Source organism: Diaphorina citri, unplaced genomic scaffold (assembly GCF_000475195.1).
Source record: "Diaphorina citri unplaced genomic scaffold, Diaci psyllid genome assembly version 1.1 scaffold442, whole genome shotgun sequence".
Taxonomy (NCBI): Eukaryota; Metazoa; Arthropoda; class Insecta; order Hemiptera; family Psyllidae; genus Diaphorina; species Diaphorina citri.
The window spans coordinates 1-69,952 of NW_007377877.1; the positions used below are offsets into that span (position 1 = coordinate 1).

General features: G+C 37.6%; 7 protein-coding genes and 3 long non-coding RNA genes across 16 annotated transcripts; 5 read left to right on the forward strand and 5 right to left on the reverse strand.

The window, feature by feature from the left end:
- Positions 1 to 498: 498 nt before the first annotated feature.
- LOC103508867 (two pore calcium channel protein 1-like) lies at positions 499 to 29,767 on the reverse strand (the record flags this gene model as incomplete). Its single annotated transcript, XM_026823355.1, has 14 exons — positions 499 to 776; positions 1,888 to 1,994; positions 6,231 to 6,538; positions 7,388 to 7,409; positions 9,212 to 9,457; positions 10,303 to 10,422; positions 11,231 to 11,449; positions 11,839 to 12,019; positions 13,327 to 13,497; positions 14,423 to 14,548; positions 15,547 to 15,711; positions 26,432 to 26,542; positions 26,689 to 26,789; positions 29,659 to 29,767. Coding segments are annotated over 14 exons (2,118 nt in total), but the record flags the coding sequence as incomplete, so codon positions are not given.
- Positions 16,448 to 19,569, forward strand: LOC108252361 (aspartate--tRNA ligase, cytoplasmic). Its single transcript, XM_017443945.2, has 2 exons — positions 16,448 to 16,487; positions 18,434 to 19,569. Exons 1-2 carry the CDS (start codon positions 16,448 to 16,450, stop codon positions 19,345 to 19,347), a joined length of 954 nt encoding a protein of 317 aa, XP_017299434.1. The 3' UTR covers positions 19,348 to 19,569.
- On the reverse strand, positions 20,115 to 21,489 carry LOC103508864 (protein Dr1). Of its 2 annotated transcripts, XM_008473441.3 has the most exons (3): positions 21,339 to 21,489; positions 20,544 to 20,894; positions 20,115 to 20,378 (listed from the first exon to the last, which is right to left on the reverse strand). In XM_008473441.3, the coding sequence occupies exons 2-3, from the start codon at positions 20,890 to 20,892 to the stop codon at positions 20,215 to 20,217; spliced, it is 513 nt and encodes a 170-aa protein (XP_008471663.1). In that variant the 5' UTR covers positions 20,893 to 20,894; positions 21,339 to 21,489; the 3' UTR covers positions 20,115 to 20,214. The 2 variants fall into 2 exon arrangements, with proteins under 2 accessions (XP_008471663.1, XP_026679159.1); XM_026823358.1 differs by lacking the exon at positions 21,339 to 21,489 and having other exon boundaries at positions 20,544 to 20,907.
- A 554-nt stretch (positions 29,768 to 30,321) lies between the features above and the next one.
- On the forward strand, positions 30,322 to 40,005 carry LOC113467266 (putative tricarboxylate transport protein, mitochondrial). Its single transcript, XM_026823356.1, has 5 exons — positions 30,322 to 30,829; positions 31,325 to 31,412; positions 33,967 to 34,204; positions 38,052 to 38,351; positions 39,027 to 40,005. Exons 1-5 carry the CDS (start codon positions 30,467 to 30,469, stop codon positions 39,133 to 39,135), a joined length of 1,098 nt encoding a protein of 365 aa, XP_026679157.1. The 5' UTR covers positions 30,322 to 30,466; the 3' UTR covers positions 39,136 to 40,005.
- A 2,820-nt stretch (positions 40,006 to 42,825) lies between these two features.
- Positions 42,826 to 49,135, forward strand: LOC103508862 (eukaryotic translation initiation factor 4H-like). Of its 6 annotated transcripts, none has more exons than XM_017443947.2 (7): positions 42,826 to 42,933; positions 43,652 to 43,766; positions 44,537 to 44,789; positions 46,145 to 46,240; positions 46,702 to 46,797; positions 47,864 to 48,031; positions 48,633 to 49,135. In XM_017443947.2, the coding sequence occupies exons 1-7, from the start codon at positions 42,899 to 42,901 to the stop codon at positions 48,821 to 48,823; spliced, it is 954 nt and encodes a 317-aa protein (XP_017299436.1). In that variant the 5' UTR covers positions 42,826 to 42,898; the 3' UTR covers positions 48,824 to 49,135. The 6 variants fall into 6 exon arrangements, with proteins under 6 accessions (XP_017299436.1, XP_008471660.1, XP_008471661.1 ...); XM_008473438.3 differs by having other exon boundaries at positions 46,702 to 46,791; XM_008473439.3 differs by having other exon boundaries at positions 46,145 to 46,234.
- On the reverse strand, positions 43,816 to 50,832 carry LOC113467270. Its single transcript, XR_003391412.1, has 2 exons — positions 50,251 to 50,832; positions 43,816 to 44,099 (listed from the first exon to the last, which is right to left on the reverse strand). It is a non-coding gene; the product is annotated as an uncharacterized LOC113467270 (long non-coding RNA).
- On the forward strand, positions 49,247 to 49,698 carry LOC113467271. The gene is made up of 2 exons (XR_003391413.1): positions 49,247 to 49,419; positions 49,540 to 49,698. It is a non-coding gene; the product is annotated as an uncharacterized LOC113467271 (long non-coding RNA).
- A 1,159-nt stretch (positions 50,833 to 51,991) lies between the features above and the next one.
- Positions 51,992 to 52,806, reverse strand: LOC113467269. The gene is made up of 2 exons (XR_003391411.1): positions 52,647 to 52,806; positions 51,992 to 52,065 (listed from the first exon to the last, which is right to left on the reverse strand). It is a non-coding gene; the product is annotated as an uncharacterized LOC113467269 (long non-coding RNA).
- Positions 52,807 to 53,410: 604 nt separating this feature from the next.
- Positions 53,411 to 55,245, reverse strand: LOC103508869 (NAD-dependent protein deacetylase Sirt6-like). Its single transcript, XM_008473447.2, has 4 exons — positions 55,054 to 55,245; positions 54,626 to 54,753; positions 54,072 to 54,314; positions 53,411 to 53,618 (listed from the first exon to the last, which is right to left on the reverse strand). Exons 1-4 carry the CDS (start codon positions 55,117 to 55,119, stop codon positions 53,411 to 53,413), a joined length of 645 nt encoding a protein of 214 aa, XP_008471669.1. The 5' UTR covers positions 55,120 to 55,245.
- A 219-nt stretch (positions 55,246 to 55,464) lies between these two features.
- Positions 55,465 to 56,262, forward strand: LOC103508870. The gene is made up of 2 exons (XM_008473448.2): positions 55,465 to 55,740; positions 55,974 to 56,262. The coding sequence occupies exons 1-2, from the start codon at positions 55,712 to 55,714 to the stop codon at positions 56,260 to 56,262; spliced, it is 318 nt and encodes a 105-aa protein (XP_008471670.1). The 5' UTR covers positions 55,465 to 55,711.
- The last annotated feature ends 13,690 nt before the right edge of the window (positions 56,263 to 69,952 follow it).

Below are 69,952 nucleotides of genomic sequence, written 5' to 3' on the forward strand. Positions count from 1 at the left end.
AGGAACAATCTTTTTTTTTTTTTAGGTTTGGTAGAGTGAGTTGCAACTACCAAGGTCTCCTCGTTCCAAAATTGAAGAGAGAAGAAGGATAGGAGAAAGCCAGCCGTTCTGAGAACGAACCTTATCTGTTTAGGATAAAGTTCATCCCGGACGGGAATAGAACCCGCGACCTAGCGCTTACAAGGCAGGCACGCTACCCTCGTAGATTCGTAGAAGCTCAACCCACCCTTTAGGGCTGTTTGCCCCTACACCTAAGCCTCTTGTGGGCTTTTTGTGTATAAGGCGCGCTACCCTCCAATTAAACTGGCATTCTGCTGTTAACATACGGAAATTCTCTTACGCATTACTTATTGCCAGAGGACACTTATGGTGGATTTCACCAATGACTTAATGAAAGATTTCACTAATGGGAGAAGTTTTGATGAACCAAAAAGGATTTTTTAATGGTCCAAACAGAAGTTTTTAAAATCTCTTCCTTTTTGGATTATCAATAACTCCTTTTTGGATGATTCAAAATTCTCCCATTAGTGAAATCTCTCATTAAGTCATTGGTGAAATCCACTATTAGCTCCGACAGCTCATTTGGTCCTGGGTGGTTCAGAAGAGTTGACTTCTCTGTACAGGGTAGGTCCAGTCAGAGGCTCTCACTCGACAGGGTTCTGGTTCGATTCCAGGTCCTGGGCGTCTTTCATCCACTGGTCGATTTCGGCGCGGTACATTCGCCTCTGAAGAACCTCGCGGTTCCGGGGTCGACATCCGATAAACGTAGCGATACCCTGGGAGGGGGGAGAGAGGTGGAAGAATTAGGAGGTATTCGCTATTCGGATTTTGGACCCAAATTGTACCTTCGGAGGCCCCATGCGGCCCAGCCGTTCCAAGAACGAACTTATCTGTTTAGGAAAAAGTTCACCCCCAGCGGAAAGATGTAACTTAATTAGCGCTTACAAAGCAGAATAAAGCTAACTAAAGTTAAGATTAAAAATACTTGATTGGAGAATATGATTTAGAAAAAAATGCCATTGACCTGAGCTGTTTCCTCTTCAGTCGACACAAACTTCACCTATTCAGCTGAATTCCAGGTCCTGGGCGTCTTTCATCCACTGGTCGATTTCGGCGCGGTACATTCGCCTCTGAAGAACCTCGCGGTTCCGGGGTCGACACCCGATAAACGTAGCGATACCCTGGGAGGGGGGAGAGAGGTGGAAGAATTAGGGGATATTCGCTAATTGGATTTTGGACCCAAAATTTTTGGAGGTCTCATCGTTCAAAAATAGAAGACAGGAGAAGAAAGGAACCAGAAGTTCCGAGAATGTACCTTGTCTGTTTGGGAATAGGTTCGTCCCGAGCGGAAATCGAACCCACGACCTAGTGCTTAAAGGCAGATGGCTTCCTTCCAGCTAGTTCAAGCTAACTAGACTTCCAATGTCTACGTAATTACGTATACATTTTAGGATGAAAGCGCCGAGTCAAAATTTGTCAGCACTACCAAGAGATATTATACGCCACAGAGATAGCCGTTTTTAAAGTACATAGATAAATAAACACTACCATATTATCACTTACCCCCACTACCAAGTCATTCCTCAGCTTCTCCAGTAACTGAAAGTCTTGAATCCAGCTCTGAATTTCATCCCACTTCAGGTCTACTTCTTCGTGAAGTAGCTTCTCCTCTGAAAAATAAATAGGAAAGAAAATAATCGAACCCACGACCTAGTGCTTAAAGGCAGATGGCTTCCTTTTAGCTAGTTCAAGCTAACTAGACTTCCAATGTCTACGTAATTACCTATACATTTTAGGATGAAAGCGCCGAGTCAAAATTTGTCAGCACTACCAAGAGATATTATACGCCACAGAGAAATAAATAAACACTACCATATTATCACTTACCCCCACTACCAAGTCATTCCTCAGTTTCTCCAGTAACTGAAAGTCTTGAATCCAGCTCTGAATTTCATCCCACTTCAGGTCTACTTCTTCGTGAAGTAGCTTCTCCTCTAAAAAATAAATAGGAAAGAAAACCCATTTAATTTCGGGAAAGACACAATTCGTCTCAAATTTAGGTGGAAGATTCGTCTCAAATTTAGGTGGAAGATTCGTCTCAAATTTAGGTGAAAGATTCGTCTTAAATTTAGGTGGAAGATTCGTCTGAAATTTAGGTGGAAGATTCGTCTGAAATTTAGGTTGAAGATTCGTCTCAAATTTCGGTGGAAGATTCGTCTCAAATTTAGGTGGAAGATTCGTCTCAAATTTCGGTGGAAGATTCGTCTCAAATTGAGGTGGTTTTGGTATCTGAAAAAAGAAACAAAAACAAACTAACTGGTAACAAAAATTACTATGAACGGAGGGACATTGGAAACTAAAAATGTGATTGCTAAAAATAATAATTAATTAGGAGGGATCAAGACGAAAACAATAAATAATAATTTAATAAGAGACCAAAACAAAAAAAAACAACAAATAATAATAAAATAAACTGCTTTACCTACATACATATAGGTAGGTAAGTAACAAGATAAGGTGTGCGCAAACAGTCACCCATCCAGATTTCAACCATGTACGAAGTTACTTAACAACTTTTACAATATATAAGACCTTGTTTAGACTGCGGGAGTAAAGGGACTTTTCAGTCTCATTCTGGCAGGATAAACAAGGTATATTCTATTCTATAAAACTGACGTTGAGAAATTTATCGATATCTTCTTCATTTGACCTCCTCCAATTTCTGTTCCATACAAAAGAACCTATGTACAATAAATGCGGAGTTAACGTAGGTACCTAAAGTTCGGACTTTTATCTACTTATGTAAAAAAAGAGTGGTCACAAAAATTCTTTCTCAATCAATCACACACTCATATTATTTATAAACCTTGTCTTAATTCAAGTTCCTCTTTGAAATAAAGTACATAAAATAAATACTCGTAATCTATTAGAATGTTTCAAGAAATTAAAAAAAAAAGTGTCCAAAGTTTATGATCAGACGTTTTATGGACCAATTAGACAGGTCAATAATGTTTTTTTTTTTTACTTTAAGACAGACACCCAGTATTTTACAAAACAACTTTAGTGAAATTAACAGACAGTTATTGAAAATAATAAATAATATCAACTTGCGGGAAAAATAAACAAAATCGGAATAGGAACACACATAAATAATAATAGTAATGAAGTTTTGGTATCTGAAAAAAGAAACAAAAACAAACTAACTGGTAACAAAAATTACTATGAACGGAGGGACATTGGAAACTAAAAATGTGGTTGCTAAAAATAATACTCAATTAGGAGGGATCAAGACGAAAACAATAAATAATAATTTAATAAGAGACCAAAACGAAAAACAACAACAAATAATAATAAAATAAACTGCTTTACCTACATATGTACATATAGGTAGGTAAGTAACAAGATAAGGTGTGCGCAGTCACCCATCCAGATTTCAACCATGTACGAAGTTACTTAACAACTTTTACGTTAGTATAAATAAGGTATGTCTGTATCTGTACCTATATTAATAATTTTTATATAAATTTAATATGTAGTTACACATAATTATATTGATAAAATATTAGCTGTCAAAGAGGAAATAAAAAACAACCTGGTTTAGCTGCCTCTGAAATTACTGCGAGGTTGAACAAGATGACAATAAGAACGTCAAAGTAGGCGACTTCATTAAGAGTCTCAACAGTAAACTCAACAACCAGCAGGGAACTGCCCCGAGCAACAAGCTGGGCAATATCAACAGCGGAGTGACTGGTAATGCTAATTTGGGATATGGTAGCAGCCAAGGCAATACGATTGGCAATCAAGGACACGCTGCCAGCCAAGGACATCCTACCCAAGGACTTCCGGCCAGCCAGGGCAATAACGCCTTTGGCAATGCAAACAGCTTCAAACATCCGAACAACCAGAGTAATTCGAACAGCTATGGATCTCCAAATGGTCAAACCAATAGCTATGGTGGTCCAAATAATAACGCTAACAATGGGAACATTTATGGCAGTTCCAACATTCATGGAAATGTCCCTAATGCAAATAGTAACAAGCCAGCCAACATTTATGGAAATGTCCCTAACACCCTTAATTCAAACAATAGTAACACGACAGCCAACATTTATGGAAATGTCCCTAACAGCAACATCCCAGCCAAGCCTTACCAGCCCACTTTGAATTCAATGAAAGTCGAATCGTTCCAGCAACTGGATGAGAGAGTTAATGCACCTAACCGTATGGTGGCGAAGAATTTGGACAACCGTAACGCAACCCAGGCGACGTTTGGTGGAGGTAAACCTTTTATTATTTTTTTTAAGATGATTGTTTCACCGCCGTTTTTATTCCGTAACAATGAAACAACTGCTATATTAGACGCATGTGGTCTGTGTCGTAGCATACTCATCCCGTAGTATGTCCCTCATCAGATGGGCGATAAGAGACACAATACTTCCCATTTAGGTGGTGGGTCAACATGAGAACACCAGAAAGTGACCCGTTGAAATATTTGCAATCGAATGTTTCAAATATTCTTTCGCATTACTTCAAAGCACATTCTTTTACATCCATACCTGCGATGACCAGGCTTGCCTGGTTCAAGAATTCCATGGCGGTAGAAAAAGATCGTGCGATAGCACGCAGGGCAGAGTAAGTCCCATGATGTGATGACCAGGCTTGCCTGGTTCAAGAATTCCATGGCGGTAGAAAAAGATCGTGCGATAGCACGCAGGGCAGAGTAAGTCCCATGATGATAGCCATGGATTCTACTTTAAGGGCGCTTGCGCTCAGGTGTAGGACATCTCCGGATGGTCTATATCCGAATCTCATGAAACTGAGTGTTGTTCTTCTCTCTCTCTCTCAGGGCGCTCGCGCTCAGGTGTAGGACATCTCCGGATGGTCTATATCCGAATCTCATGAAACTGAGTGTTGTTCTTCTCTCTCTCTCTCCATGTTAGTTAGGAAGGTATATTTCTCATGGGAAAGAAGATGGAGGGGACTTTTGAAATAAAAGCTGAAAAAGATAAAAGAATAAAAAATACCTATTATTTTTTTTCATTTAACATTTAGAAGTGTTTATTTTGGTTTTAAATAAATATCAACAGATGGTATTTTGCCTTATCTACTCGGGACTAAAACACTGTATTTTACCTATGTAAATGAATAAATAAATTTTATTATATAAAAACAAATGATTTTACGGATATAAATTAACAAATAAAATTGAGGGGATCAATTCAAGAAGACCCGAAGTCCATTTTTGCCGAAACTAAGTTGAAGTAATCACTAGAAAACTGACGTTGAGAAAGTTATCGATATCTTCTTCATTTGACCTCCTCTAATTTCTGTTCCATACAAAAGAACCTATGTACAATAAATGCGGAGTTAACGTAGGTACCTAAACTTAGGACTTTTATCTACTTATGTAAAAAAAGAGTGGTCACAAAAATTCTTTCTCAATCAATCACACAGTCATATTATTTATATACTTTGTCTTAATTCAAGTTCCTCTTTGAAATAAAGTACATAAAATAAATAATTTTTTTTTTTTTTTTTTTTTTCTCAAACAGGCAAAGTCAGTTTAAAGATTTGGATTTTATACAAAAACGTCTTTCTTTGGCCACAACGATCGTTAGCTAATATGTATGTAGAATAAGTATAGTTATAGGTTATTCCTCACAAGAGGGTTAGGTAGCATGCAAACCACTCACCGTCACGTTTCGTCGTTTGCCGTTTGTAGTGGATGCGAAACTAGAACGCCTCGTCAGCAAATATGTACAATAATAAGTATACTTATAGGTTATTCCTCACAATAGGTTAGGTAGCATGCAGAGGGTTAGGTAGCATGCAAAATACTCACCGTCACGCTTGGTCGTTTGCCGTTTATACTAGATGCGAAATCGGAACGCCTCGAGTACACTGGCCACAACAATAGTCAGAACGACCATCGTCAGCAAATAGAACAGGATGAAGTACACCCGACTGAAGGGCGCAAGGTTAGGTAGCACACAAAATACTCACCGTCACGCTTGGTCGTCTGTCGTTTGTGCTGAATACACTGGCCACAAAGATCGTCAGCAAATATGCTACCTAACCCTCACAAGAGGGTTAGGTAGCATGCAAAACCACTCACCGTCCCGCTTGGTCGTCTGTCAGAACAACCATCGTCAGCAAGAAATGTTTTGTTTCTCTGTTATATTTTAAAGTTTGACTACTGAACGCAAGGTTAGGTAGCACACAAAACTTACCGTCACGTTTCGTCGTCTGCCGTTTATACTGGATGCGAAATCGGAACGCCTCGAGTACACTGGCCACAACTATCGTCAGAACGACCATCGTCAGCAAATAGAACAGGATGAAGTACACCCGACTGAAGGGCGTCACGACGGCCGCGTAGCCGTTCATTACGATGAACCAGTTGTTGACGACGGTCAGCTCGAAGAGGGTGACGTAGGAGACGGCAAGGTTGGAGAACGTGTTGAGATAGTAGTAGCCCAGCGTGGCGCTGCTCTCGTTGTGAGAGGACACCTTGTAGAAGTCCTCAACTGGAGTACCGCTGGGAGAAGGAACAGGATAGAACAAAATAAATTTGCACTCGTTTTAGAAAAAAATGCACTCCTTTTTCGATTGCAAATATTTCAACGGGTTATCAACGGTGGCGCTGCTCTCGTTGTGAGAGGACACCTTGTAGAAGTCCTCAACTGGAGTACCGCTGGGAGAAGGAACAGGATAGAACAAAATAAGAAATTTGCACTCGTTTTAGAAAAATTTGCACTCCTTTTTCGATTGCAAATATTTCAACAGGTTAAATTAAAAGTATTGTGTCTCTTCTCGAACGTCTGATGAGAGGCATTCTTTGGGATGGGCATACTGCGACACAGACCACATGGATCTAATGTAGCAGTTGTTTCATTGCTACGAAATAAAAACGGCGCAGAGGTGAAACACTCATTTTGGAAGAAAAAAAAATCACATTTTATGCAGATAAAATTACATCTTGGAACAAACTAAAATAGAATCGAATTGGTAACTTTTTTATACTTCTAAAAGAAATATAAAAGTACAAAAGTACCTATACCCCCGTATCCTAACCAAGTACGTAGTACATGGAAATAAAAACGGCGCAGAGGTGAAACACTCATTTTGGAAGAAAAAAAAATCACATTTTATGCAGATAAAATTACATCTTGGAACAAAATAAAATAGAATCGAATTGGTAACTTTTTTATACTTCTAAAAGAGAACTAAAAAGTACAAAAGTACCTATACCCCCGTATCCTCACCAAGTACGTAGTACATGGTCTGTTCGGAAAGTAATGAGACTGGTCGCGTAGCGCCTGAACGGGTAAAAATAGCAACAGAAAATAAAAATATGTTGTACATATTGCGAAACACTCTCACTTACTTGCAACAGTTCTTCATATGCGCTTACAAGGCAGGCACGCTACCCTCGTAGATTCGTAGAAGCTCAACCCACCCTTTAGGGCTGTTTGCCCCTACACCTAAGCCTCTGGTGGGCTTTTTGTGTCTGAGGAGCGCTACCCTCCAATTAGACTGGCAATCTGCTGTTAACACACGGAAATTCTCTTACCCAATACTTATTGCCAGAGGACACTTATGGTGGATTATATGGTACTCTGAGATAAATGTGAGAAATCACATTGATCTCAGGTACTATAACCTAACCTCTTCTGGGCTTTCAAGATAGCAACGAGAGTCCATGATAAAGTAAGTCTAATTAATGTATTGACCGTTGCAATGAACTCTCGAGAATACGTAAGATTCATACTATAAGTACTATAACCCTTGTGCAAAACAATACAAGCACATATTATTAACGGACAAAGTGCGAAAGAGCCCCTGCTTACAATCTCATGATAAAGTCGTTTCTTTCAAGGTCTAATGGAGGGATTTTCTTCTTCTTCTTCTTCTTCTTCTTCTTCTTCTTCTTCTTCTTTTGAAGAGGTTTCATAGAGGGAACTGTAACAACGGAGGTCTTATCGTCCCGAAATCGACGAGATAAAGAAAACAGGATAGAAGAAAGCCAGCCTTTCCGAGAACGAACATTATCTAATGAGAGACATACTACGGGATGGGCATGCTACGACCCAGACCACATGTGTCTAATGTAGCCGTTATTTCATTTCTACGAAATAAAAAAAAGGCGGTGAAACACTCATCTTTTCTTCTTTTTTTTATCTGTTCAGGATAAAATCCGGTCCAGGCGGGAATCGAACCCGCCGACATGTGTCTCATGATGTCAGGAACTAGTCTACCTGATAAGCGGAGACAGCAGTGCCAGCGTCCCGATGATATCCCGATATCGCTTCTTCATTTTGAAACTCTATGCTAGTGAACGTTTCGTAAACAACGGCTAACATCTGAGAGAATAGAATAAGCATAGAAATAGCATAGAAGTTGAATAGCAATAGAATAGAATGGAAATAGAATTGAAATAGAATACAAATAAATTGGAAATAGAAATGAAATAGACTACAAATAGAACGGAAATAAAGTAGAAATAAAATATAAATAGCAATGAAATAGACTACAAATAAAATGAAAATGGAATAGAAATAAATTGGAAATAGAAATGAAATGGAATGGAAATGGAGTAGAAATAGAATACAAATAGAACGGAAATAAAGTAGAAATAGAATATAACTAGCAATGAAATAGACTACAAATAAAATGGAAATAGAATAGAAATGGAAATTAAATAATAGAATGGAAATAGAATTGAAATAGAATACAAATAAATTGGAAATAGAAATGAAATAGAATGGCAATGGAGTAGAAATAGAATACAAATAGAACGGAAATAAAGTAGAAATAAAATAAAAATAGCAATGAAATAGACTACAAATAAAATGGAAATAGAAATTAAATAGAATGGCAATGGAGTAGAAATAGAATACAAATAGAACGGAAATAAAGTACAAATAAAATACAAATAGCAATGAAATAGACTCCAAATAAAATGGAAATAGAATGAAGCCAGCCTTTCCGAGAACGAACATTATCTAATGAGAGACATACTACGGGATGGGCATGCTACGACCCAGACCACATGTGTCTAATGCAGCCGTTATTTCATTTCTACGAAAGAAAAAAAGGCGGTGAAACACTCATCTTTTCTTTTTTTCTTTTGTATCTGTTCAGGATAAAATCCGCTCCAGGCGGGAATCGAACCCGCCGACATGTGTCTCATGATGTCGGAAACTAGTCTACCTGATAAGCGGAGACAGCAGTGCCAGCGTCCCGATGATATCCCGGTATCGCTTCTTCATTTTGAACAGCCTCAGGAGACGCATCGGCCGTAACACCACCACATAGTAGAAGCTAGGGTCCGTATACATGATGAAGATAGCGAGTAGCGAGCCGTACGTGACGAGAAAATCGTAGAAGTTCCAACCGGACTCGAAATATTGCGAGCCGAGCGCCGCGATTTTCACCAGCGCTTCGATAGAGAACACTGCGAAATAGGAACGATAATTAATAATAATAGATTCAGTTTATTTTTTTTTTTATTTTTTTACAATGGATTTTTATAGATAGAACACAAGGGTTTATTATAATTAATTGATTACTCATCTATTCCAAGGAAAATTTCGGCCGACCAAAAATAGACCCGCTCAGTTCAAGAATAAAATAGGAACGATAATTAATAATAATAGATTCAGTTTATTTATTTTATTTTATTTTTTTACAATGGATTTTTATAGATAGAACACAAGGGTGTATTATAATTAATTGATTACTCATCTATTCCAAGGAAAATTTCGGCCGACCAAAAATAGACCCGCTCAGTTCAAGAATGGAATAGAATATAAACAAGAAATATTCTATTCTACCTTGATTCAAGGAACTCCAAATGTCATCAAAATCGGACCAAGCAATCGCGAGGTATAGCGGAACAATCAAACATGTAAACCAAAAGCAAAACAGTCGAGTTAAAACATATACCTCACTATCTTTCGATCAAATACAATGTATTTATTACATAAATATGTAAATGATTAAGAATACAATTCATTATAAAAGACCTAGCTTGATTATGGGGGGAGGGGACAATAATAATAATAAAATATTTCACACAAAAAATTCTTATTGCCCGAGGGATTCAAACCCGCGACTATCGGATTCGATCAAATACAATGTATTTATTACATAAATATGTAAATGATTAAGAATACAATTCATTATAAAAGACCTAGCTTGATTATGGGGGGGGATAATAATAATAAAATATTTCACACAAAAAATTCTTATTGCCCGAGGGATTCAAACCCACGACTATCGGACTGACCGTCATCTTACCTACAGCGAAGAACACAGCATCCCAGGAGGCGCAGAAGGCAAATGCAGACTGCTGCAGAGTGGGGTAAGATTGAGTCGCGCGGTATAACATAGCCAGACCATTACACATGATAAGGGTGTCTGAAAGTGAGATCAAGGGGTTATGTTTAAAAGTAAGTACTTAAGGGAGTATATAAGTAGTGCTTTGATCCATTCCGTGGCTGGCTGTTGCGAGGCCCACTCAGCCTCGTGAGGAAAATGAGTAGCTCTGTAATATAAATGCGCATAGCGACAGGTGCCAGCATGCATGATAGGTAAACATTGGGCGATGGATTGTTGAGAACTTTGGAAAATCTTGCAATGCTGCAGTGAGCACCACAGTTTGTGATATAATAACACAAAGAAACGGCATTTATTTTATTTATACTGACAGTTTAATAGAGCACCTCTTTGTTGATATAATTTTATACCGTGAAGGGAGTGTCGTTCCAAGAAGACAAGTGGGAACGGGTCCTGATATACGGTCGTATTGGGCAAACAGTTCCATTCCTATGATAGCGAAGAAGTAGTACAGAACCAACATAACAACACCAGCCGATCTAACAACAAACAGATATTTTTATTTAGAACCAACATAACAACACCAGCCGATCTAACAACAAACAAACAAACAGATATTGTTATTTCTCAATTTCCTTTAGCCCTAAGATACATATGGTACTCATTGGGCGATGGATTGTTGAGAACTTTGGAAAATCTTGCAATGCTGCAGTGAGCACCAAAGTTTGTGATATAATAACACAAAGAAACGGCATTTATTTTATTTATACTGACAGTTTAATAGAGCACTTGTTTATTGATATAATTTTATACCGTGAAGGGAGTGTCGTTCCAAGACCACAAGTGAGAACGGGTCCTGATATACGACTGATTAGAGTAAGGCACTTACACACGACGTGCTCAAAGTACGGCCAGTTGATGGCCTCGTGAAGGCGCGTGCACACGGTCTGCACCGCGTCCATCGTGTTGTGATACCAGGGTATGTGCGAGTACTGGGGACGCCACGACATGAGCACCGCATCGTAGACCCTGTACATTTCCTCCATGCTGAGGTACCCGGTGCGCGACGTGTTCAGATAGGCGAACATGAGCACCACGTCGCGCGCGTCTGAAACACACGGTATGCGAAATAACACACTGCGCCATACTGTATGTAGAGTCGTATTTTATTATGATTCTCTGTGCGCAAAGAGGCAGCACAGAGGAGATTTTTCACTCTTTGAGTGCAGCACCACTACACTTGCTGCGACGAGCCACTTATGGTTATCTGAAAGAGGGCCTCTGAACGATTTTTTTTTTTCTTTCTTTTTTTTCAAAGTCTTTTTTTGAAAGACATTGGTTTGCTTCCCAAAGTCTGTCTCTCATGTCAAGGAGATGTTTCAATAGTAAACGGACTTTTTAAGTAGCGGATTTTTTAAGTCCTACTCGAGTGGTAAGTATAAATAAATAATACTAATTATTAGTTTGAAAAAAAAAAATCAAATCTAAGTGACTTACTTTTGTCCGGCGCGTAGTAGCGCATAAGTCCGGCGAACTGCTGGAATTTGACCTGGTCTGGATTTTGCAGTGTTGTCAGAAGCTTGAACGCGTGCTGTGTTGCCTTTCGCTTGTGTAGGAGAAGCTTGCGAAACTTGTTACGCTCTATGCTAGTGAACGTTTCGTAAACAACGGCTAACATCTGAGAGAATAGAATAAGCATAGAAATAGCATAGAAGTTGAATAGCAATTTATTTGTAATAGAATTGAAATAGAATACAAATAAATTGGAAATAGAAATGAAATAGAATACAAATAAAAAGGAAATAGAATAGAAATGGAAATTAAATAGAATAGAAGAAAACAGTAGGAGCCTGGATTACTAAAAAAAAGAAAGTATTAAAAAAAATAAAATAAAATGTTGTTATCTAATGCTTGAGATTGACTATTATGTCATTTAAAAAATTAAAATAAAATAAAAAGTATAAAAAAAACTGTTTCTATTATATTTTTAATTTCTACTCTAAATCTATTATTATTTCTATTCTATTCTCACAGATGTTTGCCGTTGTTTACAAAACGTTCACCAGCACAGAGCGTAAATAACTAAAACATAAAAAAAGTATTGAAAAAAAAGAAGAAGAAGAAGAAGAAAACAAAACAAAAACAAGAAAAGAAGAAAAAACAAACAAAACAAAGAAACAAAAAAAACTATGAATATAGGTAGGTACTAAATAGAAAATAGAACACCTGCCGAAACTGAAACTAAAAAAAAAAACTTTAAAATCTAAATTATTTGTGGTTAACTTTTGTGAACAACTTTCCTCACAAGGCTGAGTGCAACCCGAACTATAAAAGCACAGAGCCGAAAAAACTTCGACCCCGCCGGGAATCGAACCCGGGATCTCCGACGAGCAAAGCCTAGTGTGATACCCACAAAGCCACGGGGCTACCCTCTCATCTGATGAGGGATACAGACCATACCAGTCTGATGAGACAGTAACCACTAAGGGGAGGGATGACTTGGAAAAAAATGTTTCACATCCATGCCTATATCCAAGAAGGGACCAGTTCAGTCAGAAAATTTCCGCCCTGGCCGGGATTCGAACCCAGCACCTCCAGGTTGACAGTCAGTGATAGAACACCTGCCGAAACTGAAACTAAAAAAAAAAACTTTAAAATCTAAATTATTTGTGGTTAACTTTTGTGAACAACTTTCCTCACGAGGCTGAGTGTAACCCGAACTATAAAAGCACAGAGCCGAAAAAACTTCGACCCCGCCGGGAATCGAACCCGGGATCTCCAGGTTGAGAGTCGGTACCACAACAGATGACCAGTCTGAAGACACAGAGGAGTCTGACTATAGGAACAATACAAGCAAGAGAAAACCAAACCAAACCAAAAACACAAAACAAGTGAAGAAAATCAAACAGGAACCAAGCGAAGACGAAACGACAGTCAGTGCTCTTGACCACTCGGCCACAGAGGTGGGCGGAAGGGATGACTTACCAGATTCATGAGAACATAAAGAACTATACAGAGGAAAGAAATGAAGAAGAGAGAGTTCCATTTGCTCTGCGAATAAGCGGGCATCATTACGTCTGGAAAACTGAAAACACACGAGTTTAGTAAACTTTTAATAGGGTGAAATTTTAATAGAAATAACAATGAAAAATGATTCTCCAAACCAAAAGAGAAATTCATCTTTACTAGTCAGAACTGCACTCCCGTAGGTTTAGGGAACTGAGATCTGACTCATTCCATGAGTAGTTGAGTAGTCAACTAAAGTGTCGTGGTTTTCTGGACTTGAAGTTGGCACGTACCTTGTTTTGTACTGGATGTTGCAGGTCTGAGTTCCAGACCTGTCTTCAGCTTTTTTTTTTTTTTTTTTTTTTTTTTTTTTTTGACGTTAAACAGGGAGTATAAATATCACACTAGGCTTGTACACCGCCGGTCCCGGTGTTGTGATTGGAGTTCGGGGTGCACTCCAACAATATTATTGAGTAGCTACTTAAATCAAAAATCGACCAGTGGCGGCATTACGATTGATGATAAATGGGTCTTGAGTGCAAAAGGAGGCACTTAGTAATGCTGTGATACCGACAAAATTTGGAAGAGGCTCTGGCTTAACCAGAAATAATTCATGGAATGTAGATAGTAAACCCGTATAGCATAATTGAATGGGTAAAAGGCAGAGCGGACTAAGTCCAAAAATCGACTTTCTGAGTTATCTATATCGTTGGAAAGAGCGCGAAAAGATCTACTTTTTATATTGGTTGCGAACTTGACTTTAGTGTTGTATTGAAATGAGATAAAAAAAAAAAAAAAATGACCATCTCTTTTTGAACTTTGACTAGTTCCAAAATTTGACTCCATCTCAAAACGTTTTTGAACTTGGTCCGCTCTGCCTCTTAGCCATTCAATTATAGTTCATACCTTCATCCTGAGTGCCTCCTTTGCAAAAAAAAAAATCCACCCCGCCGGGAATCAAACCCGGGACCCCCGGCGTGCAAGCTTAGAGTGATACATACTAGACCACGGAGGTAAAAGCACTTTTTAGTCCTATACGAGCAGGATAAATAAGGTATATTCTATTTTATTTTACCTTCATCATGGTCCTCTTGTGTTTAAGCACAGATTTCCATCCAATCCAGCGCAGTTTCAGTGTCAACTCTACACCAATCACAAACAAGGCTAGGAGCTCTATGATAGTGTGAACAGCTATGGGGAGCTGCAAACAATACAATTCAATAGGAAGAAGGCGTTTTTTTATTGTGCTGAGAGCTAGGTAGATAGAACCCAGATAGGTAGATAGAACATGAGAAAAGGTTCAGCCCGGCTTGTTTAATCCTGACTTTTATCTCAAGCCTGTCTTGAGACTCTTAAAAATTTACTCTCTTTAAGACATAAATGAACACCACGGAAGAAGACGCACGAGACAGAACAGTTTGGCGAGGCAAAAAGTATTCTAGGCTTCAAAAGGCCCTGGTAGTAAGTAAGTAGTAAGACACAAATTTGTCTGCCTGGGGCCCTGGGGGACGACGTTAAATAATAGGGAATATTCTGGACTCTTAAAAATTTACTCTCTTTAAGACATAAATGAACACCACGGAAGAAGACGCACGAGACAGAACAGTTTGGCGAGGCAAAAAGTCTTCTAGGCTTCAAAAGGCCCTAAGTAAGTAGTAAGACACAAATTTGTCTGCCTGGGGGACGACGTTAAATAGGAAATATTCTAGTAATCTAGTCTATCGAGTCCGCCGGGGAACTACAAGAGTAGAAAACGACTGCAACATTAGATTTGAGGTAGATAGAACATGAGAAAAGGTTCAGCCCGGCTTGTTTAATCCTGACTTTTATCTCAAGCCTGTCTTGAGACTCTTAAAAATTTAGTCTCTTTAAGACACAAATTTGTCTGCCTGGGGGACGACGTTAAATAGGGAATATTCTAGTAATCTAGTCTATCGAGTCCGCCGGGGAACTACAAGAGTAGAAAACGACTGCAACATTAGATTTATGTGGTCTGTGTCGTAGCATGCCCATCCTGTAGTATGTAGATGGGCGACAAGGGACACAATACTTCCCACTTAGGTGCTGGGTCAACATGAGAACACCAGAAAGTAACCTAATGAAATATTTGCAATCGAAAAACGAGTGCAAATTTTTGTTGATGGTGGGATTCGAACCCGGACCTTCTGCATAAAACAACTAAACGGTCAGATAACTTACCCTGAAGGCTGGTACGGCTGGCTCCTCTCCAAGGGCCAGAGATATGAGTATGAGGGAAGTGGCCAAGTCTAAACCATAGTACCAGTCATTATGCACCAGGAGGTAGGCGGGCAGTGCCCCTGGATGTCCCGGGTGTGAATCGAACTTGTCGTTGTTGGCGCCTTCCTGGAATGGAGCAGTTGTAAATGGGTAAATGTTATAAATAAATGGTCGATTCCTATGTAAAAAGTTGGGAAAAATCCAAATCTGAGGTCAAAACTCCGAATTTTGAAAACACAACAAAGATAATTAGATTTGCACCAAACAGAGTACAAATATTTGCTCCATCATTGGCCCTGGTGTCTAGAATCTAGATCTCTAGATGTTGAGGTTTTAGAATCTAGGGAGAGATATTTGTTAGAAACTACCTTGCTATACATAATACAGACTGCCTTAGAAACATAGGGAGGAAGGGGAGAGAGAGGAAGAGAGGCACGAGAGAGAAAGGGAGGGAGAGGAAAAGAGAAGAGAGAGAGGATGAGGAGGAATGAGAGAGAGAAGGTGGGAGAAATAAAGGAGGAAAAGGGAGGGAGAGGAGGAGGAAGATGGAGGGAGAGGAGGAGAGAGAGAAGGAAATGGAACTAAAGAGATGTAGAGATATAGGAGGGAAGGAGATTCTTGATTACAACAATGTCTATTTTCAAACATGAGTCATATATTTCCTTTCCCATTTTTCAAATGGTGGGAAATGGTACAATGCCAGACAATGTTCCATTTTTCTATTCCAATATTCCCTAATATTAGCACCATGAAAATTGCTCAAGGAAAATACCTGTGTAATGTATGGTTACACCACTGAGCTAACCCCTAGTATTTTTAATCGTACCACAGTCGCTATTATATTTCTATACTACTCTCATAGATGTTTGCCGTTGTTTACAAAACGTTCACTAGCACAGAGCGTAAATAACTAAAACATAAAAAAAAGTATTGAAAAAAAAAGAAGAAGAAGAAAACAAAACAAAAACAAGAAAAGAAGAAGAAAAAACAAACAAAACAAAGAAACAAAAAAAACTATGAATATAGGTAGGTACTAAATAGAAAATAGAACACCTGCCGAAACTGAAACTAAAAAAAAAAACTTTAAAATCTAAATTATTTGTGGTTAACTTTTGTGAACAACTTTCCTCACAAGGCTGAGTGCAACCCGAACTATAAAAGCACAGAGCCGAAAAAACTTCGACCCCGCCGGGAATCGAACCCGGGATCTCCGACGAGCAAAGCCTAGTGTGATACCCACAAAGCCACGAGGCTACTCACTCATCTGATGAGGGATACAGACCATACCAGTCTGATGAGAGACTAACCAGTAAGGGGAGGGATGACTTGGAAAAAAATATTTTACATCCATGCCTATATCCAAGAAGGGACCAGGACCAGTTCGGCTAGACAATTTCCACCCTGACCGGGATTCAAACCCAGCACCTCCGGGTTGAGAATCGGTGCTCTTGACCACTCGGCCACGGAGGTGGGCGGAAGGGATGACTTACCAGATTCATAAGAACGCTTAGGACTTTAGTTTTCGGTCCAAGTCAATCAAACTTTGCAGAGAGGTTCTTTATAAAATGTAGATCAAAAGTCTCCTTGGGACGAATCTCGAGAAATGTACGGCTCGGCCGATATTCAAGACTTTAGTTTTGAAAAAGTTCAAAAATGATCACTTTTCTCAGGTTAGAAAGCCAGCCGTTCCGAGAACGAACCTTCTCTGTTTTGGATAAAGTTCGCCCCTGGCGGAAATCGAACCCGCAACCTGCCCTAAATAGAGTTCCTATTTGCCAAAATTCAGCAAAATTGGACTCACTGTTAGGAGGTGAAACAGAGGATTTCTTAAATAGGAACCCTAGAGATTTTCCCGAATTTTTAATGAGATTTCCTATGAGTTGAAAAACTGTACAAACCGGACCGAGAGTTATGCTTAACCAAACAGACCGATATACAAAATTATGGATGAAGTAAAGAAAAAATTGTCATCTTAAAAAAAAAGACACAATTTTCGAACTTTAGGAAATCAAAAACACTTCAGAAATTTACCGGGGAAAAAAAATCCACTTTCACAAAACATCTACGACAAAAGTTGAGAAGCTAAACGCATACTGTTGATATTTTTCACGCACCGCACTGGTACTATTGGTCCAAATTATTTTGTAAAAAAAAAAAAAGTGAATGAGTTTTTTTCTGAGTTACTATAAGAGGTAATTAAGCTATGTATAGGTACCTAACTAAAGTTTCACACGCAATCGAAAAATATACACATTTAACATTTGTTTAATTTTTTTTCCTGAGTAAACATAAAAAATGTGAAATAAGTACCCAAGAAGTCACAAGTCAAAACATTTTCCAGAACACAGTTCAATTGTACATAATTACGAAAAATCACCCTCCCTCTCTCTAGCAGGTATGGCCAATTCGGAGTTTACTTGCGAACAACTTGTTCGGGGACCGTCCATTTATTTGTTTTTAATGAGGTTTGATAGAGGGAACTGTAACTGCTACAGGTCTTACAGTCTGGAAAGTGAACAGAGGAGGGAGACAGGATCCTGCCAGCCGTTCCGATAGCGAACCTTACCTGTTTAGGATAAAAAGATACTTCTGGGATAGGGTTAGGTAACGAGTAATAAAAAAAAAACTTTACTATTCCTTCTCTGAAAAATGTTCGTAATTAGTACACCAAAAGGTAGATTTGAACGCAACTAGTATTGGACTAATTGAGTACCGCGATTGGTGTGTTAACCGAGTTTAACACGCGAACAACTGAACTGTAACTAAAATACTGCCATGCATGGATTGACACGGGCTATGTTCTGCGAGGAAAACTAGTGACAGAGTGATACTTGGGTACCTAATTTAGGCAAAAACAAAGTGATAGGGCTGTTTAGGGAAATCCTTACTGATCAAGGTTTTGTAGAAATTCACACTCCCAAGATAATCAGTGCAGCAAGTGAGGGGGGTGCTAATGTATTCACAGTGTCTTATTTCAAGAACAATGCATACCTAGCCCAGTCACCACAGTTGTACAAACAAATGGCCATTGCTGCAGATTTTGACAAGGTGTTTACTGTAGGTGCTGTATTCCGAGCTGAAGACAGTAACACACACAGACATTTGACAGAATTTATTGGTTTGGATTTAGAAATGGCATTCAAGTATCACTATCATGAAGTATTGCACACCATTGCCAACACCTTCACAGAGATGTTCAAGAGATTGAAAAAAGAATTTCATGTAGAAATTGCACAGGTTGCTCAACAGTATCCAATGGAAGAATTCACTTTTCTTGAACCTCCTCTTATTCTACAATTCTGGACAGCTGTAGATATGTTAAAGGAGGCAGGTGTAGAGATTGATTATTTTGAAGACCTCTCCACCCCTAATGAGAAACTATTGGGAAAAATTGTCAAAGCTAAATACTCTACTGATTTCTATGTTCTTGACAAATACCCATTGGCAGTCCGTCCTTTCTATACCATGCCTGATCCATTGAATGCTGGCAGTTCAAATTCATATGATATGTTCATGAGAGGTGAAGAGATCCTGTCGGGAGCACAGAGAATTCATGACACTGACTTCCTTACTGAGAGGGCTCAACATCATGGCATCGATGTGAGTAAGATCAAATCTTACTTGGAGGCTTTCCAATATGGATGCCCACCTCATGCTGGGGGAGGTATTGGTCTAGAGAGAGTTGTCATGTTATACCTGGGACTTGATAATATCCGAAAGACATCAATGTTCCCTCGTGACCCTAAAAGACTCACACCTTGAATTTGTTCATCTTTTTTATTATTATTTATTTATTTATTTATTTTTGTAACAGTAATGGAGTACATAGCTATAAGTTAATTTTGTACTCCATTGCCAATTGTTGACTATGGGTACCCATCAAAAATGGGTGAGAAGATATCAAGTGTAGGTATCAATATTTACCATCTACCTTGAAAAGTCAATGCACTTAGGTATAGCATTGGATGTGATTCTTTCCCCACCTAAGATCTTTTTTTCTTTTCTTTTTTTTTAATGAATGGACACTAATTTGTAAAAGAAAACTATTGTTTCTTAAATTTTAATATTCAGTTGTAATACATAAAATTACATTAAAAAACTGTACATATTCTACTAACCAAACTGTGTCAATCCTGTTTGTTTTAGACTTTAGACTTATTAAGGCTATTTTTACATTCTACAAAGTATGACATATCCTATTACAATGAGCATAGGAAGTGTACAGGTAGGTACCAAGTTTGTAGTAAACTATTGGAATTGCTCCAAATCCAAATTTAATTACCTACACACTTTGGGATTTTTCAGATTATAATTATATTAAATATTTTATTTACAAACAATGATAAATGCAGAGTCCAAAAAGAAGGGATGTGTGTAACTATTGCTTACAGAAGATATAGGTACCTAGATACTGAAAAAAATTACCACTTGCATGCTTACACTTGAGATCACTCTTTGTCTGGGTTAAGTCTTAAAACTGACTGACTTCACTGGGCTAATCAACTTCATAATGTATTTACCAACCTACCTTTTTTTTTGTCATGTTCTGTGACTGTAAAAATTGCCAATGAAGTTGGTGAAATCTGGCATGAAATGCAAATGTGACCAACACAATATGCCAATTATAATTCAACTCTCTTCATCAGATTCCAAATCTGACTCTTCTTGTTGTTTCTGCTGTGATGTGATCTCTTGAATGTGTTGCCACTGGCTCAGATCTGCTGCAGCCTGCTCTTCTCGAGCCTTGGCAAACAATTCCTGTTGCTGGCGTAAGAGCTCTTCTTCTGGAATCCCTGAGTGCAAAAGACAAAATATGATGTAGGAACACAGGATGTCTCTGCACTTTCTGTAGAAAAAACATGAGTAGGTACCTATTTCAGTTTTTTTTTTTTTTAGGTACCTACTCTCACTCAACATGGAGAGTTTGGAGAAAAAAAAAAGATGAAACATATGATTACCTAAATTCTCCAGACGATTACTCTGCTTTTTCCTGTTGGCTGCAACTATTTTACAGTCTTTCATCACTTCTTCTGCCTCACTCTTGTAGTCACCGAATCCCAATTGGTCCAATGCCTGCAACACATGCTCGGCATTGATAGTTTTCTTTTGCTGCTCATTGCAGATATCATTAGCTTCTGATGATATCAGATGAATAAATTCCATGCAGCAGTTCATTACTAGTTCCCGAGACTCGTTGGCAACTCGGATGTTGGGAAGGATTTCCTTGATGATTTTGTTGATGGATGCTCGTGGCAGAATAAGCTCGTCATCATCATTTGAAATGGGATCCAGGCCTACATCACTCATGTCTAGAAATAGAAATGGCAGAATTTATTGATAGGTGTACCTAGGATGGGTTTGTGTTTGGGACACCCTAAACAGCTAGTTATTTTGACATATTGTTTAAACATTTTGGGTTCATTTCAACATGAGACTGTAAGCTTGGGGGAAAGTCTTGTCTTGTGCCCTGTAAACATACAGTGGTGTCTTGTGTCCTATAAACCTCATCACTCATGTCTAGAAATAGAAATGGCAGAATTTATTGATAGGTGTACCTAGGATGGGTTTGTGTTTGGGACACCCTAAACAGCTATAGTTATTTTGAAATATTGTTTAAACATTTTGGGTTCATTTCAACATGAGACTGTAAGGTTAAGGGAAAGTCTTGTCTTGTCTTGTGTCCTATAAACCTACACAGTGGTGGAAAAGAAAGAGGTCCTTTACAGAGTATAAAGTTGAGTCCCTGAACCTACCTTATGATGTCTGGATTTCTTTGTACCATGAAATTATTGATAGTATCTCCTGCGAGTATTCCCGAGAGTGGAAGTATGCGAGAGTGGAAGTTTACTTAGTGAGCTTGACTGTCAGAGTCAGAATCAGACTGCTTTTTTATCCTTCCAAATCGTTCATTTACATTTCGTTATCAAAAAACAAACCTTTTTTTATATTTTTTATCAGCAAGTGCAGTTGCAGGTTGCAGCGAGCAAACAGTAAGCATTGGCTAAGTTCACATCACATAAAATATTTACGGTGTTGCCAGAGGAGTTAAAAATTCTCCAGGGGTTCCAAAAGTTTACTGCTTGAGGGAGGATAACGAAATTATTGTTTTCAGTTTATTACCTAGTTATTTTTTATGTAAAAATTCTAAAAATAAATTATTTGGATTATTTTTCAACTTGAACTGCATACCTATTTCCTTCAATAATTTCCGTAAATAACGAAATTATTGTTTTCAGTTTATTACCTAGTTATTTTTTATGTAAAAATTCTAAAAATAAATTATTTGGATTATTTTTCAACTTAAATAAAAATTATTTCTCTTACTACGCCCAGGCTGCTATGAAAGAGGTTTTTCAAAGAGGTTTTTTCGTCTTATCAGTTAAGAGAGTTGGCAACACCGCTCAATGTGCCTTTTCCTTTTCTACTTTTTTTGATAGTAGAGTTGTATGTTGTAGAGTAGAAGTAGAGAGCTAGAGCTAGAGTGTTGATAGAGGTATTTTTCTCATGTGTGTTTCCATTACAGTGATTAGGAATAGTGATAAGGGTGGCCTGGAGCAGTGAACTGACTGGATAACTCGCAAATAGGAGAGGTAGAGAACTTTGTATACCCACTCATAACTCATAGCTTTTCACCAATCACAAACACTTGTTGCTAAATTTGCTTGCTAGTTACTTGGGTGAAATGGATCCAAAAATTTTCATTGAGAAGAAATTCAAAAACCCCTTTGGACGACCATGGATGACAACCTATGGTGCTGCAGCCCCTGCCAGTTCAAACACAGGACTAAAAGGAATTATTGCTGGTAAGAGTGTTTGCCTCGTGTAAAAATATTGTTTGAACTTTGGTATTCTTATGTCCTGAGGCTATTGGGTACCTACATTATGAAGTTACATAATCTGAAATATATACCCACACTTGTAAAACTGACTCACATAGTGTTCACCTATACAGGAACCAGGAATATTCCATGAAGAACATTTTATGCATTTTACTTTTCACATGTTTGCAATGGCCATCACACATAATAATGTTGCAGAGTAACCATTTCATGATTGCTATTTAAATGGGCTTTTGGGTGTTTCTGGGTTATTTTTAATTCCAATAAATTCTTAACTTAAGTGTCAATTTCTTGGTGCTTAATTGCAGCACAGAAACACGAAGTTCATGTGAACATGGACTAGTCAGTACCTAAGTCAGTTCCTACCTACCTCCTTGGGTTTTTTTTTTTTTTTTTTTTTTTTTAAATGTTGTTTGTTCCAAAGAGACAGAGATGTTTGGGAAATTTCAACTCTTATTTGCTGGCAAAAACAACAAGAGATCACTCACTCTGGGAGCTTATATTGTTCATTTGGCACAGACAACAAGATCAAGGCAAACCTCAGACAGTTACAGTTCCTTCCATCAAATCTCTTGAGAAAAAAAAACTTTTTGATTGAATTCACTTATCAACATTTCAATTAAATAAGTTTTTGGTAGCTTATCTTAGTACACACACTTGGTAAGATAAAATAGACCAAACATTAAAAGTACAAACATTATTAGGCCCTTTACTGAGTAAAATAAAACCCATGTATATCATTCATGATAAATTCTAACATGAAAATCCCACATGGCTAGTCAAATGACTACCTACACAATTATAATGAGGAACAAAGTCAATGTGACTCTTTTCTCATTCAATTCACAAGGTACATTTCATATGTACAGAACTCAGAATAGCTAATCAAGACTAACAAATACACACCCATCAAATAGCTGATTCCTGATAATTACACATATTGTATTTATTTGCATTAGGTTCTCCTTATACTGGGTGGGTGTGTGTGTGATTTCTTTGTTTTCTTCAGAAGTGTTGATGAGCTGAAGGGTTTGGTTTGACCCTACCAATCAAATTTTTATTCTGTAAATTATTTTTTACACAATTGACCCTGTGGTATCTATTACAACTTCATGTTCCTAACAAGGACCTAACTAATGCTCTAAAAAAAGCTTGTTTAAACAGGGACCTATTCAAAAGAAACTAAAAACAAACCTCAGTTCTAATCCCTCTCTTCCTATAGATAGTTTACCCTTGTATTCATCATTCCATCTATCCTTGGTTTTGTAGACTGTCTGTACAGTTGGGCCTTAAAAAATAAATAAAAAAAAAAATCATGTGGTTCATAAAACCAAAGCCTTGCTAGGCAGGAAATTCAACGAGGTACCATTGTCGAGTCATGTACTCAAAAGACTGTTGAATTAGTATTGTTTCAAGTGTGGGTAGTGAGTTTGGCTAAGCCTCAACTACCACTATTGATAGAAGATGCTTCAAGACCTGTCACCGATGAGGTAGGCTTGTCTACTGTCAACCAAGACACAAGACTTGACAACCGTATATTAGATTTGAGGACTCCAGCCAACCATGCAATTTTCAAACTTGAAAGTGGTGTATGTAAGCTGTTTAGATTGACAACCGTATATTAGATTTGAGGACTCCAGCCAACCATGCAATTTTCAAACTTGAAAGTGGTGTATGTAAGCTGTTTAGGGAAATCCTTACTGATCAAGGTTTTGTAGAAATTCACACTCCCAAGATAATCAGTGCAGCAAGTGAGGGGGGTGCTAATGTATTCACAGTGTCTTATTTCAAGAACAATGCATACCTAGCCCAGTCACCACAGTTGTACAAACAAATGGCCATTGCTGCAGATTTTGACAAGGTGTTTACTGTAGGTGCTGTATTCCGAGCTGAAGACAGTAACACACACAGACATTTGACAGAATTTATTGGTTTGGATTTAGAAATGGCATTCAAGTATCACTATCATGAAGTATTGCACACCATTGCCAACACCTTCACAGAGATGTTCAAGAGATTGAAAAAAGAATTTCATGTAGAAATTGCACAGGTTGCTCAACAGTATCCAATGGAAGAATTCACTTTTCTTGAACCTCCTCTTATTCTACAATTCTGGACAGCTGTAGATATGTTAAAGGAGGCAGGTGTAGAGATTGATTATTTTGAAGACCTCTCCACCCCTAATGAGAAACTATTGGGAAAAATTGTCAAAGCTAAATACTCTACTGATTTCTATGTTCTTGACAAATACCCATTGGCAGTCCGTCCTTTCTATACCATGCCTGATCCATTGAATGCTGGCAGTTCAAACTCATATGATATGTTCATGAGAGGTGAAGAGATCCTGTCGGGAGCACAGAGAATTCATGACACTGGGTGAGAAAAAAAAGGTAACATTTCCTTTTTTTTTTTTTTTTTTTTTTTTTTTTTTTTTTCGGTTTTCGGGTTTTAGCGGTTTCGAAATCAGCACTGTATGAGACATCTTCTGAGTGAAAGAAAGAAACAATTTCTATACCCTAACCCCTTTAAATTGAAAAAAGAAAATATCCGTTTAAAGTAAAATCCGTTCAGGAATAATTATTATTCCTGGACGGATTTTACTTTCCTTATTTCGATTGTGATGCAATTTACCAAACAATGTTTAATGCCTAGAGGACAATCCCTCTCAGTAGCAAAGTGAAAATGACCTTCTGAAGATCATTGAATCACTTTGTACTTTTAACCTGAACAAAATCTCGTAGGAGGAAAAAAATCAATGTAAGTACCTAATGATTCTAATGAAGTTTGGAACAATGAAGTCTTGAAGAGGAATAAGGATGATTTTAATAATAACACATTATACCTATATATGGGTTCTTTATTAACAATAATACTTTGGTTTAGGTACTTTATTGTCATAATTATAGCAAATGTAGGTACTAATCGTATTGATAAGAGATAAAACCTGATAACTGTAGAGTTGCGTTGCCGTTATAATCAATTTCATAACACTCACTACTTACTTACTGGACTTACCCATATATTTTTATTCGTTTGATTGATTATATCTGATGATGATATCTTTTCTAATTAGGTACCTACTCAATCAGATTCGAAGAGTTTTTTTTTTTTTTTTTAGTAACAGTAATGAAATTGGCACACTTAAATATGCCATTTTAAGAAAGAAGGCGTCACAGTCACATGTCAAATTTAGAATTATTATCCCATTCTCTTATGTACCTACATATTATTATATCTCATCAAACATACGATTGTCTTCTTCTTTTTTTCTGTTTCCCGCGTACAGACGGGGTCGCCTGTATCTTTAGCAAATAAGGGAAATGAAGGCTGGTATAGGTACTCCCTGTTTAACGTCCCCCAGCCATACAAAGCTGGTCTATTCCCTGTCTAACGTCCCCCAGCCAGACAAAGCTGGTCTATTCCCTGCCTAACGTCCCCCAGCCAGACAAAGCTGGTCGTCAAAGTTCACGATTTACCGGTATATTTTAAATCGATTTATCTAGGGATCTAGAAGTCGTAGAAGAAAAAGAAAAATTCCGTTGGTCCTCATTTTGCAGTAGGGTATTGATGATAGTACTATTGTTGTGATCAAATTCTCAAATTATATTGAGGATAAATTTCCATACCTCGGCTGGGATTAAACCAGTAGGGTATTGATGATAGTACTATTGTTGTGATCAAATTCTCAAATTATATTGAGGATAAATTCTTTGCTCGGGACATTTGATATGACGTCATCGCCTACGGGAACGTATGCCGTGACGTCAAAGTTCACGATTTACCGGTATATTTTAAATCGATTTATCTAGGGATCTAGAAGTCGTAGAAGAAAAAGAAAAATTCCGTTGGTCATTTTGCAGTAGGGTATTGATGATACTACTATTGTTGTGATCAAATTCTCAAATTATATTGAGGATAAATTTCCATACCTCGGCTGGGATTAAACCGAAGCCCTCCCATTTACGCGAGGCAGATTACTCCCTATTTAGTACCTATCACTCCCTCACCTCCAGAAAGATGGCGGCTTCATGATAATTCATCTCCCAGGGTAGAAGGTCCTGAACATAGCCAGTGCCGGAGTTAGGGGATATTTCCACTGCATCAGTGCCGTTCCTGTGGTGCACGTGATTGAAACCGAAGCCAGACCGACTACCTATGACGTCATTGTTGTTGTCACCCCCTCCGCCCCCGCCTGTGACCCCCACCTCTCATAGCCAGTGCCGGAGTTAGGGGATATTTCCACTGCATCAGTGCCGTTCCTGTGGTGCACGTGATTGAAACCGAAGCCAGACCGACTCCCTATGACGTCATTGTTGTTGTCACCCCCTCCGCCCCCGCCTGTGACCCCCACCTCAGCCTGGTGGTCTGTGGAGGAAAGTAAAGAAAATATGGCGTGAACATCGCACGACTTGCTATTACCTTGTTCTAAGCCAGGACGAGCGAATTCAACATGGCTAGAGACCATCATCCCTGTCATATGTCTGTCACTGTCACACAAGATGTCACAAAATATCTAACCAAGTCGCAGTGAAAAAGACCCCACCTCAGCCTGGTGGTCTGTGGAGGAAAGTAAAGAAAATATGGCGTGAACATCGCACGACTTGCTATTACCTTGTTCTAAGCCAGGACGAGCGAATTCAACATGGCTAGAGACCATCATCCCTGTCATATGTCTGTCACTGTCACTGTCACACAAGATGTCACAAAATATCTAACCAAGTCGCAGTGAAAAAGGGCGTTTATTAAAGCTGATGGCAATACTTATACCAATACCAATCATTCCGGGGTATGGCAGAAAACAAAAGATATCCTTTCTTTATTCTGCCATGGACATACAATTTAGAGTGGAGTAGGTACCTACTAAAAAAAAAATCGGGACAGGGACCAACATTTGTGACGAGCATTTATGATTAACACAATAAGTAAAACACCTTATTTAGAGTCACTAATCCTTATCTATTTAAAGGCCAAAAAAACCGTTCACCTCACTTCTTTCGGTCATTTTAAAAAAAAAAAAAAAAAAAAAAAAAAAAAAATCGGGACAGGGACCAACATTTGTGACGAGCATTTATGATTAACACAAGTAAAACTCCTTATTTAGAGTCACTAATCCTTATCTATTTAAGGGCCAAAAAAACCGTGGAGTTCACTTCTTTCGGTCATTTTTAGCTCGAAAAAAAAAATCTCACCTTTGTCATAGTCAATGTATCCATTTTAAAAAAAAATCAAATCTAAGTGACTTACTTTTGTCCGGCGCGTAGTAGCGCATAAGTCCGGCGAACTGCTGGAATTTGACCTGGTCTGGATTTTGCAGTGTTGTCAGAAGCTTGAACGCGTGCTGTGTTGCCTTTCGCTTGTGTAGGAGAAGCTTGCGAAACTTGTTACGCTCTATGCTAGTGAACGTTTCGTAAACAACGGCTAACATCTGAGAGAATAGAATAAGCATAGAAATAGCATAGAAGTTGGATAGCAATAGAATAGAATGGATTAACGCTTTATGATGTAAGCCATGTCCAATTGTTTAATTATATCGACTATTGTTTCGTGAGATACAAGCGTTTCCTCATTTACTTGGGTTTTTAAAACCGTACCACAGTCGTTATGGTAATGCATAGACTTGCTTGGTAATTGGTGATTATTTTTTTCTATGGTTAGAATATCACTGAAGTTAAGCAACGTTGCGCGTGGTCTTCGGATGGGTGGGTGACCATCTGGACAATCGCGTATTGCTGGCTTTTCCCGGCTGAGTGAGTTTCATGTGAGCAGGTGAATAGATAGTCTCCGAATGGAGCGTAAAACACCCGTCGTGAGAAGACCTCTACCAGCGCTACCAATCAAACTTTGCAGAGAGGTTCTTTATAAAATATAGATCAAAAGTCTCCTTGGGACGAACTTCGAGAAATGTACGGCTCGGCCGCTATTCAAGACTTTAGTTTTGAAAAAGCTCAAAAATATTCTTCTTAGCTATTTGCCAAAATTCAGCAAAATTGGACTCACTGTTAGGAGGTGAAACAGAGGATTTCTTAAATAGGAACCCTAGAGATTTTCCCGAATTTTTAATGAGATTTCCTATGAGTTGAAAAACTGTACAAACCGGACCGAGAGTTATGCTTAACCAAACAGACCGATATACAAAATTATGGATGAAGTAAAGAAAAAATTGTCATCTTAAAAAAAAGCCACAATTTTCGAAAAAAACACTTCAGAAATTTACCGGGGAAAAAAAATCCACTTTCACAAAACACCTACAATAAAAATTGACAAGGTAAACGCATACTGTTGAGTGTTGATATTTTTCACGCACCGCACTCCGCACTGGTCCAAATTATTTTGTAAAAAAAAAGTAAAAAAACGTGAATGAGTTTTTTTCTGAGTTACTAGGTATAACAGGTGATTAAGCTATGTATAGGTACCTAACTAAAGTTTCACACGCAATCGAAAAATATACACGTTTAACATTTGTTTAATTTTTTTTTTCCTGAGTAAACATAAAAAATGTGAAATAAGTACCCAGAAGTCACAAGTCAAAACATAACACAGTTCAATTGTACATAATTACGAAAAATCACTCTCCCTCTCTCTAGTAGGTATGGCCAATTCGGAGTTTACTTGCGAACAACTTATTCGGGGACCGTGTCAGGTAGGAAAAAGGTGACATACAAATTGCGAAGTTATCTACTTTAGATTTTATTTCTTCATCCATTTATTTGTTTTTAATGAGGTTTGATAGAGGGAACTGTAACTGCTAAGCTAAGGTTTTACAGTCTGGAAAGTGAACAGAGGAGGAAGACAAGATCCTGCCAGCCGTTCCGATAGCGAACCTTACCTGTTTAGGATAAAAAAAAAATACTTCTGGGATAGATAAGGTTAGGTAACGAGTAAAAAAAAAAAAAAACTTTACTGTTCCTTCTCTGAAAAGTGTTCTACTAACACTGCCCCCCCCCTCCCACAGCCCCTCAGGTGCAATGGGGGTTCATGGCATGTAAAGGTCCCCAAATATAGTGATGTATTAAAAATATACTCAAAACAAATGTAGTGATATATCTGTCTATTTTCTAAAGTTACTACAACCCCCTCAGTTAATTCAGTTTATTTATTTAGCCAGGGGGCTCCTGGGTAAAACCTTGCATGGGACCCCCAAAAAAGTAAACACCCAACTATCTCTGCACAGTTGGAGTGTATACCTACTCTATAGTGGCAAAATCTACCACCCTGTTGCACAAGTGTAACTTACTCAATGCAGTTGAATCCTGCAGGTCAATGGGTGGCTGCATGAGATCATCACTGAACCGAACATAACCATCTGAACTAAGCTGTGGAGACCTCAGAGTCATTTTTCTCCGTCAAATTCCAGCTACAACTGGTTTGCGACTGGTTTCTGGTGATGCATATTATTTGGTATACGAAAACGCTGTTGAACGATCAACCAAGAAATGTCTCTGAATTTGGGGGGAAAAACACGAGAGGAAATATCACACTGATTAATTGAAATTTAATTAATTAATATTTAAATTAAACAAATAAGATAGTGATAGTGATCTGTGTTTCTGTGATAAAATTTTGTTTACTTTTTCGATTTCTGGATTTTCCGGGGAATATTGACCTTGAAAACAGCTGATGATTTGATAAGAGCTCCGAAGTTGGGAACCACTGTACTTTTTAAAACGCTCAAGCATTTGCTCCCTTTACCTAGGTAAATATAACCTCCAAACAGATGAGTGTTTTGCAGGTTTTGCTGTTGCTGTTTGCTGTTTTGTGATTTGTGATAAGAGGACGAACTTGATTATGATATATGATTAAAGTTTAAAGTGGAACCACTGTACTTTTTAAAACGCTCAAGCATTTGCTCCCTTTACCTAGGTAAATATAACCTCCAAACAGATGAGTGTTTTGCAGGTGTTGCTGTTTTGTGATTTGTGATAAGAGGACGAACTTGATTATGATATATGATTAAAGTTTAAAGTTTTTATAATTGATTAATAAAGTAGGAAAGTAAGTAATAAGAAGAAATTGTATTTTCCACTTAAGTGACCGTGGTAAGAATGGAGTCAGAAGCTCAGAAAGTATCCAAAAAAGCGCTGAAAAAGCAAGCAAAAGAACAGGAGAAAAAGGAGAAGAAAGATCAACGGAAATCTGCACAGCAGAATGTTGAGGAAAGTGAACCAGTGGAAGATGTATCTGCCCGACTCTATGGAAAAACACCATTGATCATGAGCGAAAAAGACGTAGACAGGGACTTTGTCCCCATCAGGCAACTCAACAAAGACTATGTAGATAAGACGGTTTGGGTGAGAGGTCGACTACACACAAGCAGAGCAAAGGGCAAACAGTGCTTTGTTGTTATCCGGGAACAGAACTTTACAATTCAAGGTATCCTGAGTGTCGGTGATACTGTGAGCAAACAGATGATTAAATATGTCTCGCAAATACCCAAAGAGTCTATTTTAGATATTCAAGCTCATGTCCAAGCCACACCTACCATTGTCGAGTCATGTAAAAATAAAAAAATTAAACATTTTTTTTTTTTTTTTTTTTTTTTTTTTAGTACCTATGAGTAAAATAAAACCAATCTAAATTGAAAATAAAATACATCAAAAAAAACATCATAATTTCAATATGAAGATCCAGCATGGCTAGTCCAATGAGCACATGATTAGGTATAATGAATAATGAGTAACAAAGTCAATGTGACTCTTTTCTCATTCAATCCACAAGGTACATTTCATATGTACACAACTCAGAATAGCTAATCAAGACTAACGAATGCACACCCAATGCCTAGCAGATTCCTGATAATTACAGTACATATTGTATTTATTTAACAGTGCTTTGTTGTTATCCGGGAACAGAACTTTACAATTCAAGGTATCCTGAGTGTCGGTGATACTGTGAGCAAACAGATGATTAAGTATGTCTCGCAAATACCCAAAGAGTCCATTTTAGATATTCAAGCTCATGTCCAAGCCACACCTACCATTGTTGAGTCATGTATTTTTTTTTTTTTTTTTTTTTTTTTTTTTTTTATGTGCTTTAGAATATCAGAATTGAAGTGATGATGAACTGAAGGGAATTCAAGTGTTGCGAATTTATTGAAGTGTTGATCAATTTGACTCTACCAATCAAGTTTATATTCTACAAAGCTTCTCTAAACAGGAGCCTATTCAAAAGAAACTAAAAACAAACTCCAGGGCAAATCTCTCTCCTCCTATAGATTTTTTGCACTTGTATCCAAATACCCTTGGTTTCATAGTCTGTCTGTACGGTTGGGCCTCAAGTAAGGCCAATTTGCCAATGCTAAAAAGAAAAAAAATCTTGTAAAATCATGTGGTTCATAAAATCCAGCTTTGCTAGACAGGAAATTCAAGGAGGTATTATGTGTGTTAAATAGGTTTCAACATAATCAGGTGCTGTAATAGAAAAACAGGTTTTAACAAACATAAAGTACTGTGAACCTTGAGTTGAGAGACCAGTTATGTAGACTGGTAGAACTCAAAATATAGGTATGTTTGTAATTTCGTGTGAAGGACTTGAATTTTAAACCTAGCCCAACTGTTAGGGCAGGCTGATTTGTGGGAAGGGGGGGGGAGGAACAACAGGAAATAAAGGTACATTTTTTTTCAAGCGGTTGGATAGAGGGAACTTTAACTGCTATCTGTTTAGGATAATATATCCGTCCCGGATGGGAATCAAACCCGCGACCTTACGCTTACAAGGCAGCGCATCTCTCCAAGCTGGAGAGAAAAAAAAAATCAAAGAATACCTACCTATTGAGGGAGAGAGATATTAAGAAAGAACAGTGGTTGAGGCTGTCGCCTGCTGATTGGGAGGACTTGGGTTCGAATCTGGACAAGATTACTTTCCTCTCAAGGAGTCTCATACCTAGGTACCTACCGATTTTTGAACAGGTATAGGTAGGTATTCTATGGAAAGTCACAGTCTAACCCACTGACCTCTATTTCCAAACATGAATTGATCATACCTGCTATACAAATAGGTAGGTAAGTAGATACGATAGTTAGTTTTCATTTAAAAAAAAAAAGTTCTGACATTTCAAAACTCGGCGATTTTTCTTTTATTTTGTTTGAGTATCATGTATGTCTGTCTGTCTGTCTGTCTGCTCTTGAATTGCAATTGAATGGGTGCGATGTTTGGGTTAGCTTGTCGCCAAATAGAGGGTAAACCTCCGTCATTAAACTCAGCGGGTATACAGTGATGTTAATCCCTTTTGAAAAGAGGTGAGAAAAAAAAGGTAACATTTCCTTTTTTTTTTTTTTTTTTTTTTTTTTTTTTTTTTCGGTTTTCGGGTTTTAGCGGTTTCGAAATCAGCACTGTATGAGACATCTTCTGAGTGAAAGAAAGAAACAATTTCTATACCCTAACCCCTTTAAATTGAAAAAAGAAAATATCCGTTTAAAGTAAAATCCGTTCAGGAATAATTATTATTCCTGGACGGATTTTACTTTCCTTATTTCGATTGTGATGCAATTTACCAAACAATGTTTAATGCCTAGAGGACAATCCCTCTCAGTAGCAAAGTGAAAATGACCTTCTGAAGATCATTGAATCACTTTGTACTTTTAACCTGAACAAAATCTCGTAGGAGGAAAAAAATCAATGTACCTAATGATTCTAATGAAGTTTGGAACAATGAAGTCTTGAAGAGGAATAAGGATGATTTTAATAATAACACATTATACCTATATGGGTTCTTTATTAACAATAATACTTTGGTTTAGGTACTTTATTGTCATAATTATAGCAAATGTAGGTACTAATCGTATTGATAAGAGATAAAACCTGATAACTGTAGAGTTGCGTTGCCGTTATAATCAATTTCATAACACTCACTACTTACTTACTGGACTTACCCATATATTTTTATTCGTTTGATTGATTATATCTGATGATGATATCTTTTCTAATTAGGTACCTACTCAATCAGATTCGAAGAGTTTTTTTTTTTTTTTAGTAACAGTAATGAAATTGGCACACTTAAATATGCCATTTTAAGAAAGAAGGCGTCACAGTCACATGTCAAATTCAGAATTATTATCTCATTCTCTTATGTACCTACATATTATTATATCCCATCAAACATACGATTGTCTTCTTCTTTTTTTCTGTTTCCCGCGTACAGACGGGGTCGCCTATATCTTTAGCAAATAAGGGAAATGAAGGCTGGTATAGGTACTCCCTGTTTAACGTCCCCCAGCCAGACAAAGCTGGTCTACTCCCTGTTTAACGTCCCCCAGCCAGACAAAGCTGGTCTACTCCCTGTCTAACGTCCCCCAGCCAGACAAAGCTGGTCTACTCCCTGTTTAACGTCCCCCAACCATACAAAGCTGGTCTACTGCCTGTTTAACGTTCCCCAGCCAGACAATCATCTTGATATTCTTGATCGATTTCTCTACTTACAGGAGGTATCACGGGCGGTATTGAAATCTGCATCACATTCCCCACCGAGTACGTCAAAACACAGCTACAGCTGGACGGCAAGGGAGCGGATAAGAAATATACCGGTATTTGGGACTGCGCCAAGAAGACAGTCAAGAGTCATGGACTCTACTTACAGGAGGTATCACGGGCGGTATTGAAATCTGCATCACATTCCCCACCGAGTACGTCAAAACACAGCTACAGCTGGACGGTAAGGGAGCGGATAAGAAATATACCGGTATTTGGGACTGCGCCAAGAAGACAGTCAAGAGTCATGGTGTGTTCGGCCTGTATAGAGGACTCAGTGTACTGTTGTATGGATCTATACCCAAGTCTGCCGTGAGGTGAGTTTTAACTAGGGGTTCAAGAGAACTTTAAGAACTCACTTGGAGGGTTAAGTATCAAAGTTATCAAGTTTAAGTGCCTATAAGGAAGGTTAACAAGGTTAAGTATAACTAAGTATCAGAAAGGTCGATTTTTTTGGGGGGATGGAAGGGATTGGAACACACCACATATCTTCAGGCTTATTCCATTGGTCAAGGTTCTAGGTCAGGGCCGTACCTGAAATTTCAGTTACTAAAGAAATAGCAAAGGTTGAGTGCGAAGGGCATCCACTCGTAAAAATTTTGTAGCCAAAACCAAATGTTAGATCAGAGCAATCAGCCTAGCTAAATTGAGAGGAGGCTGACGATAAACGCCGACCACGTCTGAAGACGGGAACAGGCGAAGAAGAAGAAGATTGATATATTCATGTCAATATCCAATCTTTAACGTGGAGTATCTAGGTGAGTTTTAACTAGGGGTTCAAGAGAACTTTAAGAACTCACTTGGAGGGTTAAGTATCAAAGTTATCAAGTTTAAGTGCCTATAAGTAAGGAAGGTTAACAAGGTTAAGTAGAACTAAGTATCAGAAAGGCCAATTTGTTTTTGGGGTGGAAGGGATTGGAACACACCACATCTCTTCAGGCTTATTCCATTTGTCAAGGTTCTAGGTCAGGGCCGTACCTGAAATTTCAGTTACTAAAGAAATAGTAAAGGTTGAGTGCGAAGGGCATCCACTCGTAAAAATTTTGTAGCCAAAACCAAATGTTAGGTCAGAGCAATCACCCTAGCTAGATTGAGAGGAGGCTGACGATAAACGCCGACCACGTCTGAAGACGGGAACAGGCGAAGAAGAAGAAGAAGAAGAAGAAGAAGAAGAAGAAGAAGAAGAAGAAGAAGAAGAAGAAGATTGATATATTCATGACAATATCCAATCTTTAACGCGGAGTATCTACCTGGTATATTAAATACCCTAATGGGGTTAGTCAGAAGACTTCCCCAAAAGATTTTTTCTTTTCTTTTTAGACAAATTAATACTTTCTTTATTTAGTAACAAGAACATTTATATTAGAATAGAATATTCCCTGTTTATACGGCCAGAATGAGACTGAAAAGTCCCTTTACTCCTGCATTCTAAACAAGGTCTTATGTTTGGTCGGGACTAAACAAACTAGGGAAAACAACACCAGTAGGATTCATGTATGAAATCTCTTTGGTTTTATCCCCCAGGTTCGGCAAAAGTCCCTTTACTCCTGCATTCTAAACAAGGTCTTATGTTTGGTCGGGACTAAACAAACTAGGGAAAACAACACCAGTAGGATTCAGGTATAAAGTTTCTTTGGTTTTATCCCCCAGGTTCGGGTACGGGACATAAGACCTTGTTTAGACTGCGGGAGTAAAGGGACTTTTCAGTCTCATTCTGGCAGTATAAACAAGGTATATTCTATTCTTCTGACCTCTTGTAAACACCACTGACGTAACATTCCAGTCCAGTTGGTTGGGTAGAATTGATTGGATTTGTAGCTTTACAGAAGTGCGTTTTGTCCAGTTACTTAAAATGATGGATACGATTAACGAGACTGCTTTGGTAAGGGGACTTTTCAGTCCTATGCGGGCAGGATGAACAAGGTCTACGTTCGATTCTGTGAAGTGCTTGCTGGAATTGAACTTTTTGTTTCTTACGCATTCAAGTCAACTTGAACCGAGTAAAGGAGCCTTTCTGTTCAAATCTGTTAAGGGTTTGCAATGCATTTACTTTTGTATTATTTTCCCCGATGTGGGAGAACTTTGTAAGTATATTTAAAGGGGAAAGAATATTCCTCGTTTTTGGAAAATTTATATATGTGTTTTAACTATTTGTATATTGGGACGAATTCTCTCGATCCACGATTTCGACTTAATTATTTTTTTAGAATTTATTTTTATGGGCTTTCGAAATAACTCTATGGAAAAAAGTAAAAATATTGCTCTCACGCAGAATAGTCCGCAATCAGTTAGGCCAGACCTTAAAGTAGGTACCTTAATTTACGTACGTTGTACATCTTATTTCTTCTGTTACTGCTACAGTTATTATTTTTCAACTGATCAAGTGATCACACATTTTCTATTCCGATTGTTACCGAAAATTGAAGACTGAGAATGAATTTGTTTGTATCTCAATTTGTTTAAAATGAAATTATTGTAATAGAAAGTAAAAAAGATTATGATTTTATAAGGTGAAAGAAATCTTGTCCTACTACTAAGTATGCGAGAGAATAAAAAGAAATAAATGTTGTTTTTTAGTGTTAGTTATTTAAATAAAACGAAAAAAATCCTAATCGAAAGTGTTTTTATTAGTTTATCAGTGATTTTCTTCAGCATAGGTATCCCAAATAGCACAAAACTGTTTTCCAAACCTCTTTTTAAAATTATTCTGGACAGTAACCTTGCCTGAAACATGCCTTTAAGATCAGTGCTTTTTTTTGGTTGAGTTGCCGGTTGTTAGAGGGCAGCACATTATGGATATGGATCGAAATATAACGATGACCTAACAATCGGTGAAGTAGGATCATTTTGAAATTCAGTCACACTTGACTTCCTCTTATTAAGTCCAAGCTTGAGAAACCAACCAAAAAAGTGCTAGAGTGAACTTCAGAACAATCCCATTTTTAATTCAGCTCTAAGTCAGGAATGGTCAAGTGGAAAATAAGGGAAAAAGGAATAGGAAGAAGAGGAGAAGAAGAAGAAGGTAAAAGCGGAGAGTATTCAACTACTCAATGAGAACGGATTAAAAGAAATAGAGGAAAAAGAAAATGCGGAAAATTTTTTCTTACTAAACATTCTCTATAAAGTAAATGAATTTTAACTGTGTGAAGCATAAATTCTCTTCACAAATGTCGTTCCCCGCTAGACTACGCTAAATTTTATGACTCAAACCACCAGCCTACATATCCTGAGTCCACCGTGCTAACCACTACCCCACTGAGGTTTTCCATTAAGTATTAAATTTTTCCCGTTTTTCGAAAATCTAGATTTGGACAGGTGTTCCCTGAGTTCAACGAAGACCGAAAAACCCACCGTCTGTAAGTACGTATGCACGTAAGGAGGGAGAACAGAACTAGTCAATTCTATGGAATATGGGTTAGGACTGTTAGTATGGACTGGGATTTTTTTTTTCTTTTCAAAAGGGATTAACATCACTGTATACCCGCTGAGTTTAATGACGGAGGTTTACCCTCTATTTGGCGACAAGCTACCTGCCTCACATTAACCTTACTCAGCCCGAGTGAGCCCGGGAATAGCTAGCAGCACGCGATTGTCCCGGATACCAACGTTTCTAGTCACATTCAACAGTAAGAACACATTTTCCGAGCCATACTTTGGTACTCACTGCAGCATTTTAGGATTTTCCAAATATCTCAATAATCCTAACACCCAATGTTTTCCTAACATGCTTTCACCGATCGTTATGCACATTGCTAATATAAATACTGCCAAAACTTCGGAAAAGCTCAAAAAGAGTTCGCAATTCTCAGGCCTTTACAGTCAAAGTCGCTCGAACTTTTCAATGAGATTCGATAAATTATGTACATCAAAAATATCCTTGGGCCCTGTTTCCAGAAGGTACGGTTCGGCCGTTATTCCGGACCAAAGTTTCACTATTTAGGGCTATACAGGGAAAAAGGTCAAAAGGAACTAGCGCCTCTCACGACTCAAGCTTTAGCCACAAGTCGCTCAAATTTTGCAGACAGCTTCGACAATTTATGACTATGAAAAATGACCGCGGGCCGGATCTCGAGAAATGTACGGTTCGGCCGCTATTTAACATAGCTAATTAGATATTTACTATCATTATTTAGTTAACTAATATACTATTATTCATTATTAACTTCCAGGGTTCAAAGGCGTGTACCAGGGTCTCTCTGCGACCATCCTGAAGCAAGGTTCAAATCAGGCCATCCGATTCTTCGTGATGGAAACGATGAAGGACGTCTACAGAGGGGGGGATTCGACTGCCCACGTACCCAAATACATGGTAGGCGTATTTGGAGCGGTGGCCGGGGCGGCGAGCGTATTTGGAAATACGCCTCTGGATGTGGTCAAGACGAGGATGCAAGGTCTGGAAGCGGCGCGGTACAAAAATACGCTCGACTGTGCCGTTCAGATATGGAAGCATGAAGGCCCCGCAGCGTAAGTATTCTCCTATTAAAAATAAAAAAAACTTTTTTGTCAACCAGATATTTTTGGCCTAGAAATAAAAATGAAAAAATTGTATATTCAGACGTCTAGGGTAAGGGGATTTATTTAGACGTTAAACATCAAGGCTATGTGTGACACTTAAAATGTGTTTCAAGTAGGTAACTCAAAAATGTACCCGTACCATATAGAATTCAATGGAAGAATGAAGAACATACCTTTATCCAGCAGTGGACAAATAACTGTTGTCCCTGATGATGATCGGTACCTTGCAAAAGACACATACCCGTACCAGTTACCAAAAGATACATGACAGCAAAAAAAAAGACACATTGCCATTAACAGTATCAACTGATATATCCCATTTCATTCTTTGTTGCTAAGGGGATTTATTTACACGTTAAGCATCAAGGCTATGTGTGACACTTAAAATGTGTTTCAAGTAGGTAACTCAAAAATGTACCCGTACCATATATGTAGAATTCAATGGAAGAATGAAGAACATACCTTTATCCAGCAGTGGACAGATAACTGTTGTCCCTGATGATGATCCGTACCTTGCAAAAGACACATACCCGTACCAGTTACCAAAAGATACATGACAGCAAAAAAAGACACACTGCTATTAACAGTATCAACTGATATATCCCATTTCATTCTCTGTTGTAGATTCTACAAGGGTACCGTGCCCAGGTTAGGCCGAGTCTGTCTGGATGTAGCCATCACGTTCATGATCTACGATTCCTTCATGGAGGTGTTCAACAAAGTCTGGCCTTGATCTCATCCCACGTCCTTTCCTTTCACATCCTTCTCCTCTTCCTCTTCCTTTTAACATGGCTCGGAAAATGTGTTCTTACTGTTGTATGTGACTTCAAACGTTGGTATCCGGGACAATCGCGTGCTGCTAGCTATTCCCGTCCTCACTCGGGCTGAGTAAGGTTAAGTTAATGTGAGGCAGGTAGCTTGTCGCCAAATAGAGGTTAAACCTCCGTCATTAAACTCAGCGGGTATACAGTGATGTTAATCCCTTTTGAAAAGGAAAAGAAAAATCCCAGTCCATACTAACAGTCCTAACCCATATTCCATAGAATTGACTAGTTCTGTTCTCCCTCCTTACGTAAGAAGACGTTCATCGAGACGATGTTGTCTAGCTCTGCGCTGTCCCTCTGCAAGCTGCACCCCTCGAACATTGCGGCTTCGTATCTAAATCTAAGTCCGGACTCACCAGTCACACAAAACATCGCCACCCTGATGCCCAATCCGACTCACTACAACCTATAAAAATATCTCTCAGGGAAAACGTACCAACATCCAACACTCAACCCTCCTTACGTGCATACGTACTTACAGACGGTGGGTTTTTCGGTCTTCGTTGAACTCAGGGAACACCTGTCCAAATCTAGATTTTCGAAAAACGGAACAAATTTAATACTTAATGGAAAACCTCAGTGGGGTAGTGGTTAGCACGGTGGACTCAGGATATGTAGGCTGGTGGTTCGAGTCATAAAATTTAGCGTAGTCTATCGGGGAACGACATTTGTGACGAGAATGTGTGCTTCACACAGTTAAAATTCCTTTACTTTATAGAGAAAGTTTAGTAAGAAAAAGTTTTCCGCATTTTCTTTTTCCTCTATTCCTTTTAATCCGTTCTCATTGAGTAGTTGAATACTCTCCGCTTTTACCTTCTTCTTTTCTTCTTCTTCCTATTCCTTTTTCCCTTATTTTCCACTTGACCATTCCTGACTTGGAGCTAAATTAAAAATGGGATTGTTCTGAAGTTCACTCTACTAGCACTTTTTTGGTTGGTTTCTCAACCTTGGACTTAATAACGGGAAGTTTTCCGCATTTTCTTTTTCCTCTATTCCTTTTAATCCGTTCTCATTGAGTAGTTGAATACTCTCCGCTTTTACCTTCTTCTTCTTTTCCTCTTCTTCCTATTCCTTTTTCCCTTATTTTCCACTTGACCATTCCTGACTTAGAGGTGAATTAAAAATGGGATTGTTCTGAAGTTCACTCTACTAGCACTTTTTTGGTTGGTTTCTCAACCTTGGACTTAATAAGAGGAAGTCAAGTGTGACTGAATTTCAAAATGATCCTACTTCACCGATTTGGCTCTTGAATTCTTTTGGTGCTTCTTCTTCCTCTTAGCTTTGCTGTCAATTAAATCGTTTGTACATAGAGATAATTATAGTGATCCCTGCCGCCTAAACACCGATTTGGCTCTTGAATTCTTTTGGTGCTTCTTCTTCCTCCTAGCTTTGCTGTCAATTACATCGTTTGTACATAGAGATAATTATAGTGATCCCTGTTCGTTCAATAAAGAATGTTCTTTATCTCTTGAACTGGGGCATAACACTTCGAGAACAAAATCCTAATAGGGGAAATCCTACTCTTGACTTTAACTTGTAATAATAGATAGGTCAATTCCGCACAGCAAAAAAAAGTAATAATAAACGTAGGCATCAACCTGCTTTCAAGCTGTTCACAGCCAGTCAAACCTGGCCCTTATGGCTCGATTTCAGTAATAATAATAAACGTAGCTACCTGCTTTCGGGCTGTTCACAACCTATCAAACCCCCTTATGGCTGGATTTCACGAGGCCCATAGACAGTCCAGCTACGGGACATAAGACCTTGTCCCTTTACTGCGGTAGTAAGGGGACTTTTCAGTCTCATTCTGGCGGGATAAATAAGGTATATTCTATTCTACTGACCTCTTGTAAACACCACTGACGTAACATTCCCATTGTCTAGTTGGTTTTTTTTTTTTTTTTTTTTTTTTTTTTGAATATTCAATTCATAGATCCAGGAGGTCAATACAAGACTTTTTTACTCTATGAACATATGCCCTAAACCTAAAATGCTTCCTAACCGTCGAGATGTCGATCAAAAGCTGTTATCATAAATATGTACGTGCCTGATGTGGAGCTTTGAGTATGCAGATTTAATTTTATTCAAGCCAGAATGCTCGAAATTCACTACACCAGAGATATGCAGGGCCGCTATACAGGCTTTGATTCCAAGATCAAACTACTGTCTTCCTACAAGAGAACTTGTCCCAATATCTACTCATTTGTTTTATTATTAGATGTACGGCCTCCGACTATTTTATTTTCATTCCAACCTCCTAAATGAAATCTGAGAAGGTATTATTAGCAAGAAATTTATATTTATATAGAGAAAGTAGAACGTTTAAACCCTTTTTGCTCGATATATCGGTTAGGAAGCATCTTAGGGCATATGTTTATAGAGTAAAAACATCGAATCTTGTATTGACCTCCTGGATCTATGGTTTGAGTATTTCAGGTTCGGCGCATTCGAACAGTTAAAGAACCAAGCGGTGGACAGTCAAGGCAACTTATCCCCGGGTATGCGAGTGCTGTGCGGTCTCGGTGCGGGTATATGCGAGGCCATCTTTGCCGTCACCCCCATGGAAACGGTGAAGGTCAAATTTATCAACGACCAGCGGTCGCCCAACCCCCGGTTCAAGGGATTCTTTCATGGCACGGGACTGATCATCAAAGAAGAAGGTAAAGTCGCCTTAACTTTAGTTATAGAAGAAAAGGAGTGTTTTCAGCATATAAATAAATAAATGCCGTTTCTTTGTGTCATTATATCAGAACTTTGGTACTCACTGCAGCATTTTAGGATTTTCCAAATATCTCAATAATCCTAACACCCAATGTTTTCCTAACATGCTTTCACCGATCATTATGCACATTGCTAATATAAATACTGTCAAAACTTCGGAAAAGCTCAAAAAGAGTTCGCAATTCTCAGGCCTTTAAACTTCAGCCAAAGTCGCTCGAACTTTTCAATGAGATTCGATATCTTTGCCGTCACCCCCATGGAAACGGTGAAGGTCAAATTTATCAACGACCAGCGGTCGCCCAACCCCCGGTTCAAGGGATTCTTTCACGGCACGGGACTGATCATCAAAGAAGAAGGTAAAGTCGCCTTAACTTTAGTTATAGAAGAAAAGGAGTTTTTACTGTTTTCAGCATAAAAATAAATAAATAAATGCCGTTTGGCATCTTAGGGCATATGTTTATAGAGTAAAAACATCGAATCTTGTATTGACCTCCTGGATCTATGGTTTGAGTATTTAAAAAAAAAAAATCCGACCACCCTGTAGATACGCTATGGTACCTACTACGGGATGGAGTCGGATGGACTACTTCAGAGGTTTGATAGAGGGAACTGTAACGACGGATGTCTTATCGATCCGATTATTAGGTAGGTATTCATAAAAGCGTGCTCCCGTCTTAACATTATTTGGGACGTATTAATTTTGCGCTCTGCTTTAGAGATCAATTTTTCCCCGGGAGGACATAGAACCCGCGACCTACCGCTTACAAGGCAGTAGCTACCCGCGTTAATAAAAAAAAATACGACGGTGTAATTTTTTTATCACACTTGAATAAAACACGCCGTTTACGATCCTTAAAAAAATACGCTTTCCTAATCGATTTTTTTAGTTCGAAAATATTTCGCTATTCCACTTTTAGCGCCACAATCGCCCGTGTTTGAAAAACTCAAAACATGGCGGACTACTCTTACGGTGGATATCCAGAAAGGTAAAGGAAATTTTCTTTCTGATTTGACCTAAAATGGCCCGATTATTTGCTATCAAACTCTCTTTTTATCAATCCGGAAGCCCCTGAAATGATTCTAACATCACTTCCACTTTTTACCGTCTATTTTCAGCAATTTTCCTTGCGTCTTAAAACGAGGGGGCTTAACCTGTACGACACACATGATATTTTGGGACTCAAGAAAATCCACTTTTATGTCCTAAAGAACATTTTCAGTGATGTTGAGACCACCATAGAGATGAGGGTTGATGACAATTAGCACAGACTTATGAATTAGCTTGTAGTTCATATCTCAAACTTGCCAGTTGTGGGTCCCTCCTTAGATCCTATCTCAGGGTCAGGGCTGGATTTAGCTCCCCACCAAATCAAAACCAACTCACTGGACACCTTTACACCTTTCATCTTTGCCTTTGATAAGCTCAGAGCCTTGAAATTCAGCTATCAGAACAAAGAATTGAAACTCAGCTTTCCGAATAATAGATCATATCTCAAACTTGCCAGTTGTGGGTCCCTCCTTAGATCCTATCTCAGGGTCAGGGCTGGATTTAGCTCCCCACCAAATCAAAACCATCTCACTGGACACCTTTCATCTTTACCTTTGATAAGCTCAAAGCCTTGAAATTCAGCTATCAGAACAAAGAATTGAAACTCAGCTATCCAAATAATGGAGATAATGGGCAATTTAATGGTTATTTTACAGATATGGAAGGAACCAAAAAACCTTGCCTACGGAACCCCCTTACACTGCATTTGTCGGAAACTTGCCTAATGGAATCACTCAAGGAGATGTTGAACGATTCTTCCCTGAACAAAAGGTAAAGAACACAATAGTGTCCCCAGATGACAAGCAATTGGCTTTCAAAGCCCCAGATTAATACCTACACCTTGATAAACTTTATGACTTGACTTGGAGTTGAACCATTAACCTCCAGCTGCAAAGTTCACTGTGCTAACCACCACACCACTAAGGTTGGTAAAGAAATGAAAATTCCATTGAAAATGTAATAAGAGGTCCTAAACTTTTTCTTGCTCGTGGTTGATAATCAGGTTCTGGCTTTTGCTGGATGAGATTAATGTGGGTAGCTTGACTGTTGCCAAGTTAAGGGTATTATGTCAAAGCGGTCTCTTCCTGATCCCTTATGTGCCGCCTTACACTGCATTTGTCGGAAACTTGCCTAATGGAATCACTCAAGGAGATGTTGAACGATTCTTCCCTGAACAAAAGGTAAAGAACATAATAGTGTCCCCAGATGACAAGCAATTGGCTTTCTAAGCTAATAGTTTGGCAATTGGCTTTCATAGCTAATAGCGCAGAATAGTCAAACTATTCTGGGCTTTTGGTACTATTCAAATTCAGGGAAGTAGTAGATCTATACCCAAGACACCAAGAGAACTTTGATCTTAGTCCAAGTTTAATTCTTGGATTAATTAACCTCTACCTTGGAATCTAAATGTTTGATTTCAAACTTTTTATCCAATGACATCACTCAAGCCAAGTTTAAACTGAGATACTTGGTAATATTTTGAGATGAGTCTACCTACTTGAAATTTACCTAAGTATGTTCATCTAATTTTATGTTTTCAGTTAGTGAGTGTAAGACTAGTTAAAGACAAAGAAACTGATCGGTTCAAGGGCTTTTGTTATGTTGAATTTGTTGATGTGGAAAACCTGAGGCAAGCCTTGCTGAAAGATGGCCGCATCACAGTGGATGGCCTTCAAGTGCGACTGGACATTGCTGATGGGAAGAGGAATGACAACAAGGGTGGTTTCAACAACAAGCAGAACCGTGGTGGTGGAAGCGGAGGCATGGGTGGTAATAAATATAATCAGCACCAAGGTGAGAGCCTTCTGTGTGTTTGATTAGCTTTCTATTTTCTTGTTTAGTTTTAATCATTGTGGGTTTCATAAATGACAGAGTTTAATATATTTTAAAATAGATAATGGGGGAAAAATTAATAGTCCAATAGTTAGTTTCACCAATTACTTGCAAGATTTCACTAATGGGGAAAAAAAATTATCTGTCCATAAAGGGAGTCTCTAAATAAATTAATGCCATAGGCAAACCCCACCCTTACCAAGGTGAGAGCCTTCTGTGTGTTTGATTAGCTTTCTATTTTCTTGTTTAGTTTTAATCATTGTGGGTTTCATAAATGACAGAGTTGAATATTTCTTAAAATAGATAAAAGGGGAAAAATTAATAGTCCAATCGTTAGTTTCACCAATTACTTGCAAGATTTCACCAATGGGGAAAAAATTATCTGTCCATAAAGGGAGTCTCTAAATAAGTTAATGCCATAGGCAAACCCCACCCTTGATCAAACTTTATTTTATTATTCCATAACTTCCATTGAGGTTTAGATAAGGGGTAATGTCTCCTTATTTCTCTAATAATATGTTTCAAAATTTGTTATGTACTAGCTATATTATTTGAAATAAAGAGATGTAAATGTTAAAAAAAAGTTCTGTAATTAAAGTTTGATTAAATCGTTTAATAATATAAATAATTGTGGTTCTCGAGATAGAGCGATCAGTGTGTGAAATGTGAATGAGTGAATGGATCTTGTTCTTATAATATAAGATTTAAATGAGTCATGTAAATATTTTTTAATCGTTTGCAAACACCTTTGGTTCATTTAGATCTAGAGTTGCCATTTTTTAACCATACAAAATTGTAGATTTCATACTAAGCACAGCTATACCAACTAAAATCAGATAAAAATAAAATTAACATTCCCGTCCAGTTGGTTGGGTAGAATTAATTGGATTTGTAGCTGTACAGAAGTGCGTTTTGTCCAGTTAGTTAAAATGATGGATACGATTAACGAGACCTTAGACTGCTTTGGTAAGGGGACTTTTCAGTCCTATGCGGGCAGGATGAACAAGGTCTACGTTCCAAAATAAAATAGAATATTCTTATCAAGACAATTTTGATTAAGGTGTTTTAAATTGGTGAGCTTTCAATGTCACTCAGGACATCATCTTCAGACCAAGATAGATGTTGACTCTATCACAGCAAGACTTCTGATGTCCTGAGTGCCATCAAAAGCTCACCAATTTAAAACATCTTAATCAAAATTGTCTTGATAAGAATATTCTTATTTTTTATCTGATTTTAATTTTAAATATTTCTTACGATTATTAAAAACATTTTTATTTTATACCAACTAACCTTGATGTATTTTATATTTGCAGGTGGCAGCTTCAACCGAGACAATATGAGGAACAATTCCCGTGGAGGTGGTGCCTCTAGTGGTGGTGGATTCAATGATTTTAGCCGTGGAGGTGAGGGTATGGACATATCCTTTTCTGCTATCTTATGTTATTCTAATTTTAACAAATTGAGGGGGGTAACCAAAATTATGGGTTCAGTGTTTGTTGTTTCACTCTTTTTACTAAAAATGAGTGTTTTTTTTTATATGCAATAAGTCCCCTCTGGAATGACTTGGTAAAACTTCAGAGGGGTGTGTCCTGTCCCAAAAACAAGTGTCCCTAGAAATACTTTTTAGTTAATTATCTTATTTAATATTATTGCAACCATTTTCACAACTGGGCCCCTCTTTCTAGTTTGTAGCTAAGTTCTAAAGAGCTAAATTCTTCAGCCAAATAAGGAGGGAGTTATTCACTCTGAAACTTTCCTCTAATCTATCAAAATACAAAGTAATCCCTTTAATTCAATATATCGAAATTTACTTTAAATTTTATTGATTTAAAATAAAAAGCTAATTCTTGGTCTTCTTTTCTTCTTACAGGTCCTGGAGGTTTTAGAAATAATAATGGCCCCAATAGAAGTAACTCAATGAATGATCATGGGTACAATTCAATGCGACAAGACAATAGAGGTGAGTGTAAGTACATCAACCAAATATCCTGGGATTTTTATTTTCTTTTCTTTTTTACTATCATCTTGATACCTATTACATACATATTTAGGTAATCCCAACACTATCTAAATAATAATAATAATAAATAAAAAAAATGCCAGACTCATGGTATCTAATATAGGATAGAGTAATCATGTTCAAAATATGTTATTTCTCTTTCCCGCCTGGGGCGGATTTTATCCTGATGGTATAATGTTCGTTCTCGGAACGGCTGGCTTTCTCCTATCCTGTCTTCTTTCTCTCTTTGATTTCGGGACGATAGGACCATAGCAGTTACAGTTCCCTCTGTCAAACCTCTTAAAAAAATAATAATAATAAAAAAAAATTAATCCCTGCTCCTTCCGAGTCCTGCAATGATCCATCTGTGTAGACGTGCAGCCAATGTTCTGCCGGGTATTTACTGTTGATAGTTGACAGGGCTATGTTTTTCGCTACGTGGGGAGCGACTTTGTCTTTCTTGAATCCTTCATCAAGGAAGGTGCAATAAAGGGAAAGATTGATTTTTTTTTCAACAAAATTACAGTATTTATTTATAAAATTCACGAGAGCTTTACTTCATTTTTACATTGTACACAGCCTTATTCTAAGCTACTAGAATGGACATGGAACGTAATAAAGTTGTGGCTTCACGGTACACAGTTTAAACATCTGCTGGTTCCTGTTTGATTTTGGGCGAGATGTTCTTCTTTGCAAAAAGTTGCAACTGCTTCTTCTTTTTCATGCTCTTCAACTGAGCTGCTGGGCTGGTAGTCTGGAAACAAGAGAGCCGATATTTTTTATTGATAGCTGTTGTTTGACAATTGAACCTCAGAAAAAAATAGAAGGCAAGTACTGGTAAGCTCCTATGCCAAGGCAAAAAGCACAACCAAGGCAGATGTGGTAAGGAGACCCATCAGTCTCCTTTTTTATTGTCAGCAATTCTACTCCTTTCAGATTAGCAGTATAAATTATTATTATTATTATTATTATTATTATTATTATTATTATTATTATTATTTCATTTTCACTTTACTTTTCTTTTGTTTTTCAGGGAACCGAGGTAACTACGGTAACTTTGACAACCAACACAGGGGAGGTCCTGGTGGGGGCATGGGAGGTGGAAGTGGTCGGATGAGACAGGGAGGTCCTCCTGATCATGGTTACCGAGACCAGCCGAGACCTCGGAACACACATTCAGAATATATGCCACCTCCTCCAGGTAAATAACATGATCATAATACTCAAATATTCTTGGGATTTTTTCTTTAAATTAATACTTCCATAAAATGGGGAGAAAAAGAAAAAAAAAAATTTTTTGGGTTTTTTTTTTAAAATAAATACTTCAAAAAAAGGGGGAAAAAAAAAAAAAAAAAAAAAAAAAAAAAAAAACAAGCCAGTTAGCTGAAGTGCTAGATTCCTGACTGGGGCAAACTTAATATTATAAATCTAAACAGATACCTACGGTTTTTCTTTGAATGGACTTTCTCCTGTTTTTTTTTATTTATTATTATTATTATTTTTTAATGATGAGTGTTTCACCGCCGTTTTTATTTCGTAGCAATGAAACAACTGCTACATTGAATGCAAGTGGTCTGTGTTGTAGCATGCCCATCCCGTAGTATGCCTCTCATCCGATAGACGAGAAGAGACACAATACTCCCCATTTAGGTGCTGGGTCAACACAAGAACAAGAACACCAGAAAGGGGGATTCGAACCCAGGACATTCTGCATGGCAAGCAAGCGCGTTTCTTTGATTTTGGGATGATAAGAACTCTTTTGTCATAATTCCCTCTAACAAACAACTTCTTTATCTTTTCAGCTGACACTACTGGTCGACCGCGACTGGTGCTGGCACCTCGCACCAAGCCAGACCCTGTCAACCAGCTGGCGGAAACTCTGGACCGCTCCAAAATATTTGGAAATGCCAAACCCCGAGAGGAAAAACTAGCAGAGAAGGGAGCTGGCTCTGGTGGCGAAGAGAGGGCTGGGAAGTCTGAATCCGAGCAGTGAAATACACGAGAAGAGTGAGTCGATCAGATCAGGAACGGTCTCATGTGAGAAACGGAGACAAATTTGGCACTTAATGCTTTTAAAACATCTGATTTTTCTTCTAATTATTCCCATTGGAATGCAAGAACACAACTGTTTTCTTTTCCAGTGCAGGTCGATTTGTGTACCCAGTATTTAGGTTTAAAATCAGATGGGGAAAATTCTTTCTAAAAGTAATTGCAGGTGGTGGGTTGTGACTAAAGAGTGTAAAAGTATTGAGATTTTTTTTTGTTCCCTTGAATCCAGGTTGTTATTTTACTGCATAGAAGTGGCGTGTGACAAGTGATTTATGACTTAAAAGCAATCAAGGTTTACTGTAATATTAATACATGATTGAGCTGTGTACATTTGTACAGTAGGTACCTATAATACGGCGTGTGACAAGTGATTTATGACTTAAAAGCAATCAAGGTTTACTGTAATATTAATACATGATTGAGCTGTGTACATTTGTACAGTACCTAGGTACCTATAATATGTGGCTTTACCTATGAAGGGTAAAGGGACTTTTCAGTCCCATTCAGGCAAGATAAACAAGGTGTATTCTATTCTATGAGGTGGTCTACAGGTGTATGCTAGGGCACATCTCCTATAATACGTGGCTTTGCCTATGAAGGGTAAAGGGACTTTTCAGTCCCATTCAGGCAAGATAAACAAGGTGTATTCTATTCTATGAGCTGGTCTACAGGTGTATGCTAGGGCACATCCAAAAGAGCACCTGTATAAAATGAGATTTAAATAATAACTAAAACAAGTTCGTGAGTTAAAGTATGACTTGGTTAATTTTGCGGTATCCTGTTTCCTTGGTTGAGAATTTAATAAGCTGAACTACCCCATTTCATGTATGTAAATTTTCAAGAGATGAATTTCAATTAACATAAAAAAGCAAGTAAATTATGGAATTTTTCAATGTGTTAAGCATGAATGCTCATCACTTTTTTGCGGTATCCTGTTTCCTTGGTTGAGAATTTAATAAGCTGAACTACCCCATTTCATGTATGTAAATTTTCAAGAGATGAATTTCATTTAACATAAAAAAGCAAGTAATTTATGGAATTTTTCAATGTGTTAAGCATGAATGCTCATCACTCATCACAAATGTCATCCCCAGATTAATACCTACACCTTGATAAACTTTATGACTTGACTTGGAGTTGAACCATTAACCTCCAGCTGCAAAGTTCACTGTGCTAATCACCACACCACTAAGGTTGGTAAAGAAATGAAAATTTCATTGAAAATGTAATAAGAGGTCCTAAACTTTTTCTTGCTCGTGGTTGATAATCAGGTTCTGGCTTTTGCTGGATGAGATTAATGTTAGTAGCTTGACTGTTGCCAAGTTAAGGGTATATGTCAAGGCGGTCTCTTCCTGATCCCTTATGTGCCACGTCCATTTCAGTTTAGGACTATTGCACTGCAAGTTAAGGGTAAAACTCCCATTGCTTTGTGTTGTGAGAAGACCTCAAGCCACAATGTTACACCCTTAAAGTCTAAAACAGTTTTCTTTTTGGAAATGGTCAAAATAGTATTAGTTTTCCTCAGGCTATTAATATTGGAATTTCCTAATTTATTGCTCAAAAAAGGCAGAAAATAAATAGCTCCTTTGACATTTTCAATAGTCTATGTTGCTATTCCTTCTTTTGTATGTTTCCTGCAGAGTTGATATAAGATGACAAACTAATAGACAATGAAAAATGAGAGGTCTAGGTGCTTTGTTGGTGTCCTGGATGTGACAGGTAATATGGATTATGGTTTAAATGTTTTTGAGCATTGATAACCTCATCAAATTAAATGTATTTTATTTTTCTCTCTCCCTTTTCCCACTGTTTGAGCCAAACCGATTTTCCTCATAACCACCTTTTTTATGTATTAAAAAAAATGTTTAGAATTTTTGTAATAGACTTTTTTCTCTCTCAATTTGTAAAATAAAGCTAATAAACTACTATTATTATTTGTTTAATATAAAACAGACTAAACATTGTGATTTTTTTTTCTTTTTCTAGTTAGTACCTAGGGCTACAAGTGTTTTTGCATTGACAAATAAGGATCTGGAAAGGATTTGTGATCCGAAAAGAAATACCTATAAAGGGAAAGATGTTGTTGTTGTTGTTGTTGTTGTTGTTTACAAATGTCTGGAATTTTGACTATTAGGCCATTTTCCTACGCACGTCCCAATACTTTTCTACAATATCATTGCTGGCTTCCAAGGCTGGACAGGAATTTAGATGGGTCTGATTCATAGGAGTATTTAAGGAGCAGAGAGGACAGTTCGGAGAGTCTTTAATTTTGATTTTGTGGAGGTGTTCAGCCAAACAGTCGTGCCCTGTGAGTAGCCGGAAATGAGCAACCGCCGCCTTCCTAGGAAGGTTTGGAACAGAGTCTGATTTTTGACTAGAGGACGCCACTCTGATTCATAGGAGTATTTAAGGAGCAGAGAGGACAGTTAGGAGAGTCTTTAATTTTGATTTTGTGGAGGTGTTCAGCCAAACAGTCATGCCCTGTGAGTAGCCGGAAATGAGCAACCGCCGCCTTCCTAGGAAGGAACAGAGTCTGGATTTTTGACTAGAGGACACCACTTTTTTCCTTCACTCTCAGCTCGAATCCATTTAGTAGGTTCTTTGTTGACGCGGGATTTTATGAGTCTTTTAGTTGATTCAAAAGTGGGTTTGGGAGTTGTAATGCTTTTGATTTTAGTACCTTTTTTCGGCAAGATAGTCAGCCTTTTCATTTCCTTGCAACCCGCAATGAGAGGGGACCCATTGTAAAGCCACAGTTTTCTTCATGTTCGCTAGCTGTCTTATGAACCCGCAATGAGAGGGGACCCATTGTAAAGCCACAGTTTTCTTCATGTTCGCTAGCTGTCTTATGATGTTGCGGATTTCTCTAACTTGAGAGCAGGGGTTGTCATCATAACTTATTATTGCTTGGATGGCTGCTTTCAAGTCTGATAAAATGACGACATTATCAAAGTGCGATGTTCTACCTAGACAATGATCTAAGGATTCTAAGGCAATTTTAATAGCTGTAATCTCACCATCATAATTTGTTGAGTATTTGCCTAGGTTTTTATAAAATGAGAAGAGCTCGCATTTAATCCCTGCTAGCCAGCCTAGTTAGCTTAGTTGTAGAGGTTGCTGATTCAGCCAGGGATTTTCTTGTTCTTCTTGGAGACATGTTCACTGTGTTGATCTCTTTAAACAAACCTGTAAAAAAGCATGTTACAAAAACATAAATGATAGCTACTTCAGTTTGACAAAGTCCAGCTCAATTCCTAATGAGTCTTGATGTCAGGGATTACTGTACTTGTTCAGAAGTCACATCAATGAAAAAGTGCCACAAAAAGAAGCTGTCCTAAATGAGCAGTGACCTGACCAGTGTTTTAGGAATGTCAGGGATTACTGTACTTGTTCAGAAGTCACATCAATGCCACAAAAAGAAGCTGTCCTAAATGAGCAGTGACCAGTGTTATAATGTTAGGTTAAACACAAAAAGGAGATTCCTTTTTGTCATGGCTTCTGAATAATTACTGGGATTACCAAGTCAGTGACTGTCTTAGGATTGGGATCAATCCAGGGTTTAACAGATACTGAGACAGCCTCAAGTGTCAACTGGCACAACATTACAGTGACTGTCTTAGGATTGGGATCAATCCAGGGTTTAACAGATACTGAGACAGCCTCAAGTGTCAACTGGCACAACATTACTTACTGCTTACTGTTCCTTTCCTACAAGATGGCATTTACTGAAAAGGTTGAGGTAAATATGTTGTTTGTCATGTACTTACCAAAGTCAAAGAATTCTACTCTTTCTCCCTTCTTTTATGGACAATATGAAAGGTATCTTCCTTTAATAAATATTCAAATTATACTGTATTATTTAATTCAAAAATATTAATGAAAGAAAGAAAAAAAAGTACTAGGGAGATGGGTTCACCGCTGTGCCATGCTGGTATTATTTATTTTATTTCGAAATTTAAAATTACCCGCGCCTGCAACATTCATCTAATTTTTTGAGGTTAGCTAGTAGGCGTATTTTTTTACGTGAATAAAAAATGACGAAAAAGTCGTGTGATGTTATCCTCGTTTACTTTCTATTTAACCTATTCCTATTTTAAAAGCCCGTTCCCTATTCTTATCGTTTCACCCGATTTTCTTTCAATGTCCTGTGGGCAATGTAATAATGAGTGTTCTTACTACACGACACGATTTTTTTCTGAACGACACAAAATGCTCTTACCAAAGTCAAAGAATTCTACTCTTTCTCCCTTCTTTTATGGACAATATGAAAGGTATCTTCCTTTAATAAATATTCAAATTATAATGTATTATTTAATTCAAAAATATTAATGAAAGAAAGAAAAAAAAGTACTAGGGAGATGGGTTCTTGGTTCTTGGGTTCACCCGTTCACCGCTGTGCCATGCTGGATAATTTATTTTATTTCGAAATTTAAAATTACCCGCGCCTGCAACATTCATCTAATTTTTTGAGGTTAGCTTGTAGGCGTATTTTTTTTATGTGAATAAAAAATGACGAAAAAGTCGTGTGATGTTATCCTCGTTTACTTTCTATTATGCTGAGATCGGCAATGCTTGAGTTATAGTCGCCCATGTTGATGTCCTTCTGAGGCAGATTGTGCTCCCAGTCGAGGATAGTATCGTGTAGGGTGCCCCGACAAGGTCGGAACCCCCGGTATGGGCAGGGAATGTTGAGGTTCTTCTGGCCCACGGAATTTGTGGCCGATTTGCGAACGAATTGTCTGTAAGATAGAATGGAATATACCCTTATGAAACAAGGGGTACAAGAAACAAACACATGTGACTATTGTCCACTTGTGTACCTAAATGTTGGCCTACCTACCTAAAACAAGTACTGAAGGGTGGTAGAAAGGAGTACATAAAAGGGCCCGGGAGAGAGGGATAGAGAGATAGGGAAAGAGGAGGGAGTAAAAGAAAGAATACAAAATACTAATAAAATAAATTTAAAAAAAAACTTTTTTTTTTAATCCCACCAAAGAGAACCAGAAATCAAGTGCAATGATTTATGCTGTGAGGAAGGACAGGTAGTCCCATTATTTGAACAGTTTTAGCTTTATATTTATAGCCTCACTTTATTACCTTGCTGCTAGCTGCTAACTGTATACCTGTAACATCTAGTTAATAAAGAAAAAGAAGAGACAACTTATTTCAATAAGTTTCCACATACCACTCACCTTTCACACTTATTGCACTGGTCCACATACATGTTCCCATGTAATTCAGCCAGATATTTCCGACTCAGACCCGATCTCAAATGCAGGCCATCAATGTTCTGGCTCACAACATAGTGGACTTTGCCCTGATTCACCAGCTCCAAGATAGCCATGTGAGTCACAGTGGGAACAGCATCGTCAAACGAGATGTTGACTTTGGGCTTGATTCCCTTCTTTTCCAGGGTCCAAACACCATTTGGTCCTCTGAAAGAAAAAAAAGGGGGTTTTCTAATTTGGATTTTTTTTTCAATGCCATTTCCTAACAAGCTACTCTCATCAGGGCCTAAATCCAAGATTTCAGCAAGGAGGCCCAAAGTTGAGACAATGACTTAGGCAAGGGGATCTGGCCCAGGCATTATTTATCAGTTCATGACACTTTTTTTTATGGAAGGATCTTCACTATTTAGTGAGCTCTTCCACCCTCCTTCTCCAATAATGAGGACCACTAATAATAATAATAATTATTATAACATTTTTTTTTTAATTATTATTTTTTTATTTAGGTAGGTACCTACCTGAAGTCTGGTATTCCAGCTGATGTACTTATGCCTGCACCAGTGTGTAGTACAACATGTTTGGCTTTGTCTATCCATTCACTGAGCACCTTGATTTTCTTGTCAAAATCTTCTTTTGAGTCAAAAGTCTGAAATATAAAAGGTCTCAACTGTAGAGGGATTTGTGGCAATAGTGGAGGCCTTACAACTCCAAAATCAAAGAGAGATGGCAGGATAGATCAGGAGAAAGCCAGCTCTTCCAAGTTCCAAGAAAGATATCTGTCTTTCTTGGTTCCTTATCAGCTGTCTAGAACTAGGATAAAGTTTACCCTTGGCTCAAATCATACCCACATCTTAGCACTTACAAGGCAAGCACTTTACCTTTAATTTATTTCAAGAATTTGCCCTAGGTTCAAGGAATAATAAAATCATGTTGATGAATAACTCACTTCTGCAAGACCAAGCTTCCCTTTATTTTCATAGGGTGACAAACCTTCTGCATAATTACACGACATTGTTCATTATTAGGGTACGTAGAGTTGGGATATTTAACTGCCTGGGTTTAAAACTGATTAAAAGTGTTTTTAGGTGTTAAATATGTTAAAATCCATTAAAAAAATAAAAATTGAAGAAAAATTCAACTTCTGCTGAAAACCCGGATTTGTTAAGATTTTTTAAAATTTCCCGGGGTTATTTTTTTTTTGTTTACAAAAAAAGGACAGTTCACATGATCAACGAAAAAAATCGATTATCGAAGTGAACTTATCGATTATTGAATAATCGATACTCGATTAATCGATTCTGCAAATCGGCACTGCGGCACTCGTACGTAAAGTTCTAGTTGGTGAGGATCATTTTTCCTTTTTTTCCTAAAAAAAAAAAATTGCAGTAAAATCCAACTGCTCGAACACCATTCATCCTTTATCTTTTTTATCTATTAGTTTCTAGATTGTTACCTTTTATCAATAGTTTCTCATGTATAGCCTCCTATTTGCTACCTTGTTGATGGCTTACTGAAGATTGAACTAGGAGCAGGCTTCAAGTGTCAGGTCAAATCATTTTCCTGGTACCTTCCTTGCCTTTCACATTTGTGGAAAGCAGTTCATTATGGATCAGCTCATTCGGGGTTCATTTGGGTAAGTTAACACCTATAATTTGTTTCTGAAAGAACCTCATGCTGGTTACACGTCAAAAAACATTGAACTGTCTCTCAATGTTTTGTGCACAAGGTATGAAAATTTTGCAATTCTCTTGTGGAATAGCCCTCTGTCCTCTGGGTATTTACTCATATGAATTTACATTTGAGTACTTAGGGCAAGGGGCTTATTCCATGAACAACTTCAAACTCCAGGGCATTTTTTCCCCTCAGGAATTCAGTGTTCAAGCACATTTGTCATTCGAAATATTCCCTGAGTGCTCTCAAGCTAGTCATTTTGAAATGTCACCATGGTGTTCAGCAGTACCGCACCATCAGTCAACTATCTCGATCTTCATGTGATAAACAGCTGTTCATGTACAGGAGAATACCATTGTATTCTACTCCTGTACATCGGGGATATGCTATGGTAGTTGCCAAAGTCTTGAAAGGTGTTTTGGATAATTGTTCTCGCCACTACAGGAAAAGTAATTGTGAAATTATGACTTTTACCTCACTGTAACCGTTTGAACTCCATGAAACAATAATTTTAATGGATATCAGTGAATCAGACTCAACATAATATGATACAATTTTGTTGATGATACCCCTTATTTAAGGTGATTATGATTGCAAAGGTAGAGGTACCCTGCAGTTTACTATCATCAGATAGCAACAGTATAATATTTTAACTCCCACAAAATTTACATATTATGTATAAGACAATTGTATTTTTCCTTAATCAGATCCACTACATATTTTAGGTTTTTGGTGTTTGGAAGATGGATAGTCGCCAGGAGCCTTTGTCCCAATAGTGTTCTTTCGGTCAAAGTACTTAGAACGAATTCTAGGTCAGTATTGAGAACTTGACCAATGAAGATCTCTGACATATGGCATTGGGATTTAAAAGTAGAAGAAATAATTCCACTGAACACAGAACAATAAAATTACGTTTACTCGTACTAGAGATATCTAGGCACCTATTTATTACTGAGAAGTTAATAATTACAGTCACGGATCTGTAACCTGTAATCAGCTGATTGTGTAGGATGTGACCTTTTCCTAACAAACAGAATAGTACGCAAGTACATGCACCATTTGTACCTTATTCATTAAGGTGGATTTCCACCAACGCGACCTCTGTCGTGCGACAAAATCGCGCGACAACGTCGCGCGACGTGACCTGTTAAAAATTAAAGCACTCCCCGACAAAATCGCGCGACGTGACCTGTTTTCACTGGCAATTAAAAAATGTTTTGATTTATTTTTTTTTTTAAGCTGTGTATTCAACGTGATATAGGGTGATAAAAATTATAAAAAAAAAATTAAATTTTTATTAAAATTAAAGCACTCCCACTCATAATAAAAAACAAACTAAAATGAAGAGTCGCGCGACACGTTTCCACTGGCATTGCTACGCGACATTCCTTTGATCCGGACCGACTTTCATCGGATAGAAGTCGCATGGTCGCACGACTTTTTTTCGTGTCGCGCGACACGTTTCCACTATGCGAATATTTTAATTTATTTTTTTTTTTAAGCTGTGTATTCAACGTGATATAGGGTGATGAAAATTATAAAAAAAAATTAAAATTTTATTAAATTAAAGCACTCCCACTCATAATAAGGAACAAACTAAAATGAAGAGTCGCGCGACACGTTTCCACTGGCATTGCTACGCGACATTCCTTTGATCCGGACCGACTTTCATCGGATAGAAGTCGCATGGTCGCACGACTTTTTTTCGTGTCGCGCGACACGTTTCCACTATGCGATTTTTGCCGCGCGACCCTGTCGCGCGGCAAAAGTCGCGTTGGTGGAAATCCACCTTTACGTTGTTGTTGGAAATTATCGTACTGATTATTTCGAAGAACCAAGGATCAAATATGGCCGAGTCATCATAATTATGTCCATGAGTCACTCGCGAATTATCAAAGGCTGATTAGTAATATTATAAATCAATGGTAGGTACTTCGAGTTACCTCGAAAAATCCGCAAATGACTAGCTTCTGCAAGCTACAGTATACTCTTGGGGTCAGCTATAGAAGGATGTAAAGAACAAAATCTCACTCCTGAATCTTCATTACAATTTCATATTACATCGTGCTAAATCGGATACTATCAATTTTAATACTTTTTCAGGAAGGCTTATTATTACTTCTGGGTACTGACTTCACCAAAGTATCCACCGGTATCTAATATTCAAATCGTGTATCGCTACTCACTGCTACAGGAAGATAGTGTATGAAAAACTGCATCTTATGATTATAATTAAATGCTACAGTTTCATTTTTACAGCAGACCTGATTGAAGCTAAACTTCACAGACTTGATCGAGATTAACTAGAGTTCTAAGAACTTGTTGGAAAGTTGAGTCATACAGCGGTAGGTACCTCTTATCAGTCCATGTCTAGTAGACGTGACTGTACTAGTATATTAGTAGCTAGGAAGCCACAGGCCTAGGTTCATCACAAGTCATTTGTAGTAATTGTAGTAGGTTCTTAAGGCTCTGATTTAATATTTAAATAGGACTACGGGGGTTCTTCCTGATAAGTAGACATAAGTATGTAATCTTAACAGTCCCTATGGAAACATAGTAATTTTCAAAATTCTTCAAGATGTCTTCCGAAATAGGTACATTGACCAAACAAAGACATGTATGTCCGTAAATCTATGTACGAGTATGTGTCTTCAGAGGAAATGTCTACTATGTTCCTCCACTTTCGAATTTCTTTAGGTAAATAATTTTCTCTATGGACGTCAACCATACGCACTGATCTCAAACCCGTCAGTAAGTCAAATTAATAATATTAAAATAACCACAAACAACTAATTCAGTCTGAACAAGAGAAAGTTATATCAAGTTTTCATTGTTATTTCGTTTGGTTTCCGGTTTTCTTCCTGGTGTCAGAATCGGGTGATCATAAAACTGAGCTGTTACTTTTATTGCTCTAGTTTATAATAAGTAAGAAATATTTATAGCTATAAGTACATACAGTCATATTAGTGCTTAAGATATTATTATCTACGTTTGATTTCATTTTGAAGTACCTATACGCTAACGCTTTAGAATACGTAAGTAAAAAAATTGATTTGACTTCCCTGGATCAACTTCTTTTGTAAGAACCTCTAAGTTGCAGAAGATAATTTCTACTTATGCATACCTACATCTTATACTCATAATTGAATTTCATTAGTGCAATATTATGTAGTAATTTTAAAATACTTCATCTCTTGCTTTCATCTAAATCTATTTCTATTTCTTTTTAATCATGAATCACTGCAATACAACTGGACAACCGCACCGCAGTCTAATTATCTGGTCAAAAAATATCAAATAGGTCATTAGCGTCATCATTTTCAAAGAAGAAGAGAAGTTAATGCATGCAAGAATAGACCTCGGTCCAATTTCAGTTCATCCGCTTTTCCAGGATATCTAGAAAATGCTAATCTGCGAGCAATAAATAAGTATTAGACCGTTTGCTGTCTAGGCCCAGATTATATCTACCATTGTGTTAGGAGATCACAGGTCAGGTGCCTATAACACTTGGGAAAGTATCTAATGGGATGACTAGCGTTATCTGACAGTAGGAGCCTAGCGAAGTAAAGGTAGGTACTACAATCTAAATAACGTTAGTTGAGGCTCTGACACTTGGTTCCTTGCTTGTCGGTAATATTCTGTTTGCAAAATTTTCAGATAATGCTAATTGACTAGATATTCACTTGGACACTTAGTACTCCCTCATTATAATGGTCATTACAACTTGGATAGTAAAAAAGGTGATTCAATTTTATAATAAGTAAGAAATATTTATAGCTATAAGTACATACAGTCATATTAGTGCTTAAGATATTATTATCTACGTTTGATTTCATTTGAAGTACCTATACGCTAACGCTTGAGAATACGTAAGTAAAAAAATTGATTTGACTTCCCTGGATCAACTTCTTTTGTAAGAACCTAAGAACCCCTAAGTGGCAGAAGATAACTTCTACTTATGCATACCTACATCTTATACTCATAATTGAATTTCATTAGTGCAATATTATGTAGTAATTTTAAAATATTTCATCTCTTGCTTTCATCTAAATCTATTTCTATTTCTTTTTAATCATGAACCACTGCAATACAACTGGACAACCACACCGCAGTCTAATTGTCTGGTCAAAAAATATCAAATAGGTCATTAGCGTCATCATTTTCAAAGAAGAAGAAGAAGAAGAAGAAGAAGAAGAAGAAGAAGAAGAGAAGTTAATGCAGACCTCGGTCCAATTTCAGTTCATTCGCTTTTCCAGGATATCTAGAAAATGCTAATCTGCGAGTAATGAATAAGTATTAGACCGTTTGCTGTCTAGGCCCAGATTATATCTAACATTGTGTTAGGAGATCACAGGTCAGGTGCCTATAACACTTGGGAATGTATCTAATGGGATGACTAGCGTTATCTGACAGTAGGAGCCTAGCGAAGTAAAGGTAGGTACGATTGTAGTAAACGCTCTGACACTTGGTTCTTTGCTTGTAGGTAATATTCTGTTTGTAAAATTTTCAGATAATGCTAATTAACTAGACATTCACTTGGACACTTAGTACTCCCTCATTATAATGGTCATTACAACTTGGATAGTAAAAAAGGTGATTCAACATTATAATTATTTATTGTTATTGTTCGTATTCCATGATGGAAGAGTTTGGGTTCTAGACAAGCCCTGGTTTTGATTCTGGCCAAATGTGGAGCACGGAGTTCACTTCCTTGAAAGTGAACTGTGATTCAATTTCAAATATAAGAACCTATGCTAAAACGTTCGTGATAATGAAGTTATTATACCTAACAAGTTATTTCTTTGTACTGGGGACGAAGCGAGACAAGAGATAAATGTCAAATTTAAATTTCAAACTCTTGCCCTTTTTTCGTGAATGTCAAATAAAACGAAAGTATACTGAAATTTATGTATCTTTATGAAGAAAGTCAATATACAAAAAGTCTACCGAAGTACAAGTAGGTAATTAACATACTATATTGCCAGTCTGATTTTTATCATTTTATACCCTGTGTGACAATGTACAGAAGAAAGTTATGATAAGTGTTAAGAAAAAGTGCGGGTCTGTTTAGGTGTATTGTTCTGGCCCTTCTGTTCAGGTGTATCGTTTTGCCCAGGGGTCTGTTTAGGTGTATTGTTCTGGCCCTTTTGTTTAGGTGTATTGTTTTGTCCAGGGGTCTGTTTAGGTGTCTTATTTTGTCCAGGGGTCTGTTTAGGTGTATTGTTCTGGCCCTTCTGTTCAGGTGTATCGTTTTGCCCAGGGGTCTGTTTAGGTGTATTGTTCTGGCCCTTCTGTTTAGGTGTATTGTTTTGAGCAGGGGTCTGTTTAGGTGTATTGTTCTGGCCCTTCTGTTTAGGTGTATTGTTTTGTCCAGGGGTCTGTCTAGGTGTGTTATTCTGGCCCTTCTGTTTAGGTGTATTGTTTTGTCCAGGGGTCTGTTTAGGTGTATTGTTTTGTCCAGGGGTCTGTTTAGGTGTGTTGTTTTGAGCAGGGGTCTGTTTAGGAGTATTGTTTTGAGCAGGGGTCTGTTTAGATGTATTGTTTTGAGCAGAATCAATACTAGTTGATTGAGAAGGTGTAGCTGTTGAATTTACAGTTGACTTTTTAGCAGGGGTTTTTGTCACGGATGAAATGCTTTGTTTTGGTTTACGTCTGCCAAGTAATTCAATAGGGCTTTCAGAGATATCTTCAAGTTTGATTCCAGACAGCTTGCAGGATCTCCTTGTAACACGGCCAGATTCAGAGCCATCTGACATAACAGAGGAAATACTTGAGGTTCTTGTACGCCTTGTTGGTGTTTTCAGCTCAGTCAGCTCATCAGTTTGTACAATGGATTTTCTTGATCTCCCAGGTGTAGAGGTTGCTGATTCAGCCAGGGATTTTCTTGTTCTTCTTGGAGACATGTTCACTGTGTTGATCTCTTTAAACAAACCTGTAAAAAAGGATGTTACAAAAACATGAATGATAGCTACTTCAGTTTGACAAAGTCCAGCTCAATTCCTAATGAGTCTTAATGTCAGGGGAAAAAGTGCAAAGATTTCGGTTGAGTTTGATCATCGTCCAGTAAGGATAAAATGTGATATCTACCATAAAGAATTTCCTGACGCAACATAACGTCAGATTAAGGTAAAACATTTGTAAACTGAATTGAAACAATTTTAATCATACTTATTATACTAGGTACATATTAATGTTTTTGTACAACTAATTTTCAGAAACTTAGTCGCAAAAGACATAAACTACATAGTTGTAAAATTGACATTATACGAGTACAAACATATTTTTAGACATCTGTGTGGCTCTGGTCAGATATTCTAGAATCTAGATGCTGTTGAAGTGGTTCAACGTCCTATGGACTAGCAGAGGTATCTTGTATCCGCAATAATAAAGATAATGGCATGATGTGTGGTGATATGTGAGGCCAATATGTGAAGACCTTATAATAATATGTTCCTAATTTGTCAATTGTCATGTACCTATGTATATTATATGAAATAAAGAGATGTATATGTTAAAAAAAAAAAAAAAAAGGTATATGATGTCAAGTAACTCGACACTACCATCAGTATAGAGCTGTAGACAGTAGTCAAGTTTCTAGGTACATTGTCAGTCATAATGTAAGTCTTGTCATAACGTATCATCTTTATTTCTTTTGCTGAATGTGCTAAGCTTCATTTCAAGAGTCTTAGTGTATAGGTGACTAGACTAGACTAGATTATACATATGTATAGTGTATAGGTGACTAGACTAGATTATATCTACATACAGGATGTTCAACCTCAAAGTGCCCCATAGGAATTTAACCCGTAAAATCAGTTTTTTCCCCATAAAAGTCCCCAATACACTTCTTGGGATCAAGAGTCTCTCTGACTTACGAGGGTTCAAGTTTATACCCTTTGATCTCTTGAATATGATGTATGAAGTACGGTCCATTTAATTAACAGTAAATATGTTTTTGGCACACAGCCAATCGAGCCATCCAGTTGAGCGTCAATATCATATGTCTGAGGCTAAACCAACTGCTGTTTTGAAGTTGGTTTTGATTACACAGAATGATACATACATCAGTGATGAGGATAAGTACATGCAGTTCTTATTTTTTAAAAGAAACTGAAATTACTGGAGAACAAACACGAATCGTCATGTCCAGGGTAGTCCTTAGCCTCTTTCCCTTCTGCTAATTGTGTTAAGAAGTAGAAATCGTGACTCGATAACCAGGCAGAGGAAATGACAAAACTTTAAATGGTTCAATGCTCATTCTCTTCACTCCTTTTAATGTTCTGATAACAAGACAGATATTAGTTTTAGAGGTTTATTAATTTCAGGAATTTGGACTATACGACTATACCTGATCTCAAAGAACAGTGCCACTGTCACAATAGGTTTACTTTAGCTCTAGAATGTTAGCACAAGAGTACCTATAAACAAAGTATACGGCCGATAATACGAGTTATTAACCCTAACCATCAGAGTATTAAAACTTCCGGAAACAACGGAAGTAGAATCAAAATAGGGGAGAGATATTAAAGGTTCCTTCATACCAGATGTACTTATTGTACTTTAGAAGTTCGGGCAAAGTGCCGGATCATGTACGTTTCATTTGAGTATGAAGGGTTACACCAGAATATCCACAGTACTGCAAAAATGAACAACTTAAACTCGTACATTTTAATCGAATAATTCAAGGATTCGAGTTGTGAAGAGGCTGAGAGGACCACGACATCAGAAGTACAGAATCAGTGGACCATTGAACCTGACATTGTGTGTTTGAGTCTTCTTTCTGTGTAAGGCAAATACCAGCTGAGATCAGAGTATCAGGGCAGACTCATAGCCAGGTTCTTTTCTCAAAATCTCCAATGATATTCAACTCTTTTGGCCAATTTGTCAGAAATTTTTTTTATTGTTTTGTTTCCGCACTACTTTCCTCTAGATAGTTGATTTTTTATTTATTTTATTTTATTTTTTTTTTTTTGAGAAACGTCCGAACGAAATTCTGAAACACATGAAAATTTCTGCCATTCTCTTAAACATTGAGAAACTTTTGAAATATTCACTGGATTACGAAATCATCATTTTCTTTTGACTCAATGACTAAGTCCTCTTGTCTCCCTAAGAAATCCCGGCCCTGTGACCTACTGGTCGCTGGAATATCACAAGTACCACAGAGAACTCTGAATGTTCTTGCTAAGAAATATAACGGATTTGCAGTTAACACTCAATACTGCAGTCCAACATTCACAACTCTCTCGTCACTTCAAATGACCAATCCAATCTGCGAATGTGAAGATTGTACAATGTTGCCGACGTATCACATCGATGCAACGTAGCCTGTAAATGGTCTACGTTCTACCGACCCAAGAGTGTCTGGGTGTCAAAATATGGATCAGAAGTCAAGCAATCTCTCGGTTTTTAACAAACTACCTGAGGAAATTACCTCATGACGATCCATTTCAACAAGATTTATAATGTATCAATAAATTATGTATACAATTACCTACTACCAAAGTTTTCTACGTAACGTTAGCGTGTCAGTTAACTCGCCGTAAGTTTCAAATACAGACATTACAAATAGTGTTTCTGTATCGATTCATTTGCTAATCTAATTAAACCTTTCTCTCATGTTTCAAAACCTCGTTTTTACATAGTTATCGTTACTTCTTGTACTACTTACATAGTAAAATCATGCGACAGTGGGAGTAGGTAAGTATAATAGGGAAAGAACAGTAGTGTCGACCCTTTAATACAGCAGCATATGCATATTTTATATTCTCTCAAGGTAGCAAAAGCTCTGCATTATTTGAGAAAGGTAACTTTTCAGAAAACCAGGGGAAACTTTTTTTCTGGCAGGGAAGAAAAGTAAAAATTTGGAAAACCTTGAACAATAATAGCTAAAGATGAGCTAAGTATAATAGGGAAAGAACAGTAGTGTCGACCCTTTAATACAGCAGCATATGCATATTTTATATTCTCTCAAGGTAGCAAAAGCTCTACATTATTTGAGAAAGGTAACTTTTCAGAAAACCAGGGGAAACTTTTTTCTGGCAGGGAAGAAAAGTAAAAATTTGGAAAACCTTGAACATTAATAGCTAAAGATGAGCTTTTTATTTTTAGACATCTAAAATGATCCTGATCAAGACGGCAAAACCCATTATAGTCTTCATCTACGTACTACTTCACTACGTTTTACTTCACTAATTATGAGTTTAAAAAATTCTCACTACTTAATTAATTACTCTAGCTCCAGATATTCGTATGAATTCTGATAGACAATAATAACAACATATCAAAGCGGATCTCATCGTTTCCATCCCGGGCAAAATTCACACGGGCGGGTCCTGATTTCATTGCAATTTACTGCATGCTATCCATCACAGGGAAGGACGAGAACATTTTTCAGAGGTTCTGTCCTTGTGTTTGGAAGGAAATGTGGGGAAAGTATCATTGCTGAAGTTTCAATATTATAGCAAAATTGTTCCCCTCTTTTTTGCCAAAAGCGATGCCACAAAATGAATGGTAGAAATTTCAACATGTCACTAATTATGAGTTTAAAAAATTCTCACTACTTAATTAATTACTCTAGCTCCAGATATTCGTATGAATTCTGATAGACAATAATAAAAACATATCAAAGCGGATCTCATCGTTTCCTTCCCATTCACACGGGCGGGTCCTGATTTCATTGCAATACTGCATGCTATCCATCACAGGGAAGGACGAGAACATTTTTCAGAGGTTCTGTCCTTGTGTTTGGAAAGAAATGTGGGGAAAGTATCATTGCTGAAGTTTCAATATTATAGCAAAATTGTTCCCCTCTTTTTTTGCCAAAAGCGATGCCACAAAATGAATGGTAGGAATTTCAACATCTTAAAATAAACTTCTGGATGAGTCGACCACCCCTGATATCTACGAGTATCTGCGTATAGCAGTACTCGGTCCATTGTTTTGGAGTTCTGGTTTTGTTTACAATGAAATAATTATAATTATTTATTGTTATTGTTCGTATTCCATGATGGAAGAGTTTGGGTTCTAGACAAGCCCTGGTTTTGATTCTGGCCAAATGTGGAGCACGGAGTTCACTTCCTTGAAAGTGAACTAACTGCAGACAATCGTCACGAGGTATCTCTCTTGCTTATTAGAAATACCTTGGTTGGAAACAAAAAGTATCTTTCAATCAGGCAGCCTTTGTAGTTTTGTTTCGCTCATTTGGAGTTTTATACCATCCACCCATCCAGGCTGTATAATGCAGTCTGTATTATTCTAAAGTCGCGTTAGGTAGGTATTTTGAATGTTCAAAGGCATTCCAGATCGTATTTGCGACAATTCAAAGCTGATTTAGGTGGTCTCGGACGTCTCCCTAATGAAACTTCATGGATTCCGCTTAAAAATAAGAAATCTGTCATGATAATAATATGAAAATGAATATTGCCCATCTGCTACAGCTACACCAACGAGATATTACTCAAAATTGTGTACTACTTCAAACACTCACACTCACACAAAGTACAATAATAAGGTAAAGTCAAAGTCACAGTTTCCTCTCTCCTCATTAATTTTTGAAAAGGTGTTTATACATTTTCGTTACACTTTTTTTTTTTTATTTATTAAAGTGTTCTTTGATGCATTTCAAAGTGCACCTCTGCAGGGTTAGGGGTTTGCTTAACTTGGGAAAGCACCAATACTTCGTCCTATTCAAATTCTCTTGATTCAGACCAGAAACTTTTCCGAAAGATAAGTAATAGACAATGATTAAGATGCCGTCCAAAATAGCATCTAATCTACAGGGTGGTTCGTGATTTGCGAACCACGCTTATATCTCAGAAACGGCTGGGAATTAAGGAATGAAATAAACGGCATCATGTAGATGAAATTTTGATGATTAAAATGGCTTTTTTTAAATTTGCAATTTTTTTTGCAAAACGGCCCATTTTTTGCCAAATATAGGTCACTCTTATGGGAACCCCCATTTTTTATTTAATTTTTGGAATCAGCATAAAATTTTAATTGAAAAAATGTATTCACTCGAAAAAATTTGCTCTACAAAAATTTGCACAAATCGCGATTTTGTGTGCGTCAGTGACCCCAGACATGATAAACAACGCAGTTGGTCCTGAGTTAGAGCGAAGAATGCGTTACTGTTTACAAACAAATGGATCTCATTCTGAACAGCTTTTATAAATTTGTTTGTTGTTGTTGATTGTTGTTGAAATAGTTAAGTGAATAATACAAAAACTAAAGAAATAATTAAGAAATTGCTTTTCTTTCTCACAGTGTACAGAATTTTTGTAGAGCAAATTTTTTCGAGTGAATACATTTTTTCAATTAAAATTTTAAGCTGATTCCAAAAATTAAATAAAAAATTTCTTAAAGCACCACAGAATATGTATGTTCAGTGTTCACATCTCGGTGTTATAAAGATCCACTATCCACTAGCATTACACTGACGATCTGCCACTACAAGGCGATATTATTTAACTCCTACAGGTTTTCTCTAAAAGGAAACTCTCTGCCAAGATGATTCTAGCATCTTCTCAGTTCTTGATTGCGTAGTACGCTTCATGTAGGTATGAATATTCATGGAATCACAAGATAAGAAATCCACGTAAATTTTCCTCAGATTCATAATCAGCTGATCAACAGACGTTAAAAGGGAGCCAAAGAAGGTGACATTTGACCCACTGTTAGGTAATGCAGATGATATCATATCATAGTGAGCTGAGCACGAAGAAGCTGTGATTGAAGAGCCAGAATGTGGGGATTTTGAAAGATGAAAGTCGTACAACAAGACCAAGAGTGATCTTCGACGCATAATATATTCACTTGAGGGAAATCTACAAGGACAAGTTCCCTGACAGAGCAGCTTGTGTTGTTGGATACCCAATGTACAAGTATCTACTGGGTATTGCATGAAATGCATTCGTCTAGAGCTCATATTTCTAAGTAAATTGGCGTTCTATTAATGGTATATAAATATTGTTCCCAGTGCTCATAGTAATTATACACACTAGAATAGAAGGTGCTAATTTCCTTCCACCATAGCAAAAAAACCATGAAGGCTTTCCGATTTCTAGTTTGGGCAGATCGAATCGAGTAAAATAAACACAGGTTTGCTTTGCTTCCATGTTTCAACATGGTGTTCTAGTTGTGGGCGAAAATATCAGCGTGAATCCCTAAGTATGGAATAGTACCTTGGTAATGACGACATGAACCAGTAGGTGAAACAAGTCCCCAAGTCAGTCCTTGGACATTTGAATTCAAGTGAAAACATTAACGTTTCAAACAGCAAAAGTCGGAAATATATTTGGTTAGCTAGCGAAACAGATGCCAGAACTTACAAAAAATATAAAGCAGTTATACCAGTGTCTCTTTTAGTAACAGTGGAACTAGATCCCTCCCTCACAAACAACTTCCTTCCATATTTTTTGTGTTTTTCGGTGAAAATACGTTCAAGAAATTGATTACTCATGTAGACTGACTCTCATAAAATAAAATGAAAATCAGATATATTGATATGTAGAGCACTAGAGAACATTCATCCTCATCATTATCATTGCATTACTTCCTTTCCGTACGTGAAACAATGATGTTGAATAACACAGTAGTAACAACACAACAATACAAACACAAACAGCATTCAAACAATACTAGAGATCCGCATAGGGAACTGTGGACATGCAAATCAAGAACCGGAAACTAGGATGTGTGATGTGTTCAATATGGTAACCCTGGTACAGGAAGCGAGGCTGATAGACCGCAGTACCATGACATCAAATACATATGTGTGCTGATGAGATATTAATGGCCCAATGTAACACTGGTGTGCTGGCTGATGGCAATGGTTTACATACAAACCGGCAACAAAAAAATGTTAAAAAAAACAGTCAGAATTTCAAAGGGATAAGTAAAAGTTAAGTGAATGTGTTAAACATAATGAAGGCATGTAAGTTACTGATAAGTACGAGTAATTCTAGTAAGATAAATACATAGAACATACATTGTGAGTAATTGAGTGTAGGTACTCGTAACTTCTTTATAAGATGCTATTTAATCTGTACCTGTACCGGTATCCTAGAAGTTCTCAAATGTTCTTCCTAAGCATGTAAGGTCGTGGCTTGAGTTTAAATAAGTTGTAACAGCGATACTTAAATGTCACTTCTAGATTTTTTAATGGTTATCAGTACCTATGAACTTTCGAATTGGTTTCGAGAACTTATGGATAGGTCAGTTCAAGTGATATTGTAAGAGAAGAAACTTCAGACTTTTTTGTAAATATGTCCATGTTTTAATCCACATAGTTTTCACATTTTTTTTCCAGCTTAAAAAGCAAATGAGTCTAAAATAATGTCACTGTGAAAACTGACAATCTATTGTCAGAATAACAATCACAATTGAAGTTTTTCCGAATGATCTTTACGTTTTTATCAAAAACAAAACTGATTTAATTGTTTCTCATCAGACTGAAATGACAATGTATGGGCGTCAGTGATTCATAAATTCGAGGACTGAGGACACATAAATCAAATAATTGGGCATTTCCTGTGATGCCTTGGAATAATTTATTGGAGAAGTACCTACCAAGGACGTGTCACAGGTACATCTCTGGAGACTGAGATACAAGGGCACATTTATAGTGTGTAAAATGGTCCATACGAAGTAGACGCGCAAGAAGTTTTAACATGTTTGATGTGAAATTGGTAGATGAATTACCATGGAGAGTGATAGGTTTTCTGAATCAGCTGATCTATGTTCTCACCAGACAAGTTAACCGCGTTAGCAAAAAAACTAAGGTAGAGTTAAAGAAGAGGTAACCTGAAACTATAAGCAAAACTGTTGACATATCCAGAATAGGAAAGAGCTAACATATCTACTCATCTATTGGTAATTGGTATTAAATTTCACTTTAATCATGATTGATGTCATGTAAGCATACACATTACCAATCCCATCAAATCCACTATTAAATCCTTACATAACTCTGAAAATTACGGATAACAGGCCTCGATAGGTATTCATTTCAGTATCAGGTTTAGCCCGATAGGTTGCCTTTACTATACAAACAACATCCTCACCAAATATGATAGAGTTGCATCCTGGGAGACACTAAACTACAGCCAACACAACTTGGATCGTTGCCTAGGTACAAAACATCAGTCATTACCATAACAACTAACGTTACA

Excerpts from the sequence above, each read along its gene's own strand:
- LOC103508864 (XM_008473441.3), bottom strand. The coding sequence starts at position 20,892 with ATGAGTGATGTAGGCCTGGATCCCATTTCAAATGATGATGACGAGCTT. Across the intron at positions 20,379-20,543 it reads TAATCGTCTGGAGAATTTAG|GGATTCCAGAAGAAGAGCTC; the intron begins GTAATCATATGT and ends TTTTGCACTCAG.
- LOC103508862 (XM_017443947.2), top strand. The coding sequence starts at position 42,899 with ATGGCGGACTACTCTTACGGTGGATATCCAGAAAG. Across the intron at positions 46,798-47,863 it reads ACAAGACAATAGAGGTGAGT|GGAACCGAGGTAACTACGGT; the intron begins GTAAGTACATCA and ends TTTGTTTTTCAG. Across the intron at positions 48,032-48,632 it reads ATATATGCCACCTCCTCCAG|CTGACACTACTGGTCGACCG; the intron begins GTAAATAACATG and ends TTATCTTTTCAG.
- LOC103508870 (XM_008473448.2), top strand. The coding sequence starts at position 55,712 with ATGGATCAGCTCATTCGGGGTTCATTTGG. Across the intron at positions 55,741-55,973 it reads CTCATTCGGGGTTCATTTGG|GAATTCAGTGTTCAAGCACA; the intron begins GTAAGTTAACAC and ends TTTTCCCCTCAG.
- LOC113467266 (XM_026823356.1), top strand. The coding sequence starts at position 30,467 with ATGGAGTCAGAAGCTCAGAAAGTATCCAAAAAAGCGCTGAAAAAGCAA. Across the intron at positions 30,830-31,324 it reads GTGATACTGTGAGCAAACAG|ATGATTAAGTATGTCTCGCA; the intron begins ATGATTAAATAT and ends GTGAGCAAACAG. Across the intron at positions 38,352-39,026 it reads AAGCATGAAGGCCCCGCAGC|ATTCTACAAGGGTACCGTGC; the intron begins GTAAGTATTCTC and ends TCTCTGTTGTAG.
- LOC108252361 (XM_017443945.2), top strand. The coding sequence starts at position 16,448 with ATGTTTGCCGTTGTTTACAAAACGTTCACTAGCACAGAGC. Across the intron at positions 16,488-18,433 it reads AACGTTCACTAGCACAGAGC|GCAAAAACAAAGTGATAGGG; the intron begins GTAAATAACTAA and ends TACCTAATTTAG.
- LOC103508869 (XM_008473447.2), bottom strand. The coding sequence starts at position 55,119 with ATGTCGTGTAATTATGCAGAAGGTTTGTCACCCTATGAAAATAAAGGG. Across the intron at positions 54,315-54,625 it reads GCTGGAATACCAGACTTCAG|AGGACCAAATGGTGTTTGGA; the intron begins GTAGGTACCTAC and ends TTTTTCTTTCAG. Across the intron at positions 53,619-54,071 it reads CAGTGCAATAAGTGTGAAAG|ACAATTCGTTCGCAAATCGG; the intron begins GTGAGTGGTATG and ends TCTATCTTACAG.